At 40.3% G+C, this 72,089-nt stretch overlaps 1 protein-coding gene across 1 annotated transcript; it reads right to left on the bottom strand.

Annotated features, from left to right (window-relative positions):
- Positions 1 to 27,527: 27,527 nt before the first annotated feature.
- On the bottom strand, positions 27,528 to 30,055 carry PABPC1L2A (poly(A) binding protein cytoplasmic 1 like 2A). The gene has a single exon (XM_058291016.2). It carries the CDS (start codon positions 29,777 to 29,779, stop codon positions 29,177 to 29,179), a length of 603 nt encoding a protein of 200 aa, XP_058146999.1. The 5' UTR covers positions 29,780 to 30,055; the 3' UTR covers positions 27,528 to 29,176.
- Positions 30,056 to 72,089: the final 42,034 nt, after the last annotated feature.

Here is a 72,089-nt window from a genome sequence, read left to right on the forward strand (position 1 = left end):
CATTTATACACCTAACAAGGGTGCCTCAAAATATGAGTCATACATTGGAAAACTAAGTGGAGAAATAGATGCCTCAACAATTTCTATGGGGGAATTCAATAAAACATTATCACTATTAGACAGAATATTTTGACAGAGAATCAATAAAGACTCAAAGACCTTGAATAATACATTTGAGGATCTGGACCTAATAGACATATACAGAATATTATACACAATTCAGTGGGAAATACATTATTCTCTAGTGCACATGGATCTTTCTCCAGAAGAGACCACATGCTAGGCCACATAACAACTCTCAGTGAATTCAGGAAGATTGAAATTATACAAAGAAATTTCTCTGACCACAATGGAATGAAGCTGGAAATTAGTAAGGGGCTGAGAAGCAGATAAGGTACAAAGATATGGAAGTTAAACAACACACTCTTAGACAATCAGTGGTTCAAGGAGGAAATATCAAAAGAAATCAGTAACTACCTTGAAATGAATGAAAATGACAACACAAGGTATCAAAGCCTATGAGATGCAGGAAAAGCTGTATTGAGAGGGAAATTCATAGCCATAGAGTCTTATATTAAAAAAGAAAAAAAGAGTTATATCAAAGACCTAATTTCACACCTTAAGAAACAAGAAAATGGAAAACAAACTAACCCTAAAGGAAGTAGATAAACGGAAGTAACAAAGATTTGAGCAGAACTAAATGAAATTGAAAATGAAAAAACACAAGAAAAAACAACCAAAACCAAAAGGTGGTTCTTTGAGAAGATTGATAAAGTTGACAAACCCTTAGTTAGACTAACAAAGAAAAAAAGAAGATGCAAATACATAAAATAAGAAATGAGGAAATGGATATTACCCCTGACCCCACTGAAATAAAGGGTATCATAAGAGAATACTTTGAAAAATTGTATGCCAATGAGATGGATAATTTAGAGGAAATGAACAAATTCTTAGAAACACACAAGCGGCCTTCATTGACAAAAGAAGAAATCGATGAACTCAACAGACCAGTCACAAGTAATGATATAGAATTAGTCATCCAAAACCTCCGAACTAAAAAGAGCCCAAGAATAGATGACTTCACATTTGAATTCTACTAAACATTCTGGAAAGAGCTTACATCTATCCTGCTTAAACTTATCCAAAACAGAAGTGGAAGGATCATTGCCTAACTCATTCTATGATGCCAGAATTACCCTAATACCAAAGCCAAATAAAGATGACATGAGAAAGGAGAACTATAGGTAAATCTGTCTAATGTTCCTAAATGCTAAAATCTTCAACAAAATGCTTGCTAACCATATTAAACTACATATTCAAATGAGTTATAAACCATGGCAAAATGACCTTCATTCCCAGTATGCAAGGATGGTTGAACATAAGAAAATCAATCAATGTAATACACTATAGAAACATATCAAAAAACATCACATGGTAATTTCTATAGAAGCAGAAAATGCATTCAACTGAATACAATATCCTTCCCTGTTGAAAACATTTCAAAAAAAGGTCTAGAAGGAAACTTCCCCAATGTGATAAGGGGTATATATGAAAAACCCACAGCTAACATCATATTCAATAGTGAAATCCTAAAAGATTTCCCTCTAAGTTCTGGAAAAAGACAAGGATGACCACAATAACTGTTCTTATTTAATATTGTATTAGAAATACTTGCTCAAGCACTTATGCAAGGAAAAGAAACATATGGTATCCAAATTGGAAAAGAAGTAAAAATTTCACTATTTGCAGTTGACATTATTCTATACCTCAAAAGCCCTGAGAAATCTATAACAAAGCTTCTAGAGCTTATAACTGAGTTCAGTAAAGCGGCAGCTAATGATTCATGTGCAAAAATCAGTAACATTTCTGTACACCAATAATGAGCAATCTGAGGAAGAAATCAAGAAAAAAAATCCTTTACAATAGCAACTTAAAAAATCAAATACATAGGAATAAATTTAACTAAAGATGTAAGTGATTTGTATGCAGAAAACTACACAAAAGTGTTAAAGGAAATTAAAAAAACTAAGTAAATGGAAGACTATTCCTCATTCATGGATAGGAATACCAAACATCATTAAGATGTGTACCCTAACAAACTGATTTACACATTTAAAGCAACCCCCCCAAATTTACCACAGAATTTTTTACTGAATTGGAAAAGCTACTATGAAATTTATTTGGAAGGGCAAGAGGCCTTTTCCAAATAGTAAAAGACATATTGAAAAAGAAAAATGAAATTGGAGGAATCACACTACCTGATTTTAAAACACACACTACAAAGCTACAGTGGTCAAAACTGCATGGTATTGGCACAAGTATAGACATACCAACCAATGGAACCGAATTGAAAGTTCTGATATAGATCCTCACATATATAGTCAACTGATATTTGATAAGGCCAACAAACCCATCCAACTGGGCACTTGGGGAACTCCATATCCATATCCTAAAGAATGAGAGAACACCATCTCACACCTTATACAAAAATCAACTCAATATGTATCAAAGATCTAAATATAAAAGCCAAGTACCTTAAAGATCTTGGAAGATAATGTAGGTAAGCATCTACAGGATCTAATATTAGGAAATGGTTTCATGAACTTTATACCCAAAGCACTAGCAATGCAAGAAAACATAGACAAATGGGGCTTCCTCAAAATTAAACACTTTTGCACCACAAAGGAGAGTGTCGAGAAAGTGCAAAGGTATCCTACTTAATGGGATAAAATACTTGGTAACCATATATCTGATAAAGGTCTAATATCCTGTACATACAAAAATCTTCCACCTTGAAAATAAAAAGACAAACAACCCATTTAAAAAAATGGGCAAGTGATTTAAATAGGCATTTCTCCAAAGAAGAATAACAGATGGCTATAAAGCACATGAAAAGATGCTCAACATCACTAACTATTAGGGAAATGCAAATCAAAACTACAATGAGATATCATCTTACACCTATTAGACTAGCAGCTTAAAAAAAAAAAAGAGGGCTACAAATGTTGGAGAGGATGTGGATGAATGGGAACCCTTATCCACTTCTCATGGGAGTGTAGAATAGTGCAGCCATTGTGGAGGAGAGTTTGGAAGTTTCTCAGGAAGCTAACTTTAGAACTGCCATATGATCCAGCAATCCCACTGCTGGGTATAAACCCAGAAGAATTGAAAACAGGGACATGAACAGATATATACACTCCAATGTTCATAGTGGCATATTTGGCAATGTTCATAATTGCCAAAAGTTGGAAACAAATGTCCATCCACAGATGAATGGAAAAACAAATTGTGGTATATACATACAATGGAATGTTACTCAGCCATAAGAAGGAATGCAGTATTAACACATGGGATAACATGAATGAATCTTGAAGACCTTAGGTTGAATGAAGCAAGCCAGGCATTGAAGGACAAATATTACATGACCTCGCTTATATGAATTAAGCAAATTGAGCCAACTCACAGAGCTAGAGTCTGGAAGATAGGTTTACAGGTGATAGGAAGAAGTTAGTGAGCCAATGCCCCCATGGACAAAATCTATGATAAAGTGGAATGTGTAGTTGTGCAGTTGCTGGGCATGACAATGGTGCAGTGATAGTATTGGCTTGGGTGGTGCTGGTTTGTGAGGGGGTTAGGGTGAAGAAGGTCAGATGGACTGTCCATGGAACTTAAGGGAGGGTTGGGGAGGGACCAGGTGAACACAGCAGACTTGTGGGTATGTGGCTGAAACTACCAATTGGGAATGTGCTTTTGGCAATATGACAGGGGAGGGTTACTGGTTTAGGATGTTGTGTATGGGGGGCATTAAGGAGAGGGCACACCTGGGGCAGGCTTCTAGGGAGTGTGTGAGTGTTCATCTTTGTAATTATGTGTTGTATCAGTGGTTGGGGACCCACATAATGAGCAGGAAGGTATTGGACTCCCACCCTGGTGTGTCCTGCTATGTTCTCAAATTGAGGGATGGAAGTCTTTTGAAAGCATCGGCAGTACCTATTTGGGGAGGACAGGTCCTTAATGTTGTTGCACGTACTATGAATCTTGTTCTTCAAGGAGTGAAGCTTGGTGGTTGCCTGGGGTCCCAAAGGGAGGGGGATTGGAGGAATAGAATAGATGGAGCATGGGGCATGGAAGTGCTCTACATGATCTTGTAATGATGGATACAGGCCATGTTAAATTTCATTAAAATTTATAAATGTGTATGGTCCTAAATGTAAATCATAATGTGAATCATTGACCATAGTTAGTAGCCATGTTTCAATATTTATACATCTATTGTAACAAATGTACCAACAACTTGTAAAATGTTACTAATTGGGGAAAGGGGAAAGGGAAAAGGGTGATGATGTTGGGTATATAAGAATCCCCTATATTCTGTATGTGACTTTTCTGAAACCTAAAGCTTCTTTAAAAACGAAATGAGGTGGTGGACTTGGCCCAGGGGTTAGGGGGTCCGTCTACCACATGGGACTTCCGCGGTTCAAACCCAGGGCCTCCTTGACCCGTGTGGAACTGGCCCATGCACAGTGCTGATGTGCGCAAGGAGTGCCGTGCCACGCAGGGGTGTCCCCCGCATAGGGGAGCCCCACACGCAAGGAGTGCACCCCATAAGGAGAGCCGCCAAGCACAAAAGAAAGTGCAGCCTGCCCAGAAATGGCACCTCACACAAGGAGAGCTGACACAACAAGATGACGTCACCAAAAGAAACACAGATTCCCGTGCCACTGACAACAACAGAAGCGGACAAAAGAAGACACAGCAAATAGACACAGAGAACAGACAACTGGGGTGGAGGAGAAGGGGAGAGAAATAAATAAATAAACAAATCTTTAAAAAAAAAGAAAAAGGAAATCTTAAAAAAAAATAAATGAAATGAAAGAAAAAAAAAGACACTGGGGAAAAAATGAAAGAAAATACCACTGTACATACAAGATAGATCTTACAGTGATGAAAGACATAATGTAAAAAAAATTAAGTTTATATATGTATTTTTTTTTAAATTTTTTTATTTTTTATTGACTTTGTAATAATATTACATTAAAAATATATATGTGAGGTCCCATTCAACCCCACCCCCCCCACCCCCCCTCTCCCCCCCCCAATAACACTCGTTCCCATCATCATGACACATCCATTGGATTTGGTAAGTACATCTTTGGGCACCTCTGCACCTCATATACATTGGTTCACATCATGGCCCATACTCTCCTCTATTCCATCATGTAGGCCCTGTGAGGATTTACAATGTCCGGTGATTACCTCTGAAGCACCATCCAGGGCAGCTCCATGTCCCGAAGACGCCTCCACCTCTCATCTCTTCCTGCCTTTCCCCATACCCTTTGTCCATTATGTCCACTTTTCCCAATCCAATGCCACCTCTTCTATGTGGACACTGGATTGGTTGTGTCCATTGCACTTAAGTTTATATTTTTAAATTTTTTATTATTCCAAATTTTCTTTTATTTTTTGTATTTTATTTGTTATTTTTTAAACTATCATTATTTTATTTTCTTATTAATTTTATTTGGTTATTTTTTAGCTTCACTTTTGAAGAAGTTTTGGACCACAGAAGGGTTACCACTGTGTCAGGGGAGGATAATTGGTGCTGGGTCAGTGATGGGGGATGCATGGGAGGAGGTTCACCTGGGGCATACCTATAAGGCATATAAATATTCCCAAGTTTTCATGGAGTATTGCCATGGTGGGTGGTGATTCACACTATAACCAAAAGAATATTAAACTCCAATCCTGGGGAGCTCTGTCGCATCCTCTAATGGGACAGCAAAAATCCCTTGAGTACAGGGGCAGTGGCTAGTGAAGGAAGAAGGACTATTGATGGGTCCTTGGTATTGATGGCTGTACTTATAAACCTTTTATTTAAAATTGAAACTTAGCCTAGTATTATAGGGTGCATAAGAGTTATCTCCTGAGAGCCTCCTTGCTGCTCAAATGTGGCCTCTTTCTAAGCCAAACTCAGCATATAAATGCATTACCTTCCCCCCAGCATGGGATATGAATCTTGGGGATGAGCTTCCCTGGCATGAAGGATTACTACCAAGCACCAACCAGCAATGCAACTGGAAAAAGACATTGACCAAAAGGGGGAAAGAGGAAAGAGAAATTAGCTTATATGGCTAAGAGACTTCAAAGTGAGTTGGGAGGTTATTCCAGAGGTTATTCTTATGCACATCTCAGCAAGATCTCATTGACAGACAAAGTCAATATTGTCTCAAAAAGCAGAGACATCCAGACACTATAGGCAAGGCAGACAACTCAGGAATGTGGTGCCCTGCCCCCTACTTGGGAACTTATGCTCTCCAGTGTGACAGAGTTGGAGTCAAATATACATGGCTCTTCTGCCCCTTCTATTTGAGCCCATTGTTAGTGCTTGAGTTTATAGGTGTATGTCCAAGAGACTTAAATCTTTGGGCTGTCCATGTGCCACTGGGCCCTGAATCTCAACTGAGTTGCAACACCTACTCTCCTGTTCATTGGATTCACCCAGGGCAACTAACAAGGAGATGATGGTGGACCACGACCATCCCAAGAAACAGACAGAGTCTTCATCAGCAAGCAAGATAGTCTCATCCATTTGCCTCATGCTATCTAATAGCCCTCTCAGTTAGAGGTGGAGTGAACATCACCATCCCAGAATCCTCAGGATTGGGGAATGAACAAAGGACTAGAGTAGATTTAATGGTATTCTTTTACAGACTTATTGTGATTCTAGCAATGGAAGAACTTTTATCATTAATGTGGAGGTAGTGGCCACTGGAGGTTCTGAGAGGAGGGAGAGGGAAAAGCAGGTGTAATATGAGGACAATTTTGGGACTTGGGAATTGTCCTAATGACATTGCAATGACAGACACAAGTCATTATATATCTGGTCATAACTTACAAAATTGTGTGGGAGAGTGTGTAAACTACAGTGTAAACTATAGTCCACACTTATTGGCAATGCTCCAAAGTATGTTCACCAATTGTAACAAATGTACCATACTAATGAAAGATATTGTTAACATGAGTAAATGTGGGCGGGGTTGGGAGCAGGGCATATAGGAATACCCTATATATTTTTTTAAAGATTTATTTATTTCTCTCCCCTTCCCCTCCCCCACCCCGGTTGTCTGTTCTCTGTGTCTATTTTGCTGCATCTTCTTTGTCCGCTTCTGTTGCCATCAGCGGCACAGGAATATGTGTTTCTTTTCATTGCGTCATCTTGTTGTGTCAGCTCTCCGTGTTGGCGGCCCCATTCTTAGGCAGGCTGCACTTTCTTCCACACTGGGCGGCTCTCCTTATGGGGTGCACTCCTTTGCGCGTGGGGCTCCCTACGCGGGGGACACCCCTGCGTGGCACGGCACTCCTTGTGTGCATCAGCACTGCACATGGGCCAGCTCCGCACGGGTCAAGGAGACCCAGGGTTTGAACCGCAGACCTCCCATGTGGTAAACGGACGCCCTAACTACTGGGCCAAGTTCGCTGCCCCTCCCCTATATTTTTAATGTACCATTTGTGTAATCTATGTATCTTTTTAAAAAGGAAAAAATTATATTAAAATTTTAAAAAGTCCTTTGAGGCACAAGTTTTTTCATTTTGATGGGTCCCATTTATCTATTTTTTTCTTACTTGTTCTTTGAGTATAAAATTAAGAAAACATATTCTGTTTATGCTGTAAAAAATAAGAAACCAGTTTCTATTTGGGATGATGGAAAAGTTTTGGTAATGGATGTTGGTGACTCCTGAACAACATTGTGAATGCAACCACTGAATTATGTATTTGAATGTGGTTTAAAAGGAGTATTTAATTGGAATGATGGATACAGGCCATTATATATTCTGTCATAACCTACAAATTTGAGCAGGACAGAATGTAAACTATAATGTAAACTATAGTCCATGATTAGTAACAATGCTTCAATATATGTTCATCAATTGTAGTGGACATACCACACTAATGAAAGATGTCAATGTGGAAAAGTGTGGGAGGGGTAGGGGATGGAGCATATGGGAATCCCCTATATTTTTATGTAACATTTATTTAATCTAAAACTTCTTTAAAAATAAAAATAATATTTAATTAAAAACATAACTCAGAAGTGAGAGGGGTCATTACCTCTGAACTCACAGAAATAAGAGATCACAAGAGGATACTATGAAAAACTGTATGCTAACAACCTAGACAGTGTAAACAAAATGGACAGATTCCTAAACACATGAATAATCTACACTGATCCTAGAAAAAATGGTTGATCTCAACAAACCAATCAAAAGTAATGAGATTGAAACAGTTATAAGAAACCTCCAAAAGATGAGAAGCCCAGAACAGAATGGACTCACAGTTGAATTCTACCAATCATTCAAAGAAAAACTAATACCAGTCTTGATCAAAAGCTTAAAAAAATTGAACAAAAAGGAAGACTACCAAACTCATTCTATGAAGCCAACATTACACTTTTACCAAAACCAGATGAAGAAGCTATGTAAAAAGAAAATTACTGAACTTCTCTAAAGAATATAGATTCATAAGTCCTCAACAAAATACTAGTTAACTGAATCCAAAGCACATGAAAAGAATTTTACACCACAGTCAGGTGGGTTTTATCACAGGTATGCAAGGGTGGTTCAAAACAAAGAAAATCAATTAGTGTAGTACACATTAATAAATTGAAGGAAAAGAATTGCCTGATCATCTTGATTGATGCAGAAAAGGCATTTTACAAAATATAGCATCCTTTCTTGGTAAAAACACTCTGAAAGGTAGGAGTAGAAGGAAACTTTCTCAACATGGTAAAGATAATATATGAAAAACATACAGCTAACACTGTATTCATGGTGAAAGATTAAAAGATTTCTTGCTGAGATCAGGAACAAGACAAGGATGCCCACTGTACAACTGATATTTAATATTGTGCTAAAAGTTCTACCTATAGTAAATAGGCAAGAAAAAGAAATATGTCACCCAATTAGGAAAGGAACAAGTAGAACTTTGCTATTCACTGATCCTATACCTCTAAAATTGCTAAAAGTCCACCTCAAATCTACTAGAACTAACAGATAAATTCAGCAAAGTGTGGTGTACAAAATTATTACACATAAAAAAATCAGTAGCATTTATATACACTACTAATAAGAAATCTGAGAATGAAGTCATTAAAAAATTCCATTTACAACAACAAATAAAAGAATAAAATATTCAGTAATAAACTTAACCAAGGACTTAAGGGACCTTTATTCTGAAAGCTACAAAATATTTCCAAAAGCCTAAATAAATGGAAGGATATTCAGTGTTTCTCAATTTGAAGATTAAATATTGTAAATATTTCAATTCAACCTAAACTGCTTTACAGATCCAACTCAATCCCAATAAGAATTTCAGCATACATTTTTACATAAATAGAAAAGCCAATTATCAAAATTAATTGGTAGGGTAAAGTAACCAAAATTGCCAAAAATGCCTTGAAAAGAGGAACAAAGTTGGAGGAGACTCACTTCCTGACTTTAAAACGTATTTCTTAGCTAAAGTTATAAAAATAGCATGGTACTGGCATAAAGATAGATTGACCATTGGAAATGAATTGAGAGTTCAGAAATAGACTCACATATACAGTCTAGTGATTTTTGCAAGTCTATCAAGCCCACCCAGCTGGTTCAGAACAAGTGGTGGTGGGAGAACTCTCTATAACTAAGAGAAAGAAGGAGGACCTCTATCTTGCTTGCACAAACATTAACCCAAAATAAATCAAGCACCTAAATATAAAAGCTACTACCATGAAACTCCTGGAAGAAAATAGAGGGAAATATCTTTAAGATCTTGTGGTATGTGGTGGTTTCTTAAATCTTGCATCTAAACCATGAGCAATGAAAGAAAAATTAGATAAATGGGACCTCCTCAATGTTAAACTCTGTTGTGCTTCAAATGACTTTGTTAAGAAAGTGCAAAGGCAGCCTACTTATTGGGAGAAAATTTTCTGAAATCACATATCCGATAAGGGACTGAACACCATTTTATCTACAGAGATCATACAATTCAATGATTCAAAGACAAAAAACCGAGCTTAAGAATGGGTAAAGTCTTGAACAAAAATTTTTCCAAATATGAGATACAAATGGCCAAAAGCACATGAAAAGGGGCTCAACATCACTAGCTTTTAGGGAAATGCAGATCAAAGATACAATGACATATCATTTCACGCCTTACACATTATTTTAAAAATGCAGAAAACTGCAAATCCTGGAGAGGGTTCTGAGAAATACGAACACTCCTACATTTTCACTGTTGGTGGTAATATAAAATGGTGCAGTCTCTGTAGAAGGTAGTTTGACAGTTTCTCAGGAAGTTAAATACAGAAGTACTATATGATCCAGCAAGCCAACTACTGGGAATATATTCAAAAAAACTGAAAGCAAGGAAGTGAACACACAGTTGTAGACTGATGTTCATAGCAGCATTATTCACAATTGCTGAAAGATGGAAACATTCCAGGTTTCCATCAACTGAAGAATGGATAAACAAATGTGGTATATACATATGATGGAATACTCTTCAGCTGTAATAAGTAATGAAATTGACTGGCACCAAGGGATTACCACCAACCACCAATTAGCAATGCAAATGGAAAAAGATCTTGACCAAAAGGGGGAAAGGGTAAACGCAAATCTTTTTATATGGCTAAGAGACTTCAAAGTGCATCAGGAGGTCATTACAGAGGTTACGCTTATGCATGTCTCAGCATGATCTTATTGACTGCCAAAGCAAATATTACCTCATATAGTAAGTCTCTTTAGGGCTCTGGAGACATCCATATACTATAGACAGCTCAAGAGTTTGATGCCCTGCTAGTGGACCCCACTTTGGAATTTATGCTCACCAGTGTGACAGAGCTGGACTCAGTTGTGGTTTCCCTACACGTTGCTTTTCTTCCCCTTCCATTTGAACCTGTAGTTAGTACTAGAGTTGATAGGCGTGTGTCCAAGAGACTTAAGTCTTTGGGCTATCCATGTGCTATTTGCAACACCTACTCTCCTGTTTATTGGACTTACCCAGGACGACTAACAAGGAGATGATGATGGGCAATGACCATCCCAAGGAACAGAGAGTCTCCACAACTGCAAGCAAGAAAGTCCCATCCATTTGCCCTATGGGATCTAAGCTCCCTCTCAAATAGAGCCCAAGTGGGCATCACCATCCCAGAATCCCCAGGACTGGGGAATGAACAATGGACTAAAATAGACTTACTGTTATTCCATTGTACACTTATTATGATTCTAGCAATGGAAGAACTTTTATCATTGATGTGGAGGCAGTGGCCAATGGAGGTTCTGAGCAGAGGGAAAGTGAAAAATAGCTGCAATTTGGGGGCATTTTTAGGACTTGGGAATTATCCTGAATGACATTGCAATGACAGATATAAGCCACACAAAAATCTGTGGGAGAGAGTGGAAACTACAAAGCTACAATATAAACTATAAATCCACATTTAGTGTCAAAGCTCCAAAATGTGTTCATCAATTGTAACAACAAATGTACCACACTAATGAAGGATGTTGGTAATGTGAGAACATGTGAGAGGGACAGAGAGTAGGACATGTGGGAATCAACTATATTTTTATATAACATTTATGTTACATAAAATCTAAGTTTCTTAAAAAAAATAAAAAAGTATATTAAGAAAAAAGAAGTATTGACCTTGAATGCATATGACAATATGAATGAACTTTGAGGACATTATCTTGAGTGAAATAAGCCAGACACAAAGGACAAATATTGTGTGGTCTCACTAATATGAACTAAATATGGTGAGTAAACTCATGGAGTTAAAATATAGAGTATAGGTTTCTAGGAAGTAGAATGTGGGTTGAGAAGTGGAAGCTGATGCTGAATGTATGTAGAATGTTAAAGAATGGGGATTATAAATATGGAGAAATTATTAGGGTTCATGGTAACACATTATAGTGAGTGTAATCAATGTTGCTGATTTATAAATATGATTGTGGCTGCAAGGGGATAATCAAGGGAGTTTAATGTCAATTGAAAGGAAACTAGAGGATAATCTAGGGACTGAATAACATTGACTTCGGTGGTGGATTATGATAGGTAAATAGTACAAAGACAAGAATTTTCTTCTATTACAAGGTGTTAAGGATATAGAGGTACATGGGAAAATATAGCTAATATAAGGTATATACTACAGTTATTAAAATTGTAATATTTTTACAGTAATGGCAAAGAAGGCACAATATCAATGCTAAGGGTCAATATTGGGGGGCATAAGGAGGTGTGGTAATTTTCCTTTTAGAGTATTGAAAACATTCTGAAATGGACTGAGCTGATTACAGTACAATGCTGTGATGAAACTGAGAGCCAGTGAGTGTACACTTTGGATGAATTGTACAAGACAAGGGACTGTATAACACAGCCAACACTGTGGGTAATGATGTATTGTGTTTAACATTGCAAATGTAAGAATGTTCTCTCATAAACTATAACAAATACACAATTTTAAAACATGGTGTTAATAATAGGATGGCTTGTACAAAAAAACACACCAAATATAAGCTATGGATTATAGATAGCAATAATATTTTTATGATGCTCTTTCATCATTTGTGACAAATGTGTCACAATAATATAAATTGTTAGGGTTGAGGTGATGTATGGTAATCATGTATGGTATGTATGATTGTTTTGTTAAATCACAACTTCTTAAAAGAAAATCCATTGTATTTTTATATTTTATTAATGCACTTTTTGGAAAGCAAAATGAAAATACAGTATGGTATTAATTTCCTAGCTGTTAAAACACATACCTTACAATGGCTTGGCTTAAAAAAGAGGAATGTATTGGCTCATATTTTTGAGGACAGGAGAAGTCCAAACTCAAGGCTTAGCAAGGCAATGCTTTTTCCCCAAGACTGTGGCATAATGGGGTTAGCTGCTGGAATCCTTGGCCCTTGGTTTTTCCATCTTATGGCAATGCGCATAGCATGCCTTCTCCTTTTATTTACGGAATCTGTTAACTTCCAGCTTCTGCCTGCTCCCCATGGCTTCTCCATCTGTATCCAATTTCCTTTGCTTATAAGGACTTAAATCATATTGGATTCAAGGTCACCCTCGCTCAGTTTAGGCACACCTTAACTAATGTCATCTTCAGAGATCCTCTTTACAAATGGTTTTATGCCCATAAGACCAATGTTGGGATCCTAACATGCCTTTTATAGCGGACATGATTTAGTTTCCAACAAATACCATTTACAATTGCTTTAAAAATGAAATATGTTGGTGTAAATATAACAAAATTATGCAGAAATTTTGTGTTGAATACTAGAAAATGTTGAAAGAAATCAATAAAATAGAAATAAATGGAGAGATATACTTTGTTCATTGGTTGGAAGTTTCAACATAGTTGTCAATTTTTCCAAATTAGAATACTTGTTTAGTACAATTCTTTTCAAAATCCAAGCAGAATTTTCTAGAGATATAGAAAAGATTATTGTAAAATTTATATGGAAATGCAGTAAAACTATAATATTAGAACCAATTTTGAAAAAGTAGAATAAAGTGGAAGCCAATTCCATACTAATTTGTGCAATACTAAGTGTATTACCTCTAAGAATGAGAAGAAGCCAAAGATTTCTGCTCTATCCACTCTTGTTGAGTATATTAGAAATCTTAGCAAATTATAAAAGGAAAGAAAAAAATGAAAGTCATACAATTGAAAAGGAAGAAATAAAACTCTTCATATTTGCAGACAACATGATTATTTATATAGCAATTCCCAAGGAGTATAAGTAAAATTCCTAGAATGACTAAGGTCCTTAACATGGCCATAGCCTGCAAAGTCAACATTTAAACCCAGTGATATTTCTATGTACAAACAATGAACTATGTCTAAATGAAATTAAAATTATTGTACCACAATCCTATTTATAAACCAGCTGTGTTAATCAACTCTATCCGTTTCCACTTTCATTGTCATGCTAATTGAAAATTCTACATACATTAAACATCAGTATCCCTTCTCAGTCTTCATCTTATCTCCTAGTAACCTATAAGCAAGGTTTTAAATCCATGTATTTATTCTTCATATTTAGTTAATATTAGTAATACCATACAATAATAGTCCTTTTGTGTCTGGCTTATTTCACTTAGCATAATGTCCTCAAGGTTCATCCATGCTATCATATATGTCCCAATTTCATTTTTTTTATAGTAGCATCATAGTCCATTACAGGTATATACCACATTTTGTTTATATATCCCATTGGTTGATGGACCCTTGGGTTGTTTCCATCTTTTGGCAACTGTGAATAATCTATCAACATTGATGTAAAATGTCTGTTTCACATCAGTGGTTTCAGTTATTCTGGTTATATTCCTAGTAGAGGAATTGCCAGATCACACAGCAAATCTATGTTTAGCTTCCTGAGGAAATGCCAAACTGTCTTCCACAGAGGATGCAGCATTCTACATTCCTACAAACATGGAAATTCAAAGATCTACAATAGCCAAAACAATTTTGAAAATGAAAAAAAGAGTTGAAGGATTAACACTACTTGATTTTTAGACTTATTATAAAGTTACAGTAATCAAGACGGTATAGTATTAGTGGAAGAATAGACATGCAGATCAGTGGAACAGAGAGAGAACCCAGACATACATTCAAAGAAATATACCCATTTGTTTTTTGACAAAGGTGTAAAGGCAATTCAATGGAGGAAAGATGGCCTTTTATTTTTTTTCTTTGTGTTTATTATTATTATTTTTTCCAAATTCTACTCAATTTATTCATTTTTTTAAAAGATATTACATTAAAAAAATATGAGGTCCCCATTTGCCCCCACCACCCCCACCCCACCACTCCCCCCACAGTAACACTCTCCCCCATCATCATGTCACATCCACTGCATCTGGTGAGTACGTCTCCGGACATCGCTGTACCCCATGTCCCGTGTTCCACACCAGAGCCCACACTTTCCCACGCTCCATCCAGTGGGCCATGGGAGGACATACAACATCCGGCAATTATCCCTGGGGCACCACCCAGGACAACTCCAAGTCCCGAGAATGCCTCCACATCTCTTCTCCTCCTCCCATTCCCTGCATTCAGCACCCACCATGTCCACTTTTTCCACATCAATGCCACATTTTCTCGATTATTAACCACAATAGTTCATGAATAGAATATCATTAAGTCCACTCTGATCCTTAATGTATTCCTCCTTCCTGTGGACCTTGGCTTGGTTGTGTCCATTCCACATCTATATCAAGAGGAGGCTTAGATTCCACATGGATATTGGATGCAATCCTCCTGCTTTCAGTTGTAGGCACTTTAGGCTCCATGGTGTGGTGGTTGACATTCTTCAACTCCATGTTAGCTGAGTGGAGTAAGTCCAATAAATCAGAGTGCAGGAGCTGAAGTCTGTTGAGGTCAGGGCCTGGCTATCATATTGTCAGTCAAGAGATTCAAATCCCCTAGATATATCTTAAGACCCAGCACCAACTACAATTCCAGTAAAGTAGCATGAAAATCTTGTGAAAAGAGATCCCGTCTGAGTCCAGCTCCATCACCCAGAAGCACCAGCTCCAAAGAAGGGCCAACTGACATGGCAGTGAACCCCATCTGCCATGACCATAGAACCCGTGGGTCTCTTTAGCCCTCAAAAGGACCAATACCTGGGGTTGTATCTAATTTATCTGTCTCTGAGACTCTGCTCAGATGTGCATAAGGGCAATCCTTCTGACAACCTCCAGACTCTTTCTTAGAGACTCATAGCCATATAAACTCATTTGTCCTTTCCATTTCCCCCTTAATTTAGGTCAAACAGCATTTTTAACTCCTGTTATTATATGTAGTCAGGGATATTCTGCTGGTCCGCGTTGAACCTTTAATTCAAGGTCATTTTCTAGTTGTATCATCAGCTGGTACTTGGTAGTGATTCCCTCGGTGCCAGGGAGGCTCATCCCGGGGTGTCATGTCCCACGCTGGGGGGAAGGCATTGCATTTACATGCTGAGTTTGGCTTCGAGACTGGCCGCATTTGAGTAACACGGAGGCTATCAGGAGGGAACTCTTAGGCAGAGTGCTGCTCTAGGCCTTGTTCTTATTTCAGGTGTATAGGTTCACAAGCATAGTCATTAGTATCAGGGGCTCACTGTTAGACCCTCGTTCCTTCCTGGTCCTTTTCGTTGCACCTGGGGGACTGCTGCTGCTCCTCTAGGGACCATGACAGAGCCCCCCCCCCCCGGCCAGGAACCCAGTAGCCCCCCCCCCCAGCTGTTGTTTTTAATTGTTTCCACTATGAGTATATCCAAACATTTCCATGCACCCTGGACACATGCCCTGTATAACTCCCTGTCAACCATATATCGCCTGTCAATAACTTCCCATACCAGTATTCCTCCACTGCCATTGTTGAACCACTCTGTGATCCAAAACATCCTGAAAAGTGAAGCTCAATATAATGTCAGGTTCCCTTACTAGTAAAGTGGAATATAGCAATGAGTTTAAAGGTTAGATATAGAATACATATTGATTTGGAAAAATTCTACATCCTATCTTTTTCTTTTCTTTTTTCCTAATTATTGAGCTTTTCTTCACAAGAGCCTTAGATCACAGTAATTCATATATACAATATACAGTACTCCCACACATCCACCATAAAACCTTTTCCCTTCCACAGTGATAATCTTTTAATTTGTTCATATCGTATTTACTGAAACTGATGTACAGACTCTGAGACAATCGCTTTCAAGCAAGGTGACATCTGTGCTTACATTGTGGTCCATATTTTAGGATATACAGTTTTCTAAAGTTTTTAGTTATCCTATGATTTACATCATGGTTTACATTATTAGTCTGTCGTCCCCTATAAGATGGTCTTTTAAACATGGTTGGAAAAATTGGACATCCATACGCAAATGAATGAACCCCTGCCTCAAAACTTATACAAAAATTAACACGAAATGGATCATAGACCTAAATATAAAATATAAATTTAAATGATATTTAAAAGACAAGCTAAGGGACAATTTTGTAATCTTGGGTTAGGCAAAGTTCTTTGTCCAAAAGGAAAATCCATAAAAAACATAACTTCATGAACTGGATTTATCAAAAATAAAATTATTTTTTTGTCAAAAGATTTTCAAGAAAATAAGATGAAAAACTGCAAACTGGGAGAAAATATTTCCAATTCAGTTACCTATCAAAGGACTTGTATCCAGAATATATAAAGAGCTGTCAGTGTTACAATATTTACTAATAAGAAAACAAATGACTTAAAATGGACTAAGTTTTTGAACAGACACTTCAAAACAGATGTGTTGATGGCACATAAACAAATGAAAAAATGTTCAATATAACAAGCCATTAGAAATATGAAAATGGGGTGAGGGGGATGGATGTATATGGGGACCTCATATATTTTGAATGTAACATTTAAAAAAATAAAGAAGAAAAAAAATAACAATGGGATACTATGATACTTTAATTTGAGAAGGAAAAAACCTGAGTATACCAAGTGCTGTGAGGATGTGGAATAATATGATCCAGTAATCCCATTCCAAGGAATTTATCCTACAGAAACAATAGGTTATGTTCATACAAAAATCTATATAGGAATTTTTATATCAGTCTTGTTCATAATCACCAAAATTGGAAATAACACAGATGCCCTTCAACAGGTTAATATATATGAATTAACTGGTACACCTATGCAATGAAATACTTCTCTGCTATAAAAAAAAAAATGAATGGACTTTTGATAAATGAAACAACTTGGATCAATATATCTCCAAGGCATTATGCTTAAAGGAGCCAGTCTCTAGAGATTACATAGTATGTGATTCCATTGATATGATATCCTTGAAAAAGTAAAGCTAGAGTGACTAAATTAGGTCAGTGACTTTCAGGAGTTAGGGGTTGGGGGGAAGTTTCAAATGTAAAATGGTAGCATAAGAGAATTTGGGGGGTTACTAGAAATGCTTTGAGTTCTGATTGTGGTGATGATACTAACTCAAAAAGAAAAAGAGAATCTGAATCTCCTATAACAAATTAGAGATTGAATCTGTAATTTTAAAAAACTTTCTATAAAGCAAAAACCAGGCCCAGATTGTTTTCACTGGTGAATTCTACCAAACATTTAAAGAAAATGAATACCAATTCTTCATATAACCTTCCAGGAAATAGAAGATGAAGGATCACTTACCAACTCATTCTGTCAATATTGCCCTGATACCAGTGACAAATAAGATATTAAAAGAAGAGAACAATATGTCTTATGAAGGTAGATGCAGAATTCCTTAAAAAATATTAACAAACTGCATTGAGTAACATATAAAAAGGATTATGTAGCATAACCAATGGAACTTACCCCAGGAAAGCAAGATTGGTTTACTATTAAAGTAACTTAATATAATACACCAAATCAATAGAATAAAGGGGAAAAAAACCCACATGCTCTCTTCATTAAACAAAAGATAAATCATTTGCTAAAATGCATTACCACTTCATGATTTGAAAAGTGAACAAATTCAGAATAAAAGGGAATGCCCTCAATCTGATAACGGTCATCTACAAAAAACCCCATAGCTAGCAGCATACTAAGTAGTGAAAAAGTGAATGCTTTTCTCCTATGCAAAGGAGCAAGACAAGTATATACACTTTCACCTCATCTATGCAAACTTTTACTGGAAGTTCTAACCAGAGCAGTTATGCAAGAAAATAAAATAAAAGACATCCTGATTGGAAAATAAAAATAAAACTATCTCTATTTGCATGTTGCATGATATTTAAATCCTAATGAATGCACTGAAAAAAGAATTAGAACTGAAGAAAGAGATGGAAGAGTTCAGCAAGGGTGCTGGATAAAAGATCAATACACTATTGTATTTCTACAAAGTAACAATTAGAGACAGGAAGATGGTGTTGGAGTAGGCAGGCAGGGTTCAATTATATCACAAAAACAACAGAGAAAGGGCCAAAATTGTCCAAAGGACCTACTTTGGGGGTCATCAGGTCACGAAATAACCAAAAAAGTTATAATAAAAATGCAGAACAAAAAAAATTAAATATTTAGGAATGAACTTAACCTAGGACATAAAGGACCTGTATTTAGAAAATGACAGGTGGGTGGATTTGGCCCAGTGGTTAGGGCATCCGTCTACCACATGGGAGGTCCGTGGTTCAAACCCTGGACCTCCTTGACCCGTGTGGAGCTGACCCATGCACAGTGCTGATGCGCACAAGGAGTGCCCTTGCCACGCAGGGGTGTCTCCAGCGTAGGGGAGCCCCACGCGCAAGGAGTGCGCCCCATTAGGAAAGCCGCCCAGTGTGAAAGAAAGTGCAGCCTGCCCAGGAATGGTGCCGCATACACGGAAAGCTGACACAACAAGATGACACAACAAAAAGAAACACAGTTTCTTGTGCCGCAGACAAAGAAGACTCAGCAAATAGACACAGAGAACAGACAACTGGGATGGGTGGAAAAGGGGAGAGAAATAAATAAATAAATCTTTGAAAAAAAAGAAAAAAGAAAATGACAAAATGTTGCTAAAGGAAACTGAAGGCTTAAATAAATGGAAGGATATTCTGAGTTCATGGTTTGGAAGATGATCATTAAGATGTCAATTCTAACCAAACTTATTTACAGATTCAATGCAATCCCAATAAACCTTCCAACAGCCTTTTTTGTAGAAATGAAAAAAATAATTAACAAAATTATTTTGAAGGGTAAAGGAACAAAAATATCTTTGAAAAGAATAACAAAGTTGGGGACTCTCATTTCCTGATTTTAAAGCATATTTCTTAGCTAAAGTGGTTAAAAAAAAAATTCCAGCATGCTACCGGTATAAAGACATACAGACTACCCAATGTAACCAAATCAAGGACTCAGAAGTAGATCCTGACAACTACCGTCAAGTGTTTTTTTTTTTTGTTTTTGTTTTTTTTTGTTTTTGCTTTTTTTTTTTTTTAACAAGGCTGTCAATAATTCCCAGTTGGGCCAGAAGAGTCTCTTCAACAAACGGTACTTGGAGAACTGGATATCCATATCCAAAAGAAAGAAAGAAGATCCCTATCTCACACTTTATACAAAAATTAACCCAAAATGGAACAAGGACTTAAATATAAAAGTGGTAGCCATAAAACTCCTAAAAGAAAATGTAGAAAAAACGATTTGAAGATCTTGTAGTAGTTGGTAGTTTCCTTTTTTTTTAAAGATATATTTATTTATTTATTTCTCTCCCCTTCCCCCCACCCGCCCGGTTGTCTGGTCTCTGTGTCTATTTGCTGCATCTTCTTCTTGGTCTGCTTCTGTTGTTGTCAGTGGCACGGGAATCTGTGTTTCTTTTTGTTGTGCCATCTTGTTGTGTCAACTCTCCGTGTGTGCAGCGCCATTCCTGGGCAGTCTGCACTTTCTTTCGCACTGGGTGTTTCTTCTTACAGGGCGCATGCCTTGCACGTGGGGCTCACCTACATGGTGGACACCCCTGCGTGACATGGCACTCCTTGCACATGAGAAGCGTGCATGGGCCAGCTCCACACGGGTCAAGGAGGCCCGGGGTTTGAACCACGGACCTCCTGTGTGGTAGATGGATGCCCTAACCACTGGGCCAATTCTGCTTCCCGGTAGTTTCTTAAACTTTACATCCAAAGCATGTCAACAAAAGAAAAAATAGATAAATAGATCCCCCTCAAAATTAAACACTTGCACTTCAAAAGACTTTGTCAAAAAGATGAGAGACAGCCAAATCAATGGGAGGAAATATTTGGAAATCACTTATCAGATGAAGGTTTAATATCCATGCTATATAAAGAGATACTACAACTCAACAATAAAAAAGACAAAGTATCCAATTTAAAAAAATGAGCAAAAGACCCCAATACTCATTTGCCCAAAGAAGAAATACAAATGGTGAAAAAACACATTAAAAATATTCAACATCACTGGCAATTAAAGAAATGCAAATTAAAACTACAACTAGCGTCTTACTTTGTTACACTGGGGACCTTCTATAATTAGCTCTATACTTGTTAAATACATGTCCCAGAGACTTAACTCTTTGGTCTGCTCATGTGTCAGATGTGTCCTGAATCTCAGCAGAGTTGCAGCACCTACTCTCTAGTTCATTGGACTCACCCAAGACAACTAACAAGGAGATGATGATGGACAACACACATCCCAAGGAACAGAGAGTATCTGCAACTGTAAGCAAGATAGTTTCATCCATCTACCCCATGGAATATAAGCCCCCTCTCAATTAGAAACAGAGTGGGCATCACCATCCCAAAATATTCAAGATTGGGGAATGAACAATGGACTAAAGTAGACTTATTATTATTGAATTTTAGACTTATTATTTTTCTAGCAGTGGGAGAACTTTTATCATTCATATAAAGGCCATGGCTACCAGAGGTTCTGAGGGAGGGAAAAGGAAGAATAAGAGTAATATGGGAACATTTTGGGAACATTGGAGTTGTCCTGCATGACATTACAATGATGGATACAGGTCATTATGCATTTTGTTATAACCTATAAAATTGTGCAGGGCAGAGTGTAAACTATAATGTAAACTATAGTCCATGATTAGTACCAATGCTTCAACATATATTCATCAATAGTAACAAATTTACCACAGTAATGAAAGATGTTGTTAATGTAGCAAAATGTGTGGGGTGGTGGGGCATATGGAATCTCCTATGTTTTTGATGTAACTTTTATGTAAACTAAAACGTCTTCAAAAATAAAAAAAGTAGTTAAAAACTACAATGAGATACCATTTCATATCTACTACATTGGCCACTATTAAAAAGTCAGAAAAATACGAGTATTGGAGAGGATGTGGAGAAATAGGAATGCTTATTCATATTTGGTGGGAATTTAGAATGGTACAGTCACTGTGGAGGATTGCTTGCCATGTGACCCAGCAATATCATCACTAAATGTATACCCAGAAGAACTGAGAGCAGTGACATGAACAGACATCTGCACACTCATGTTCATAGTGGCCAATTCATAATTGTCAAAGATGGAAACAACCCAGTTGTCCATCAATTGATGAATGGATAAACAAAGTGTGGTTTATGTACAGGATGGAATATTATGCAACAGTAAGAAGAAATGAAGTCATGAAGTATATGACAACATATATGAACCTGGAGGACATTACGTTGAGTTCAAGTCAGACACAAAAGGACAAATCCTCTATGATTGCACTATTATAAACTAAATACATTGTGTAAACTCATGGAGCTAATAATTATAATATAGGTCACCATAAAATAGAATGAGCGTAGAAAATGGAAAGCTGAGGTTTAATCTATGGTAAGAAGGTTGTTTGCAAGTCTTTGGAATGAATAGAAAAGGTGAAAGCACATCAAAGTGTTTGTAACTAGCAGAGCTATTATGTGGGTATGAAAGTGGTTGAAAGATAAAGTCTATGGGAGTGTATATTACTAGAAGGAAAGCTAAAAAATGTAACATAGGCCTGTAGAACACAATGAAGCCTCATGTGAAATATGGATATGAGTAATATTGCATATAAGACTGTTTTTACAAAATATAAATACAAATTAACTAGAGAGACAGAAACAGAACAGCAGCTGTGCATGGCAGGGGAAGTATAGAGAGATTGAGGGGTGATGGGCTTTTTGTTTGTTGTTTTCATTATCATTAATACTGGAATAATAAAAATGAGTTAACAGTGATTGAAGTGATGAATGCACAACTATTCATTATACACTTTGGATATATTTATGCTTTATTAATATGTATCAAGAAATTCATTTATTAAAAATATAACAATGAAAAAACAAATGAAATTAAGAGAACAATTTTTTTATAATAGCATAAAAATATTTAAATGCTTAAGAAGAATTTAGCAAATGAAGTGCTAACTACCACTCTGAAAAATACAAAACATTATTAATGTATAATGAAAAAGACAGATAAGAACATGTCTTGGAAAGGATATGGAAAAATTATACTACTGGTGGGAATATAAAATGGTGCAACCACTGTGGAAATAAACTTGTAAGTCATCAAAAAGTTAAACATAGAGTTACTCTCCTTGTTGCTCAACGGCGACCTCTCTCTAAGCCAAACTCAGCATATAAACTCACTATCTCTTTCCTCTCCCTCTCCCCATGTCAGACATAACTCCCAGGGGAAAGCTTCCCTAACACAAAGGGATTATCACCAAGCACCAGCTAGTGATTCATTTGGAAAAAAAAAATTAGGAACAAAAGGGGGAAATAATAAATGCAAATGAGTTTTTATGGCTGAGAGATTTCAAAGTGAATTGGGAGGTCATTCCAGAGGTTATACTTATGCACATCTCTGGAGGATCTCACTGACTGCCACAGTAAACAGTGCCTGAAGCAGGGGGGCTCCTGAGGGCACTAGAGACATCTAGACATTATAGACTGGGCAGACAATCCCAGGAGTTCTGGATTCTATAAGTGGGCATTGCCTTGGAATATATAACCCATCCTCCTAATGTATCAGAATTAGACTCATTTATAATTTTCCTACACAAGGCTCTTATGTCCCTTTTATTTGAACCTATAATTAGCACTATACCCTTTAAATATGTGTCCCAGAGACTTAAATCTTCTGAGTGTTCATCTGCTGGTTGAGCCTTGAATCTCAGCAGAGTTGCAGCCACTACATACTCTCCAGTTCATCGGACTCACCCAGGACAACTAACAAAAGAATGATGAGGGACAACACCCACCCCAAGAAACAGAGAGTGTCTACAACTGCAATCAAGACAGTTCCATTCATGTGCCCAATGGGATCTAAGCCCCTCTCAATTGGAAGTAGAATGGGCATTTCCATCCCCAAATTATCAAGATTGAGGACTGAACAAACACAATGGGGGAATGCTAATATGGACGAAAGTAAACTTACAGTCATTCTAGTAATTGAAGAACTTGTAACATGTATATAAAGGCAATGTTCACAAGAGTTTCTGAGGGAGGGAGAGGAAAGAATGTAGCTGTAACATGGGGCATTTTGGGAACATTGGAATTGTTCTGCATGACATTGCATTGACAGATACAGGCCTGTCAATTATTCATTATACATTTTGTCAAAACCTATAAAATTGTGCAGTGCAGAATGTAAAACATAATGTAAACTATAGACCATAGTTAGTAGAAATACTTCTAAATGTGTTCATCAATTGTAACAAAAATATACCATACTAATGAAAGATAATGTTAATGGAAGTGTTCGGGGAGGTGAGATATATGGGAATCCCCTATATTTTTGAAGTAATATTTATATAATCTAATGTGTCTTTAATAAAAAAAATAAATGAAAATAAACATAGAGTTACCACATGACCCTGCAATTTCACTCCTATGTATATACCCAAGAGAACTGAAAACGCGTGTCCACACAAGTCTCATTCATAAGTGCCTTAGTCATAATAGCTGAAGAGAAGATGCAACCCACGTGCTCATCAACTGATAAAATTTCCCGTATCAATACAGTAAATAAAATGAAGTAGTGATACATGCTACAACATGGATAAGCCTTGAAATCATTACACCAATTGAAAAAAAGCCCTTCACAAGACACCACATATTGTACCATTCCCTTGATATGAAATGTTCATCAGTGGCAAACCTATGGAGATGAAAAGTGGTTGCATAGGGCTTAGTGGGTTGGGGAGAAATACGGAGTGATTGCTAATGGATACGGTGTTTCATTTTAGGGTGATTAAATGTCCTAAAATTGATTGTTGCAATGGTTACACAGGACTTAGAGTTTTTGAAGTAACTGCAGTGACTTGACATAGAAGCCATATGGATCAGAAGGTCTGAGATAGAGTAGTGGTTAGAAAAAGTCCTGGAAAAGTAAGCAGGGGTTGGATAATGAAAGGTTTTGAATTCCAAGTCATAGGTTGTGTAGTTCATCTTGAAAGAAAAAGAATACCACCAATGAATTTTAAGCAAGAGTGCTACATGAAAAGATGCAAACTTTCAGGAAGTCTTTTTCTAACTAATATAGAAGATGAATTAGGAGTGATCATTACTGGAGAGAAAAAGTACAGTTAAAAAGATATTACAATATTCTGAGTGAGAGATGACGGAAGCCTGAACTAGAAACATGGCAGTGGGAATGGAGAGAAAAGAGGATAGATTCCAGTAATATTTTGAAGGTAAATTCAATAGGATTTTGTACTTAATTGGAGGTGAGGAGGGAGGGAGAATAATACCTATTTTGAGGATTAAAAATATAATAATATGTAATAATTTTTACACATAGATGTTTAAAATGTTATTTTAATTCAGTTTATTACCCTCTATGCTTAATTACTGGTGTAGAATTCCTTGTAGTTATATAAAATTGTCTTCCTCTTAGTCTAAAATTGCTCTTGGCACACCATTTTCAAGATAATCTTCACTATACTTATACTTGGTTGAATTCCTACAAAGATATCTCTTAAATAACTTTTTCCAGGTAGTACTGTTCTGGAAACAGTTTCTCCTAGTTGTGTAACTGTAGTCTCTCTCTCTCTCTCTCTCTCTCTCTCTCTCTCTCTCTGCCCTTGTCCCTCTCTCCCTCTCTCCCTCGCTCCCTCTCTCCCTCACTCCCTCATTGCTTTCAGCTTATATTTCCAGCGGTGAGGAGAAGGATTTTATCCTGATCAGATCCAAACAGAAGTCAGATCCCTCCTTGTACAGAACATCTACTCTTTGTGTCATACCAATAGCTCTCGACCTTAGTGCACAGTGGGGGGTGGGAGGCATTATTTCTAAAACCCTTATATGGTGGGTTATACAAATACAGTGTGAAAAAAATAATAGAATTTCTATGGAGAAATAACAGCAATCCATATCCTATAAGCCTTAAGTCCTGAAAACAAGGGTTTCTTTGTTCTTCAGTTTTTGCCAAATTGCCAAAACAGCATTGACCTAAAAGGAGAGTATGCAAAAATGAGCTTGTTTTTAAAATAAAGAGGCAGAAGCTTTCTTTTTTATCAAAGTTATAGAGTTTTTATCAAAGTTTTAATTCTAAATGATTCCTTTAAGCTGCTCCATTTTCTTCTTTTAAAGTAAACATTTTCTGTATCTTGTCTTTATTTTTAGGTTTTAAAACATAACTTGTACTAGGCAAATTAATATTAAGCGCCATTTCTTGGAAAAAAATTGCAACTGCAAATTTTTTCAGCACATATTTGGTTTTAATGGTGAAACTTAGGGACTATTTCAGTATCCAAAATTGAAAAAACTCTAAAAAGTAAGTTTCTGGTCCCATACAACATGGCAGTCTGTGGGAGAAAATTGAATAGCCATAGATGTTTTAGGTATAATTACAATATATTGAAAAAAATTACAACAAAATATATTCAGTATGATTCTGTATGTTTTAAAATGTTTATAAATGGAGAAGAAAAGCTAGTAAGGCTATAGAAAATAATAGGATTAAAGTGGTTCTTGTATATATTTTAATGTGCTTGGACTTTCAAAAATGCTCTTGTAAAATGAATAAAAAGAAAAAATGTACAAGCCATTTCAATTTTATGAAACTTAAAAATAGTTTGACCAATTTAAGAAGATGGACAAAGAAAAAGCTGGTGGGTATAAACTTTATGGGAGAAGCATTTGGCTACAGTCCAAGAACAATATTTGACACATCCATATCTATCACTGCACAATTCTACAAGTAAGGAATAAAAATAAAATATTCACAGGGATTAAGTTACAAATCTGTTCATCATAGAAGTAATCTTACCAGGAAAAAAATCAAGAAAATTTTAACCATACCCTGGGGGGTGTAGTTGCAGAAATCATAGCTCATCCATTGGGGTGGGTATTAAATAACAACAGAATCATACAATACTATTTAATGATTTAGAAAGATAATCCTAGACAAATGTTAAAGTGAAAATATCCTCCATTGAAACAATACATATTGTACTACATACATATAGAATTGTATATTTCTATTTATTAAAATGTATTTTTCAAGTAGTGGTGTTAGGAATAATATTAAGTTTATGGCTTTCATTAAAAACTTTTGTACATTTTTTTCTATTATGATCAAGGACAATTTCTATAAAAAATAGATACATTTAAAATAATAAAAACAAAAAAGCTCTAGTTTCCCTGGTAAAATATTGGGAAAGTGCAGCAATGATTGAATACCACATGCAAAAAGCATTCATGGAACCTGATTTCTTACAATTCCAGTGCATCTCACAAAGTTAATCTGATGCTATATTCATGAATGGCTATTTAATAATGTACCTTCTCTCCAAATAAGACTTCAAACTGCCTATATCATTTGAAATCTGAATTCTTCTTTTAGCAATGTTTGTTAAAGAAACAATCTTGAATTATCAGCAAGAAATGTGCATTCTGATGTTTTGGCAGTTTTGGTTCACATAACGAGAAACCAGAAACAATCTAGACAGACAACCTAGGTGTTCAAAAAAAGGAATATGTGTGTGTAGAAATGTGTATGTATCACTCTCTTATCCCTCTATCTAGCCATCAGTAAAATGAATATTAACAGTCAAATAAAACATTTTAAAATTATCTTTAATGACACGAATTTAAGTTAGAGTATTGTGTGCGGGTGTGTAAAGAGCAGATATAAAAACAGTATGTACATTATAATACACATATAAACATATGCATAATAAAAATACTGGAGATACAGACAAAAGTGTTTCAGGTAGTTATTGTAAAATACAGATATAGATGAAAATGTTTCAGGATGATATGGCTAGCCACTAGGTTTGGGAGATATTACTTTTCTTCTATTAGCTTATTAGTTTTTGAGATATTTCCTGCAATAAAGCTGAATTATTTTTCTGACCATGGGGAGAAAGGCAGAGAGTTGGTGGTGCAGGGAAGGGGGTAGATAAACACTGTTTACATCCAGCAAAACAACCAAGGAAAATGAAATACCATTTGCAACATATCAAGCTGGCCATGAGAAATACGTGCATGCACGTGTGCACATGCACATGTTCACATCAATTACAGTAACCAGGAGAACAAGCAGGGGGAACGGGTGTATACTTTTTACTAGCTGCACTGGCTGCCATGAATGCAAATTGGTACAAGGCTTATGAGGGAAGGGCAATTGGCAACACACAGTAAAAGTCTTTAAAATGTCCACATGTACCGGTCCTGCAAGTCCACACCTAGGAAAACCATCTGGGATGCTCCAGAAATTTGGCTTGGCAAGGAAGGATTCACTCTCAGTAAACTGCTGGTTTTAACCACAGGGGGGAAAAATCTAGGCACCACCTGAATATCGAACAATGTGGGAATGATTATAGAAATGTTAAGTTCCATGGATACACTGGAGCACTCTGAAGATGACATTTCAGAAGCCTGTTGAATAACATATGAAGAAGTTCAATGGGTTGAATTTTGTTTGGTTTTAGTTTCTGAAAAAGAATGTTAAGGAACACCACACACACCCACCATTCTGTAATAGTGTGTTAAAAGGTGGGTGAGGTGGGGGTGAGGAAGGGAGGGAGACAGAGAAGAGAGCCTGGAAGAACGGCACACCAAAAATGTAAAAATGGTTGTCTCTGGATAGTAGGACATGGGGAGCAATTACTCTCTTGGATTTCCCTCATCTGATTTCCTTCTCCTTTCTGATGTTTCTACCATGAAATTTTATCACCTGTACTGTAAAGAAAAAGAGAAAGATAATGCTTTATAAATCAAACCACAAGAATAGCAGCCTTTAAGCTATCATATGGCACAGATGAGCAAGATTATTTACAATGCCTTTGGGGTGAGGGGAGAAGGAGGAAAAGGGGGTACAGAAGGGCCTTAGAGAGGAGAAAGGAGGGGAGATGGAGTGGAGAAGGACGGGGACTGGGGAAGAGAGAGTCCAGAGCAGAGAAAGAGGGAGAAAGGGGGGAGGGATGGAGAGAGAAAGAGAAAGAAAAAGAGAAAGAAACAAACAGAGATAGAGACAGAGACAGGAGGGGGGGAGAGGGGGAGAGGGAGAGAGGGGGAGAGAGGGAGAGGGAGAGAGGGAGGGAGGGAGGGAGGGACAGAGGGAGAGGGGGAGAGAGAGACCTGCACTCCAGTTACAATGCACTGCTGGTAGGTGGGGTGGGGATGGACCAGGGGATTGTAAACCGGGTGAGAGCCAGAGAGCCAAGGTTTGGCTCGGCTGGTTGGTTAGCTCCAGATGTGTCTTCACCGCACGGTGGCCTCCTCCTCCGTTTCCTCCTCGAAAGCCTTGACGTCTGCACTGGTGGACTGCCTGGCCCAGGCTCCCCTTTCGGCCTCTCGTTCTTTGTGCGACTTGAACCTCCCGACGAAAATTTTGCGGTAGTTCAGGAATATGCCATTCATCGCGTCGATGGCCCGCTCGGCGGACTCCTGCTTCTGGAAGTGCACGAACCCATAGCCCTTGGGACCCTTTTCGTCGCAGGCCACTTTGCAGGAGAGGATGTTGCCAAAAGCCGAGAAGATGTTGTACAGCGCCTTATTGTCGATGGTCTTGCCCAGGTTCTTGATGAAGACGTTGCCCACCCCACTCTTGCGAAGCGAGGGGTCCCGCTGGGACCACATGATGCGCACAGGCCTGCCTTTGATGACATCAAAGTTCAAGGTTTCCAGGGCCCGCTTGGCGTCCACCGGTTGCTGGTAGTTGACATAGGCGTAACCCAAGGAGCGGCGGGTGATCTTGTCCCTGCAAATGCGGATGGAGAGAATGGGCCCTGCCGGGCTGAACTTCTCATACAGCATTGCCTCAGTCACCTCAGGGTGCAGGTCGCCCACGTAGAGTGAAGCCATGGGGAAGTCGGGGTTCCCCTCGGCGCCCCCGCCAGTCTCGGCATCCGCATCAGTACCTGAGGTGGCTGCTGCGGCGGCTGCCGCCTCGACCGTCGCCGCCCCCGCAGCAGCAGCACCCGCACCCTCACCGGCACCCGCATCGGCAGCCGCATCGGCAGCGACAGCCACAGACGCATCCGCCTCCCTCAAGGGGGGCGCCGCAGACTCCGCTGCGGCGGCGGATTGGGCAGCGCTGGCCTCGGTCCCCGCCGCGGCCGCCAAGGCGGCCTCCACCTCCTCCCCAACCAGGGCGGCCGTAGCCTCCCCCAGGGTGGCCTCCGCCGCCGCCTCTTCTACGGAGGCCTTGGCCTCCACCTCGGCCTCCACCTCGGCTTCCGCCTCCGCCACGGAGGCCTCCGCCACCGCCTCCGCCACGGTCGCCGCCGCAGCCTCTGCTGCTGCCGCCGCCGCCGCCGCCGCCACGGTCGCCGCTGTCGCCACGGTCGCTGCTGCCGCCGGGCCGCTGCCGCGACCTCCCTTCTCACGAGCGGGAAGGCGGAGAAGCAAGGGTGGGCAGGAGGGCGGATGGGCGCCGGAACCTGGGCCGGGGGTGCGAGCGGGAGACCGGGGACCAGGCGAACTGGCAAGCCCAAGTCACCTGGGATAGCGCGAGCTGCCAGAAACACGCCGGTCCGAGTGGCTGCACCCTGAAGCCTGCTGCTGCCGCCGCCGCCGCCGCCGCCGCCGCCGCCGCTGCTCGGTCGTGGGCTTGCGTGCGGGGCGCGGGCAGGCTGGCAGGCGGTGTGTGGTGGGGGGCGGGGGTGTTGGCATCTGTGGTCCGGGCAGCTGGGAAGGCTTCTGTCTCTTTGGTTCCCCCTGTGGCTGCTCCGGGGCTTCGGGGCTGCGGGGCTGCGGGGCTGCGGGGCTGCGGGGCTGCGGGGTTGCGGGGCTGCGGGCCGCCGGTGGGAGGGGGCTGGAGCGGGAGGCTGTGGCCGAAACGTGAGTGCTCGGCCCTTGGGGCCGCCTGGATACTTATGAAGAGGAACACAGGGAAAGGGTTTCACTGTGGACAGAAGGAATATGGTTAGATTTGGGGGAAGGGGGTATTCTACCCCCACCCCACAGAACGTTTGAATTATTATATCAGCCTTGCACGAGGGCGGGGTGGTGTTGAGGATACTCTTGCCTGGCCCAAACAGAGACAAGCAAAATTGCTTTCTCACACTGAGGGGTTCTCCCCCGCCCCACCCCTAGTGCCTGCACACTCCCCAACATCTCCAGCATGAAGGAAACAACTCCTATTATGAACTTCCCCAGCTCCCCGTGTAGCCTGCTGACCCTATTCTCAGAGATCCCTCCCCTTTTTCCAGCTCTTTCCTTCTTCTGCAACACTTGCAAAACAGAGAATAAAGAACATGCATTCATTCACAATGCCATGCCACAAATATTTATGAAGACAGTGCTGGTCCCTGGGAATACAGAGGTCCAGAAGGCAGGAGAGCACAGACTGGTGTTGAGCTTGTCCTTGGGAGACAGACCATCTGGGCTGGAACCCCTGCCCCGGATGTATCCAGACTATGGGAGAACTAGGGACCTGGGAGCTCTGCACACCCCATCACTAACCCCTCCAGCCTGGAAGTGGGGGAAGCAAGAGCACCCTGTCCTTAGGGTTGCCCTCAGCGATAAGAAGAGGAAAGCCAAATCAAGGACTGGGAACAGGAACAGGGCCCGGTCCAGAGTGGCCACTTGCTTATTCTTGACTCTCTCCTCAAGGTGCAGAGGCCCCCAACCTGAACCAAGAAGTGCACATCCATGTTCCAAAAGCAAAACCTGAAATCTCTCTCTAGAAGGAGGTGCCTGGTCCCAGTTCACCAGCTAATACATACAGAGGGCTTATCAAATACCAGGCACTGGGGGCTAAGGGACAGGCAATATGGTAAGTGAGCAGTGAGTGTTGATGTGTTGGAGGTGTGGGTGGAGTGAGAAGAGGGGAGCAGAGAGGCCACACAAGGCCAAATGCCAAGGGGATAGACAAGGGAACAATCATCGGAGTAGAGTGTAATAGGGGCTAGAGCCCCACTTTGAGCAGAAAGAAGGACCATGACACTAACTCTTCCTGGAAGGAATCAGGTGAGGCTACACAAAAGAGGGAACCCCCGAGGTGGGCTCTGAAAGATGAGCCCACCATGACAAGGCAGGAGCGAAGGCATTCCAGGCAGAGGGATCAGTCTGTGCCCCAGGCACCGTGCCATGACAACAGCGATATGGTCACTTCTGGCCATGCCTAATAATCTGGTGTGCACAGAGCTCACAGTCCCCAAGAGATTATGGTAGCAGGTGGGGCTAGAGAGTGCAGGGCCCTGAGAGAAGAGCTAAAGTGCTCGGACTCTGTACCCAAAGTCAAGTCACTGAGAACCACTCTGCATGTTCAACAAGGAAAGCGGTATGACCAGAGCTTCAGAAGAGTACAAATTAATGATCAACAAACATAAATGCATGCGTACACACACCCAGAACATTGAGACAGAGCTGATAGAGAAACAAGAAGAAAATCAGATGTGACCAGTCCCAAAAGAGTCAGAACAGCCCTTCCCTTTCCTTCCACAAATAGTTGTCTCACACTGGCCATGAGCCAGGCATTGTACTATGAGCTGTGGGGTCAGATATAAAAAATGACCAAAAATGACCAACCCACAGTGCCTTCCCTCAAGATGTCATCGCTCCACTAAGGCTCAGGCTACACGTACATATAACAGACATGCCAGCAGAAGACTATCAGTGCTATGTGATTGGACTAGGATGGCCAAGGAATCCCACCTGCTTGCGCATATTCTCTCCTCCCCCTCCCCCACGCCCATCCACCCTCTTTGGGTAACCAACGCTGTTTTCTGTGGTGGTAGTGTTGGCAGTTGCACATGGTAGAACAAACCCACACTCAAGGCACTGACCAAGTCACCGCAGGGTGCGGAGCAGTGCATACTTCCCCATTGTTGGCTGGAAAGCATGCTGCCCAAGATGGCTGGTATTCAGACACATAGACAGGCACCTTGCCAGCTTGCAAAGTCCAGCCCTCTGCCCCTAGACAGGGATAGTGCCAGCAAAGACAAAGACCCTAGGAGAAGTCAACTGCGCAGCCCATACTCGACCAAGGTGATCATTGGCACCACTGTTAGGAGCCATCTCCTGGGGTTCTAGGTTGCTTGCCAGCAGGGGCAGGCAGGTGGTTGTCCAAGAGGAGCCAGAGGAAGCAAAGGCCAAGGGGAAGACAGGACTGCCGAGGGATAGGGGATGAGTGGAGCTTCGCAGGTCATTGCTACCAAGAGCAATTAAGGAACCCATTCAAAGACCATGACTCAACAAGATATCTCTCTCTCATGCTTGCTTTGGTTTCCAGCCCACAGAACCAAAAGAAATCAGAGAAACCTAAGGAAAAAAGTAGGTTCAGGGAAGGAAAGCTGCAAGCCAGTGAATCCCCAAACCTGGCAAGCCTGAAGTCGATGCCAAGGCCCCTGAATCTCTAGTAACGGCAACAAATGACAAGGACAGCAGCTGGGGAATGTGCTTCAAGACCCCACTCAGAGGTTTCCATGGATTCTGCCTTCCTCTTTTTTTTTGAGGTAGTTTTCGTCAGTCTCTGCCATCTTCAATGGACTCTTCTGACAGCTACATGTTGTGAGGGGTGCAAAAATGAAGAGCCCTGTGAAGCTTCAGTGGAAGGAGGGAGGATTCCCTTTCTTGTGAGAGAAAGTGCTACTTATTTCGTTTATTAAATAATTCAGTAATTACCTATAGAGGATCTACTACATGCAAGGCACTCTTCTAGCCAGAGGGTCCCTGCTCTCACAGAGCAAATTTTCTGGTGGGAGGGACACACAAAAAACACACCAGAAAATATGAAGGTAATTAAAGTTGCCCTAAATCTTCTCAGGGAAGTAAATATTTGGTAGATACTACCAAGAACCCAAGAGAAGTCGCAAAGTAGGAGATCTGAAGCTCACGGAAACTTTTCTGAGGACTATGGTAACTACCCAGATGTGCAAGGAACCAGGGGAAGCACCTACCCGGCAATTCCCTCAGCCCAGTGGCAGGAAAGAACTTGGAGTGTTGGAGGGACAGAAAGGTGGCCAGTGTTGCTGGAGCCCAGCGAGCGAGTGGACAAAGGGAGCAGGGAATGGTGCAGTGGTGGGCAGGGAGGGGCCATGATGAGGAGTTTGGATTTTATTCACAGTGCTATGGGGAGCCAGAAAGAGGACTAAATCTGGGGAGTGCCATGATCTAATTTATATTCAGTAAGATCTCTTTGACTTCTCTGCATGGAAAATATTACAAGATTCAGAGGAAAGCAGGGAGACCAATTAGAAAGCCCTTGCCATAACCCAATTCAAACTCCAGTCCACAAATTTTTTTTGTCCCGCTTAAAACCAACTCCCAAGCACATGCACAGCAAGACCTGAGTGAGGACATTGGAGCTGGACAAGCAAGGTCTTGGAGAGAAGAGAAGTCATCTTTGCCCAGTCCTTCTCAGTCTCTTTTGCTGGCTTTTCCTTCTCACCCCAACTTCTAAATGTGGAGTGTCTCAGGGCATGATAGCCCTATTCCTTCTTCTCTTGACTATGATCTCTCTCTAGGTGAACCCACCCAGTCTCAGGGCTTTAAATACACTCTGTGCCCTGTTGTCCCCACAATTCTGTTTCTTCAGCCTACATGTATGACAAATATACTTTCAGAAATTTAACTTGTGCAATATGAGCTCTTGACACATTTCCCCAACTATCTTTCTCCTTTCTCCAAATCTACGATGCCTACTCCTGGTACTGCCTATTCACAATACACAGCACCTCCGTGATCAAGATGTGCATGGAAATACTCTAATCATTCAGTGCTTCAGTTTGCTCACTGACTGCCTTCAAAGCCTTGGCAAGTGCTGTCTCTTCTACTTCCAAACTGAGTCCATGTGAGTTCACGCACTGATCTCTAAATTCACGCTGCCAGACTGGGCCAAGCCACCACCATCTCTGGACCTCTCTTTCTCTCAGTGGAACTTTGAAAGGAGACAGGTTCAGACACGTGCATATTCAAAGAATGTTTGGAGGGGGCTCTGCTCTGCCATTTCTTGTGGCACACCTCCCTCTCCCTATCAGGAGGGAGAAATACAAAGGAGTGGGAATGCTGTTCAAAGAGTAGAGAAAAATAGAACTAGTGTGACTATTAATGGAAGAAATTGTAGCACTGATGTGGAGAAAATGGCCACGGTAGTCGCTGAGGGCAAGGAGAGGGAAGAAGAGATGTGATGTGGGGACGTTTTTGGGACTTGAAGGTGTTCTAAATGATATTGCAGGAACAGATGCTGGACATTAGATATCCTGCCATAACCCACTGACTGTATTGGGGGAGAGTGTAAACTACAATGCAAACTATTATCCATATGGTGCAGCAGTGCTCCAAAATGTATTCACCACATGCAATGAATGTGCCACAAGGATGAAAGAGTTGTTGATGTGGGAGTTGTGGGGGGTGGGGTATATGGGGACCTCTTATGGTTTTTAACGGAACATTTTTTTGAGATCTGTGTATCTTCAACAAAATAGAATTTAAATAAATAAATAAACAAATAAATAATAAAAGAGTAGGAAAGAATGGAAGCAGGTAGGGGGTGGGGATACCAATGGGGAGAGGGACCGATCAACATTATATGTAAAAGTAAATCAAGAACACTGAAAAGAGGTTTCTGCATGAAGAAGCCTTTTCCCAAGATTTTCTTGTTGACATAGCTGTAGGGAGGATGCTTAAGGGAATAGGAAATCAAGGCATAACTGTCGTTTGGAGTGGTAAAGTTTTTTCTCTCAATTCACATTTTGCTCCAAATGCATTCAAATAAAAATAACGATGGAGTACGGGGCAACCAGAAAGCAGCCTTAGGCTTTTATTTAGGGGAAAGCGAAAGTGTTTGGGTGTGCCCCGATTACTTAACAAATAATATCGATGATTATTCAAGCGTCTTGAATAAATGCCACAAACTTAGCAATTGATCTTTTGAATCCGTATGGAATGAAACGTTAAGGGAGAAAGATATGTGGGGGTAGGGAAGGAATGGCGGCAAAGCATCCCATAGAAACAAGAGCCCAGGACATAAGGGCATATGTACAAGCATGTTTATCACAAATTATTTCATATTCAGCAAGCAAGAACACAAAGTAAACACTCATCAGTAGGGGTATAGCTGGAAACACTGTGCCGCAGCCATTCTATGGATTGTTATGCAACCTTTAACAAGCATGAGTTATCTCTCTACAGGATGATTTAGGGGGATTTCCAAAATGCCCCATTATTAAGTAATACAAGTAGGTTGCAGAGGAGCTAACTGTATATGGTTCCATTTTCGTGAAACAAACAAAAAGATGAGGTACCCTTTGGGTTGCATACCTATTTGGCAACTCCAGTTGGACTCTCATAGGTATTTCATCCTTAAATGGCAAAAAACTGAGTTCTTTAGCTTCTCTCCCCTTATTCCCCTTAACTTGGCTCCTCCCGCAGTCTTCCCCATCTGAGTGACTAGCACTACCATCCATCCCAGTATTCAAGTGACATAATAAAGGAGGATCATGCTTGTTTCCTTCCTCTCCCACATGTTCCTCTGGCCACCATCCCATCCTTCAGCAAGTCTTATCATCTCTACCTCCCAAATACATGAATCTCTCCAACTCCTCTGGAGTCCACCAGTTTGTGTCTCATGAGTTCCCACCATAACCTCCTATCAGGTCACCCAACTTTCACCAAAGTCCATGCGCTCCATCCAGTAGCCGGACTGATATTTCTGAAAGTTCCCTTCTTATGCCTCCCTTACTTAAAACCCCGTGATGGCTCTATACTTCATTTCAACCAAGGTTCAGTCTTCCCAGTGTGACTTACAGCTATTGAACCGCGAACCTTTCCCTTCTCATCTCGCTATACCCTAGGCAATTAGGGCCTTATTAGAGTACTTTGTCTACTCCAGGCTCCAATCTCGATCCTTCCTGAGAGTTTCCACCTAACTGAAACCGTCTTTCTCCATCCTTTTCTAACATGAACACGTTTCTTAAAATACAGAAAAGTACAGCGAGTCACAGAACACACGCCTAAGTTCACACCACACAGAATGAAAAAAATTATTGTTTTCTCGTATTTTAGGTTCAGATGTTTAGAATTTTATGGCAATTAAACAATGAACTGTAAATACATCAATGTACATACAGCCGGCGTCCGCTCTGGAGCCTTCTCCAACCCCAATCCTCTCCATCCCCCTACAGAGGCACATAAACATACTTCGCTCATGTCTGGGTGTAATTAAAAACAGGCAACAACTAAGTCCTAGGTCTCTCTCTCTCTCATTTCTTTTTTTCCTCTGTGTCTTTGACTGCTCTGTCTTTCTTTGAGGTTAAAGATTTCTTTGACCATTTCTCTTTGTCTCTCAGATTCAGACACACAAAAGGGATCGTAATTAGTTACCTTTGGGTTCAGGAATGGTCATAAGAAAGATAACAGCCTATGCTCCTGCAGTTCTTTTGTATTCCTAAATTCCAGGGCCTGGATTGCTGGAAAGAAAACAAGATGGGCGTTGGAGTCTAATTGACTTGTAAGCAGAATTCCAGAGCAAAACACTTAACCTCCCTGAGCCTCACTATGTGTTTCAGTCCGAATTTCAGGAACCCTAATCGAGATTCTCAGGAATTTTCATTATAACAAGGAATTTCTCCCCAACCTTGCTCAGGAACCAAGAGCAAAGGGCTGTGTTGACCTATGGCTGTGCTGACCTATGGCTTTACATAGCATTTTACATATTTTTCACCCTGGGAAACAATTCACCTTCCAATCTATGATTAAGGATTTTTTTTTTCTTTTTTGGATAACTTGTCGGTTTACAGAACAATCACGCTTAAAGTACAGGCTTACCATACACCACCCCAACACCAACACCTTGCATTGGTGTGGAACATTTGTTAATAGCAAATTTTTATAATTGCACTACTAATTAAAATCCACGGCTTAACTTAGGGTGCACAATTTCTGTAGTGGAGTTCCACAGAGTCTTTTAAAAATTTTATTGTTGGCATATATACAACCTAACATTTCTCCTTTTGATCATATTCAGATATGTATGTATTTCAGTGATGTTAATTGCATTCACAATATTGTGCTACCAGCACCAACATCCATTAGCAAATCATTTGCACCATTCCATATAGGAAACTTGTACTTTTTAAGCCTTAACTTCCCATTCCTTATCCCCACCCCAACCCCTGGTAACCCATTGCAGCAGTTTGATATGGTTATGAATTCCAAAAATAGATATTGGATTATGTTTATAATCTGGTCTCTACTTGGGCATGATTAAGTTATGATTAGGGCTTTGATTGGGCCACATCATTAGGGCATTGAGTCCCCACCCACCAAGGGGTGGGGACTCACAGGTAGAAGGCATGACTAAGGACAGAGTTGAGAGATTTTGATGTTGGAATTTTGATGTTGGAGTTTGATGCTGAACCCTTAAGCTGGAGTCCCAGGAAGTAAGCTCACAGAGGAAAGAGAAACTAGCCCCAGGAAGAGAGGAACCCTGAGCCCAGGAAGAAGCAAGCCCTGGGAAGAAAGGAACCTTGAACCCAGAGAGCAGCAATACCCAGGAAGGGAGGAACCCAGGAAGCCTGAACCCTCACAGCCGTCGGCAGCCATCTGGCTCCAACACGTGAAAATAGACTTTGGTGAGGGAAGTAACTTGTGCTTTATGGTCTGGTATCAGTGAGCTCCTACCCCAAACAAATACCTTTTATAAAAACCAACCAGTTTCTAGTATATTTTGCTTCAGCACCCCTTTGGCTGACTAATACACCTATATTCTAGAGTCTGACTCTAAGGCTTTTCCTATTCTAATTCTTTCAAACCAGTGATCTCATACAATATTTGTCCTTTTCTGTCTGGCTTATATCACACAACATGATGTTGTGCTTTCCAGGAGAGACCATTTTAATAATATGGTGGCATTATGTTGGAAGTTTCTTCCTTATCTAAATAAACATGCTTCATCTTCTATTTCAATAATACATCACTTTTAGACATCAACAAGTGACTCCATTCCATGGGAGATAAGGATGCAACCACCCATATTATCTTCAAACTGCCATCTCTTTTTATTCAGCAACTTTTAGAACTTTTTCTGATTTTTAATTCCTCTATTGGCGACTCTAGTAATTTTAAACAATATACTTAAACCTTGATTTCTCACACTATTTACCTTAGTCCATTCCCTTAGATGCGGATATCACCTCTACCCTTCCTTTCCCTCAACCTCTCCTTTCTACTTTTTATTTTCTAGGAAGATATGATTGATAATCATTTACATTAACTTCTGGAATCCTCATCAATTTATTTTACATGTGTTTTGAAAAGCAATGCATGCTCGTTACCTAGAAATGAATTTGTGGTTATGTCGACCACAAGGTCTCATTTCTTCACTGAACATAGCCTGGATCACCAGAAGGAAATTAATCCTACCATCAAGTAAAAATCCTCTCTTTTTCTATTTTGCATCAACTGACGAAAGTTCTGCCAGATTTGATTGTGATTAATATTTGATTAAGGCATCAAACACATGCTCTCTCTCACACACATGTGCGCTCACATGCATGCGCACACAGACACACCCGCAGAGCCATGCACAACACACACAGACACACATTTAAAATTTTAGACAATCATTTTTGAAACTGCTTTATACTTATTAATCCACTTAATCCTATAAAAACCTAGGAAGTGGGTGTTATAATAAGCCCCCTTTTACACACTGGAAAACTTTGGTACAAACTATTTAAATAATCTGCCCAAGGTGTCACATACAGTAAGTGTCCGAGTCCCTGGTATTCAAAGCAAGGCAGTCTCTTTCCAGCATTGGTCTTGGTAACCACTATGTTGTTCTACACCAGGGATTCTTTTTTTTTTTTTTCTTTTTCTTTTTGTAATTGTTCTATTTTTTATTTTTTTTATTTTTATTTTTTATTTTATTTACTTTGTAATAATATTACATTAAAAATATATATAGATGAGGTCCCATTGAACCCTACCTCCCCCACCCCACCTCTCCCCCCCCTCAGCAACACTCCCTCCCATCATCATGACACAGCCATTGCATTTGGCAAGTATATCTCTGGGCACCCCCGCACCCCATGGTCAACGGTTCACACCATGGCCCACACTCTCCCCCATTCCATCCAGTGGGCCCTGTGAGGATTTACAATGTCCGGTGATTGCCCCTGAAGCACCATCCAGGGCAGCTCCATGTCCCAAAGACGCCTCCACCTCTCATCTCTTCCTGCCTTTCCCCATACCCATCAGCCATCATGTCCACTTTTCTCAATCCAATGCCACCTCTTCTATGTGGACATTGGATTGGTTGTGTCCATTGCACCTCTATGTCAAGAGGAGGCTCAGATTCCACCTGGATGCTGGATGCAATCCTCCCACTTTCAGTTGTAATCACTCTAGGCTCCATGGTGTGGTGGTTGTCCTTCTTCAACTCCATCTTAGCTGAGTGTGGTGAGCCCAATAAGTCAGATTGTAGGTGCTGGAGTCTGTTGAGGCTCAGGAGCTGGCTATCACATTGTCAGTCCAGAGATTCAAATCCCCTAAATATATCTTAAACCCCGACACTAACTGCACCTCCAGCACATTAGCATGAAAGTCTTATGAAGAGAGATCCCATCTGAGTCCAGATTCGTCACACATAAACACCAGTTCCAAAGAGGGGCCATCTGACCTGGTAGTTAACCCCATCGGCCATGACCATAACTCCCATGGGTCTCTTTAGCCCTCGAAGGAACCGATACCTGGGGGTTGTATCTGCTTTATCTGTCTCTCAGACTCTGCTCAGTTGTGCATAAGGGCAATCCTTCTGACAGCCTCCAGACTCTTTTTTAGAGACTCGTAGCCATATAAACTCATTTCTCCTTTCCATTTCCCCCTTACATTAGGTCAAACAGCATTTTAAAGTCATGTTATTTTATGTAGACAGGGATATTCCGCTGATCCGCGTTGAACCTTCCGTATGAGGTCATTTTCCAGTTGCATCATCAGTTGGTAGTTGATAGTGGTCCCTCGGTGCCAGGGAGACTCATCCCCGGGTGTCATGTCCCACGCTGGGGGGAAGGCATTGCATTTACATGCTGAGTTTGGCTTCGAGACTGGCCACATTTGAGTAACATGAAGGCTGACAGGAGGAAATTCCCAGGCACAATGCTGCTCTAGGCCTTGTTCTTATTTTAGGCTTATCAGCTCCCAAGCATAGTCATTAGCGTTATGGGCTCACTGTTGAACCCTCACTCCCTCCCGGTCCCCGCCGCTGCACCTGGGAGACTGTCGCTGCTCCCCTAGGAACCACAACAGAGCACCACTGGCCAGGAACCCAGTACCCCCCTGCTGTGGTTTTTAATTGTTGCCACTATGAGTATATCCAAACATTGCCATGCACCCTGGACATATGTTCTGTACAGCTCCCTGTCAGCCATATATCCCCTGTCAATGGTATCCCATACCAGTATTCCTCCACTGCCTTTGTTGAACCACTCTGTGGTCCAGAACTCCCTGAAATTTGAAGCCCAGTATAATGTCAGGGTCCCTTACTAGGAAATGGCATATAGCTATTACACCAGGGATTCTTAACCTTTTTTGTTCCATGGACCTCTTTGCCAGTCAGGTGAAAACCACAGACCCCTTACTCAGTCCACACTACACTGTGTGTTATTTAATAAACATATCACACCAACACGTCCCCACAAAAATAATGTTGTTTTTTCAATTTCAATTCAAGCTCACGGACCCCTTGTAATGAACCCCTGTTCTACACTAATCTTCTCACATTAGGTTTATCAGAGTCTGTAAATCGTACCAAATTAACCCATGCTGTTGAAACAAGTGAAACCATGCAGAGATGTATACATAATGGTTACCTTACTGTCATAACACCCACCAATCCAAGGCTCCCGAAGTTACAAAGGCCAAAATTACCTGGTTTATAATCTGGGGCAGGGAGACTCAATGTTCGTTTCCTCTATTATTAATACCCAATTGTTCCAGTACCATTTTTTGACAAGACTATCTTTTCTAAGCTGAATTGCCTTTGTAACTATGTCAAATAGTACTTGTCCTTGTATATGAGAGCTCATTTCTGGATTCTTTTTTGTCCCATTTGTTGATCTATATGACAATATGGCATTGTCTTGATGGCTGTAGCTTTTTAGTAAGTCTTGAAATAAGGTACTGTTAACCCAACAGCTTTGTTCTTCTTTTTCAAAGTTGTATTGACTGTTCTAAATCATTTGTAACTCCATATGAATTTAATATATTCTTCTCACTTTCTATCCCTCTGGGGTTTTGAATGGGATTTTGATGATTCTGTAGATCAATGTGGGGAACATAGATAACTACATTGAGTCCATAGACCATGGACTATTTCCCCATGTATTCAGGCTTACTTTTATTTCTCTCAGCTGCCGTTTGCAATGTACAGGCGTTGAAAATCATATCCCTAAATTATTCCGTAATTTCTGATGTTGATGTGAATTTATTTCAATATCTCACTGTTTGCTACTAGTATATATAAATATAATTGATTTTCCTATATTGATATGGTATCTTGCAACCGTCCTAAACTCACTTTTTATATTATTTTATTATTTTTTTCTTGTCATATTCCTTCAAGTAACTTTTTTAAAAAGGATTTATTTATTTATTTATTTATTTATTTATTTATTTATTTCTCTCTCCTTCTCCTCCCACCCCAGTTGTCTGTTCTCTGTGTGCATTTGCTGCGTCTTCTTTGTCAGCTTCTGTTGTTGTCGGCGGCAGGGGAGTTTTGCGTTTCTCTTGTTGCATCGTCTTGTTGTGTCAGCTCTCCGTGTGCGTGGCGCCACTCCTGGGCAGGCTGAAATTTCTTTCGCACTGGGCGGCTCTCCTTACGGGGTGCACTCCTTGCGCGTGGGACTTCCCTGCGCGGACACCCCTGCGTGGCACGGCACTCCTTGTGCGCATCAGCACTGCGTGTGGGCCAGCTCCACACAGGTCAAGGAGGCCCGGGGTTTGAACCACGGACCTCCCATGTGGTAGACGGATGCCCTAACCACTGGACCAGGTCCGCTTCCCCACTTTTCAGTGAACGGTAATTTTTTTTTTTTTTTTTTTTTTGCGCATGTGGTTTTCTGAGGACTTTCTTATATGTAAGTTCATATCGGCTGGAAATAGAGATTGTTTGACTGCTGCTTCCTTTTCAATCTAGATGCCTTTTTTTGGCCTAATTAGCCTAGTGAGAACCTCCATAGAAATGGTGATAGTGGAATCCATGTCTTGTTCTGGATCTCAGTGGTAAAGCATTCAATCTTTCACTAATAATTGTGATATTAGCTGTTGTTCATGGGTAGGTGACCATCATTTGATTGAGAAAAGTTCCCTTTTATTCCTAGTTTGGCAAGAGTGGTTTATTTATTTTTTATCATGAAATGGTGTTCATTTTGTCAGATGCTTTCTCTGTGTCTATCTAGATGATCATTTGTTTTGTCTTATTTTTTTAAAGCTCATTAATATAGTCAATTACATTTTCTGGTTCTTGAAAGTTAGGTGAAACTTGTATTCCCGGAAAGACCCCGTTTGGCGAGGCTGTATTAACTTTTAAATATATTGTTGGATTTGATTTGCTAAAATATTGCTTAGGGATTTTGAATCTAGCTCATGAGTGATACTGTCTATAATTTTCCTTTCTTGTAATTTCTTTCTGTTTATGGTGTCACAGTGATGCTGGCATTAGAGAATGAGTTTGAAAGCATTTTTGCCTTTTTTTTACATCCTCTGAGGTTATGTAGAATCCATATTATTCCTCCCTTGAATGTTTGTTAGTCTTCACCAGTGAAAGTGTATGGACCTAGAAATGTCTTTATGGGATTTGTTTTCCTTATGCATTCAGTTTCTTCAGTAGACAATACAATTCTTCAGGTTATATATTTCTTCTGGAGTCAACTTTGGTAAGTTTTGTATTTCAAGGTATCTTACCATTTCATTTAAGGTGTCAAATTTATTGTCAAAAAGTCTTTCACAATATTTCCTTATTATCATTTTAATATCTATAGATGCTGTAGTGATGTCATCTGCCTTATATTGATATTGGTAATTTATGTCTTCTCTCTTTCTTTTTTGAACAGTTAACCTTGAGTTTAATCAGATTTATTTATCTTCTCAAAGGAAACAACTTTTTTATTTCACTGAATCTCTCGACATATTTTCTGTTTCCTCTTTCACTGGTATACTCTCTGATCTTTACTATTTCCTTTCCTCTACTTACCTTGACATGATTTTTCTCTTCTTTCTAAAAATAAGAGAAATTGACTTAGTGTAATTAATTTGAGACTTTTTGATTTACTTTGTTTATAAGGTACGTTTCCTGTAGCCAAGTTAGAGTTGGGACTCGTTTTTTAATCCAATCTGCAAGTATTCTTCTTTTACTTGGTGTGCTTAGGTCATTCATATTTAAAGCAAATTTTTGTATGCTTGGATTCATATCTACCATATTTATAACTGTTTTCTCTTCATCACACTTTTTCTTTGTTTCTATTTTACTCCTTTTTTTCCTGCCATCTCTTGTTTTAATTGATTCTGTTTTATCTTGTCTTTTAGCATACATTATATTTTCTTTATTGATTCCCCTAAAATCTGTAATGGACATTTACAAGTAATATAAGTCCGTCTTAAATAATTCTATGTTGTGTGACGTGTAGTTCATGTACCTTACAACAGAATCTTCCCAATCCCTCTCTCCCATCCCTTATGACTTTGCTTTCATTCATTTCACCTAACGATATGATTTAAGCATGCAGTGCATTGTTACCGCTATTACTTTAGATCAGCACTCATTTCTTAGATCAGTAAAGAATAAGAAGAATAAACAATTTTATTTTACTTTCATTTAATCCTTCTCCAATGCTCTTCCTTTAATTATGTACAGCCCAGGTTTTGTAAAAAGCTTTCTAAGTTAAAATCAGTTTAAACTCACCTGACAGTTGCTAAAATAATACCAAACATAAAAAAATAGTACAAGATGCCCACCACCCAGATTCCCAGATCCACTAACGTTTAATGTTTTGCCACGTTTGCAGTGTCATTCTATCCACCAATCCACCTATGTCTGTCTGTCTATCTATCTATCTATCTATCTATCTATCTATCTATCTATCTATCTGTCTACCTATCATCTACCTATCTATCTAATCTATCTATTATCATCTATTTTTCTCAACGTTTGAGAGTAGATTGTATATATTCTGCTTCTTGAACCATGGTGTATCCATGTACATTTGCTAAGAAAAACGTATTAATTTAAATTACCACCTTATGGATAGTTACAATATTCAAGAACTTTTACACTGATATAAAACCCAAAGTTTTCTACAGTTATTTTATATGCTCCAATAATGTCTTTTGGGGCATTATCCCACCATTGTTAGATTCATTCCATGTTCTAATATTGCCTTTTGTAGTTCCTGTGTCTTTAATGTCTCTCTCTCTCTTTTACCAATTGTGGAAACATATATACACCATGAACTTTCTCATCTCAGTCACCCCAAACATACAATTCAGTGGGATTAGTCACACTCAAAATGCTGAGCTAACCTCACCATCGTCTGTTACCAGAACTTCCTCATCATCCTAAACAGAAACCCTGAACACATTGTGCATTAACTCCTCCAGCTCCCTCCTCTCCCATCCTGGCAACCTGTACTCTAATTTCTGTCTCTGTGAATTTGTACATTTCACCTATTTCGTTTCAATGAAACAATACAGGTTCAGTAAAAGTGACAGGAGAAGCATGCATAAGGAGGCCACATCTGAGGCCAACCCCATCACACTCAGGAGCACAAATTCCACAGTAGAGTCCACTGATAAGACACTGAACTCAAGAGCCATTTGTCATGACCATAGGACCGGGGTGTCTTTGTAACCCTCAAGAGCACCCCTACCTGGGGTTGTATCTACTTTAGCTGTCTCTGGGATCCTACTGAGATGTGCGTAAGCACAATCCCTCTGCGACCTCCCGACTCATTTTGAAGTCTATTAGCCATAGAAATGCTTCTTCTGTCACTTTTACTGAACCTGTGGTTGGCGCTGGGGTTGGTGTGTGCTCAGGAGACATGAATCTCTGGACCGACTAGTGCCAACCGGGCCGACTATGTGCCAACTGGGCCCTGAGCCATAGCAGAGTTGCAACACCTACTCTCCGGTTCTTTGCAGTTACCCAGGTCAGTTAACAGGGAGGTGAGGATGGTCAACTAACACACAAGGGAATTGAGAGTGTCTACAGCTGCAAGCAGGAGAATTCCATCCATCAGTCATGTGGGGTTTAAGCCCCATCTCGATTTAGAGGTGGAGTGGACATTGCCATCCCAGGGTCTTCAGGATGGGTGAATAAAATATGGATTAGAGTGGACTTCCTGGTATTCTGCTGTGGAATTATTGTGACTCTAGCAATGGAAGAAATGATATTGATGTGGAGACAGTGGCCACAGGAGTTGCTGGGGACAGGGAGGGGCAAAAAGAGGTGTGATATTGGGGCATTTTGGGGACTTAGTGTTGTCCTGAATGATATTGCAAGGACAGATGCAGGACATTGTATATCCTGCCATAACTCTCTGAATGGACTGGGACAGTGAAAACTACAATGTAAACAATAATCCATGCTGTGTAGCAATGGTCCAAAATGTTATCACCAAATGCAATGAATGTACCACACTAATGAAAGAAGTTGCTGATGTGGTAGGAGTGGGGGGTGTGGGGAGTGGGATATATGGAAACCTCTTATTTTTTTTAATGTACCATTTTGTGTGGTGTATGTATCTTTTAAAAAGTTAATAAAATAATAATAAATGCATTTTTGCATGAAAAAAGAGAAACAATACATATTTGCTCCTCATGCTTGACTTATTTTATGTAACATCTCTTCAATGTTCATTCATGTGACAGCATGTATCAGAATCTCACTCCTTTCTAGGGCTGAACATTTTTCCACAGTGTATAGGGTACACGCTTTTCCAATGCATCTGAACTAGTTCACATTCCCACCACCAGTGTACTAAGCTTCCCATTTCTCTACATACTCATCCCACTCGTTACTTTTAATTTTTAAAATAATAGCCATTCTAGTTGGTGTGAGATGGTCTCTCACTGTGGCTCCTTTTTGCATTTCTCAATGGTCAGTGATATTGTGCATCATCTCATGTGCTCACTGGTTATACGTACATCCTCTTTGGAGAAATGTCTATTCAAATCATTTGCCCATTTCTAGAATGAGCCCTTAAGAAACACTTCTCTTTTCTTTCTGTCTATATTTTTTCCAATGTTTTCTTTGTGGTTACCATTGGGCATAAATTCGACATCCTAAATCTATAGCAATCTCATGTGAATATTATGTTCCTATACCCTTCTGTCCTACCTCGCTTTTATGTAGTTCTTTTAGGGAATTAAATTATTGTTCATCCAGGTCAAGTCCAAAACCATTGCCTTTGCATTTTAGATCCTGTAGGAAGTGCAAAACAGTTTACAAGTAAAAAAATGCAATAGTAGCGTCTATTATACGGACTCAGGTTTTTACCATTACGAGGTATATTTAGTTCTTCATGCAGCTTTGCTCTACTGTCCATTGTCTTTCCTTTCAATGCAAAGAACTCTCTTTAGCATTTCTTGTAGGTCCATCTAGCGGTGGCAAACACTCAGTTTTTGTTTTTCTTGGAATGTCATAATCTTTCCCTTATTATTGAAAGTTTTGCTGGAAGTAGGTTTTTTGTTTGTAAATTTTTTGTTTTAAGAAATTTAAATATGACATTCCACTATACTCTTGCCTCCATGGTTTTGACATAGAGAAATAAACAGTAAGTCTCGTAGAAGCTCTCTCATACATGAGACATTTCTACCTCTTGTGTCTTTCAGAATTCTTGATTTTTCTTTGGAATTTGATACCTTTTTTTTTATCATATGTCACAGAATGAATCTATTTAAATTTATCCTGTTTGGAGTTCATTAAACTTCTTGGATGTGTAAATTCATGTCTTTCATTAAGGTTGGGAAGTTTTATGCCATTATTTGCTTTAATATTCTTTCTGCCTCTTTTTCTCTTTGTTCTTCTTTTGGGACTTCCACACTGCGCACACTGGTATGCTTGATGATGCCCCACAAGTTTCTCTGGCTCTGTTCCCTTTTCCTCATTCTTTTTCTCCCTCCTCCTTAGACTGTAAAATTTCAATTCTTATCTTCAAGCTCATGGATTTTCCCCCCTGCTACCTCTAATCTCTCTTTGAACCCTTATACTGAATATTATATTTCTGTTACTGTGATCTTCAGATCTGCAGTGTTTATTTTCATGACTTCTATACTTTATTGACATTCTCTTTGTGTTACAAAAGTCAAGAATTGCCTTAATACAAAGCCAATCAACAATAAAACCCTGAGCAAGAGAGAGAAACTGTTTTTCAGAGAAAACTAATCAAGATAATCAGTTTCTTAGACATCAGGAAAAAATTGCAAAGCATACTAAAAGCAGGAGGATATAGATCAATCAAAGGAAAATTAAAAAGTTGGAGAAAATACAAAATTTGGAATAACTGATTAAAGGTATTCAGACTTCCTAAATTGATTCAAGGAGATAAAAGAAATGTGACTAAAGAGAAAATGTTTCACGTGGCAGTTTGAGGATTTTGCCGAACCCAGAAAATTATGTTCTTCAATTAATCTATTCCTGTCGGTGTGAACCTCTTTGAGGTGGGACTTTTTGATCAGATTCAGTTAAGGGTCACTTGATTAGACTAAATTAGTGAAGTGCAGCCTGGACTGGATCTTATTTCTCTTAGTGGAGTTCTTATGAAGAGGATGGATACTGAGAGACAGAGAAGGAGAGAAATCCCCAGAGGCTAAGGGAGAAGTTCCTGGAGACCAGAGGCTGGAGTCAGTGGTGTACAGAGGCTCAGAGAGAGGAACCCAGACAAGGTGAGAGAGAAAAGCCCACAGGAGATCAGGAAATACCCCATGGAAACTGAGAGAGAAAGCCACAGATAGAGCAGCCAGTATATGGAAGCAACAGAGATGGGCAAGAAGGCAGAGACTGCAAGACTGTGAATGAGAAGTACAGGGTCAACCTTAGTTGTTCCTCAGAGAGACACCTTTTCTTGATGCTTTGATTTTGACATTTTTCTGAGCTTTGGAACAGTAAACATATAAGGTTATAAACTGCCATTGTCAGAGCCACTCATACCTGGTATAGTGCATTGGCAGCCTTTAGCAAACTAAAGCAGATATTAGGAAGACAATGGGGTCTGAAAATCGCATTGGATTAGGCATGCAGGGTTCAGATCTCTCAGAAAAACAGCAGAGAAAGATCCAAAAGGTATCTGAGGGGCTCAGTACACCAGGACAGTGCTTCACAACACCCAGGATGGTGAGGGATAGAGAGATGAAGAGCACCAAACAACAATTGAGTTACTAAACACCCACAGTTGCTAGGAAGGGCTCCACTCCACCCCCACACCTTCAAGACATGAAACTGGGGTAAAACCCCTGGATCATTGCAGCTGATGAAAAGGGGAGCAGCAATCTTCTTCAGTGTCACTTGTTGCTAAAAGGGAAAAGGAAGGGGAGTCAGGGGCCTTTTCTTCAGTGAATTTGGCCAGCAAATCCTGCTTTGAATCTTGCCTCTAAGCAGACAAAAACAAAGGAAAATGAAGATTTCCTTTCCATGGAAAGGTGCACTGATGAACACCATCTGCTGTCCGGGATGGAAATGGCATGAACAAACACTGCTTGGGGGTCTCTCTGCTCCCTACCTCCTGAGAGAAAATCTGATCCCCATTAGTGAGTTCCTGGCATGATGATCATAACTTAAGTTGGGCAATTTTAAAGTTTAAGAAGAATTTGTACCAAGTAGCAAGGAAGAGCTGTGACTAAAACAATAGGCAAGAGAAAGAAATTGACCCATCAGAGTAAATTCACCAACATATTCAAACGCTTAGACATGAGCAAAAAATTACAAGCCATACTAGGAAACAGGTAGAGAGGGCCAAGCCAAAGGAACAAAACAAATATCCTGAAGGGCTACAAGATTTAAGACAAGTAATCAGTGCTAATCACACAACTCTCCTAAATCAATGTAAAGAATTTAAAGAAAATATGACTACAGACATATAGGATATTATGAAGACACTGGGTGAACATAAAGAACAATATGCAAGTCTGCAAAGAAAAGCAACAGATAATGTGGGACTTAAAGACACAATGGGTGAGATTAAAAATTCACTAGAGACACATCAGAGCAGATTTATATTCCTGCTCTGTCTCAAAGACAGAATTCTGTCTCAAAGACAGAAATAGTGATTTTGAAGACAGAACATCTGAACTGGAAAAGACAGGAACAATGGAATAAAATGGAACAGAGACACTGGGAACTAAATGACAATGGGAAACACACAAACATACACATTATCAGTGTTATAGAAGTAGAAGAGAATGGAAAAGGGGAAGAAAGAATATTTGAGGAAATAATGAACAAAAAGTTCCCAAGCCTTATGAAAGACATAAATGTCAATATCCAAGAGGAACAATGGACCCCAAAGAAAATAAATTAGAATAAAACTTCCCCAAGACATCTATTATTTAGAATGGCAAATATCAGGGATAAAGAGAAGATTCTGTAAGCAGCAAGAGATAAGCAGAGCATCACATACAAGGGAATCTCGATAAGATTAAGTGCTGACCTCTCATCACATCAAAAACCATGAAAGAGATATGAAATTGGTATGATGTATTAAAGGTAGTGAAAGGGAAAAACTGCCAGCCATGAATTCTATATCCAGCAAAATTGTCTTCAAAAATGATTGTGAGTTCAAAGTCTTCACAGAAAACCAGAAAATGATAGAACATGGTAACAAAATACCAGAATTTCAAGAGATACTAAAGGGAGTGCTGCACCATGAAAGAAAAAAGAAGGGCGAAAACTTAAAGAGTGTAAAAATGAATACTATTAGGAGGGTCAATTAAAGGTTAAGAAGACAGACAATAGTGTAATATGAAAAAAGAAAGCCAAAGGACAAAATGAATGAAGTAAGTAATGCTTTTGCTGTTATAAAATTGAATGTTAATGGCTTGAACTCCCCAATCTGAAGACATGGACAGACAGAATGGGTAAAAAATATGAGCCATCTATATGTTGTGTACAAGCAATTCACCTCAGCTCTAAGGACACAACCAGATTTAAAGTAAAATTTTGGAAAGTGATATTCCATGAAAACAACCAAAAAGGAGCTGGAAAAGTCATACTAATATCACTCAAAATAGATTGTAAATGTAAAACTCTTATAAGGGATGAAGAAGTTTATTATATATTAATAAAAGAGTCATTTCAGCAAGAAGGAATAACTATACTAAATATTTATGCACCTAACTTCAGTGCCAATAGATACACAAGGTGCACTCTGGCAAAGCTGAAGTGGGATACAGGTGTCTCTATAATAATAGTTGAAGACTTCAGTACACCACTCTCAGTATTGGATAGAACATCTGCACAGATGATAAATAAAGAAACAGAGAGCTTGAATAATATGATAAATGAACTAGACCCACCAGATATGTATAAAGCATTGAACAGGATATACAGTCTTTTTAAGTGCTTGTCAATCCTTCCCCAAGATAGGCCATAAATGGTGGGTCACAGCACAAGTGTATTTTTCAGCCAAAGGGGTGGTGAAGCAAAGTACCAGAACTCTGTTGGCTCTTATAAAGGGTGTTTATTTGGGGTAGAAGCTTACAGTTACCATGCCTTAAAGAGTCCAACTCAAGGTACCATATGAAGTAATTTCTCATACAATGTCTGTTGCCACGTGTTGATGCAAGATGGTGGGCGATGTCTGTAAGGGTTCAGTCATCCTCTTTCCTCTTAATGCTCCAAGGCCCCAGCTTCTTTTGCTCTCAGGTGTATGCTGGCATAAGTCTTGTCGATCTCCCTGGGTCTTGCTTCTTTCTGTGCTCACTTGCTGTGGTCTCTCCACAAGGTCAGCTGTAGACTATCAGGATCATCTCTCTTCCCAGCTGTGTCTATTGAGCACTCTCTCTTCCTGCATGTCTGCTTCTATATTCTCCTTCCCTGCGCATTTTTTTCCCTGTCTTTGAGCATCCATTTATATAGGCCACATCTGTAGGCCAGCTGTATGTGGGGATTCAAACCAAGTTGCACTAATGACATGGTAATAATCTTGATTTAATAAAGTAAAAGTGAAACCTCTTAGTTTAATACAGTCTAATGCACCGAGAGGAACAGATCAGTTTACAAACTCAACCAAATATCTATCTTTGGAATTAATAAACAATACCAAATTGCCACAGGAAGTATCAATAAGTTTAAAAAGATTGAAATTATACAAAACACTTTGATCATAATGCAATGGAGATGGAAATCAATAATGGGAAAATTCATAAAAATATGATGATTAAACAATACACTCACTCTGAAAGAAGCAGTAGGTCAAAGAAGAAATTTCAAGTGAATTCAGAAAATATTTTGAGACAAATGAAAATGAGAAAACAACATATTAAAACCTATGGACCACCACAAAACCAGTGCCAAGAGGGAAATATATAGTCCTCAATGCTTACATTACAATAGAGGAAAGAGCTAAAATTGAAGATCTTACTGTATATATGGAGGAATTAGATAAAGAACAGCAAACTAAAACAAAACCAAGTTGAATTAAGGAAGGAATAAATACCAGATGAGAAAGAAATGAAATTGAGAACAACAACAAAATGATAGAGAATAACCAAACCAAACGTTGATTCTTTGAGAAGATCAACAAAATCGACAAACCCTTAGCTAGACTGACAATGAAGAAAGAGGGAAGACTCAGATAATTAAAATCAGAAATAATGGGGGGGGGCATCACCACTGGCTGTAAAAATAAGAGACCATAAAAGGTCACTATGAAAAGGTCTATGCCAAAAAACTGGACAATGTCAATGAGATGGACAAATTTCCTAGAAACACATGAAACACTTACAATGACCCTAGAAGAAATAGAACAATTCCACAAACCATTAACAAGTGAAGTGATTGAAACAATCATCAAAAACCTCACAAAGTCTCTGTCGTGGTCCCTAGGGGAGCAGCGACAGTCTCCCAGGTACAGTGGTGGGGACCGGGAGGGAGTGAGGGTTCAACAGTGAGCCCCTGATGCTAATGACTATGCTTGTGAGCTGATAAACCCAAAATAAGAACAAGGCCTAGAGCAACTTTGTGCCTGGGAATTTCCTTCTGTCTGCCTTCATGTTACTCAAATGTGGCCAGTCTCGAAGCCAAACTCAGCATGTAAATGCAATGCCTTCCCCCCAGCGTGGGACATGACACCCGGGGATGAGCCTCCCTGGCAACGAGGGACCACTATCAACTACCAACTGATGATGCAACTGGAAAATGACCTTATACGGAAGGTTCAATGCGGATCAGCAGAATATCCATGTCTACATAAAATACCATGACTTTAAAATGCTGTTTGACCTAAAGTAAGGGGGAAATGGAAAGGAGAAATGAGTTTATATGGCTACGAGTTTCTAAAAAAGAGTCTGGAGGCTGGCAGAAGGTTTGCCCTCATGCACAACTGAGCAGAGTCAGAGAGACAGATAAAGCAGATACAACCCCCAGATATTGGTTCCTTTGATGGCTAAAGAGACCCATGGGAGTTATGGTCATGGCCGATGGGGTTAACTACCAGGGCAGATGGCCCCTCTTTGGAAATGGTGTTTATGTGTGATGAATCTGGACTCAGATGGGATCTCCCTTCATAAGACTTTCATGCTAATGTGCTGGAGGTGCAGTTAATGTTGGGGTTTAAGATATATTTAGGGGATTTGAATCTCTGGACTGACAATGTGATAGCCAGATCCTGAGCCTCAACAGACTCCAGCACCTACAATCTGATTTATTGGACTTACCACACTCAGCTAAGATGGAGTTGAAGAAGGACAACCACCACACCATGGAGCCTAGAGTGATTACAACTGAAAATGGGAGGATTGCATCCAGCATCCAGGTGGAATCTGAGCCTCCTCTTGACATAGAGGTGCAATGGACACAACCAATCCAATGTCCACATAGAAGAGGTGGCATTGGATTGGGAAAAGTGGACATAATGGACAAAGGGTATGGGGAAAGGCAGGAAGAGATGAGAGGTGGAGGCGTCTTCAGGACATGGAGCTGCCCTGGATGGTGCTTCAGAGGTAATCACCGGACATTGTAAATCCTCACAGGGCCCACTTGATGGAATAGAGGAGAGTATGGGCCATGATGTGAACCAATGTATATGAGGTGCAGAGGTGCCCAAAGATGTACTTACCAAATCCAATGGATGTGTCATGATGATGGGAACGAGTGTTGGTGGGGGGGGGGGGGAGAGGGGGGGTGGGGGGGTGGGGTTGAATGGGACCTCACATATATATTTTTAATGTAATATTATTACAAAGTCAATAAAAAATAAAAAATTAAAAATTAAAAAAAAAACTGAATAGAGCACCAATGAGCTGTGTAACCACTTCAAGTGGCCTAATATATATGTATTGAAATCCCTGAAGGGAATGACATGGGGAATAATAAATATTTGAAGACTTGAAAAAAAAAAAAAAAAAAAAAAACCTCACAAAGTTACAACCAGCAAGATGGCGGTGGAGTAAGGAGCTCCTGGAGTCAGCTCCTGCTACAGGGCAGTTAGTAAACACCCAGATCTATTTGGATCTATCTGAAGCACCTGTTTGGGACTTCAGGAGGCCAGAAGAGCATCCTGCAACATGCCTAAAGGAATGGAATGTCAAGAATGCACATCTGCAGAGAAGATTCGTAAGTAGGGAGTTCCATGCCTTGGATGTCAGTGCCCATCCTCCACTGGAGGTATAAGCTGCCTTGGGAGCCATTCCATGGCTGGAATTGATAACTCCATTTCCCAAAAATGGGGAAGGAAGAGCACCAACTTCAGCTACTGATGAGTAAATTCAGTGGGCTAAAGTATAATCCTAAGTAGAGACAAAGTGTGAGCCTGTCCAAGTCAGAAAGAGGCCGGTAGCTGCCATCTTAACACTGCACCTGGCACAAGGGGAAGTGAAGCAGACTGAAAATCACAGTGGTGGTAGGGCCTGGCTTCTTTCCATCCAGATCGGATTGCAGCTCTAGCCTAGGCCCCATTGCCACCTCCAGGAGGGAGGAAACTTGGGGGACCTAAAACAGCCTCTCTGGGAGATTAGAGGCTAAGCTGCAGAGGCCAATGATTATCCTAATCTGGTGGTACAAGTTGCCCCAGGAGGTATTCTATGGCTGGAATTGGAAGCTCCATTTCCCAAAAATAAGGGAAGAGGAGACAGTTGACTACCAATTTCAGCTACTGATTGGCAGACTTTGCTGGAACCCTAGGAACAGCTGGGGTGTGAACCTGTCCACATGGGAAAGAGGACAGTGGCCACCATTTTGATTCCACCCCCAGCATGAGGAAAATCCCGGATGATCAAAAATCACGGTGATGATAAGAACCAGTTTCTTTTACCCAGATTGGCCTGCAGCCATATACTAGGCTTTAGCCCCACCTCTGGCAGGGAGGAGGCTGATGGGTCCTGCACCAGCCTTTCCAGGTAACTGCAAGTACTTTTGGCTTGCACAGACTGAATAATCAGAAAGCCTACCAGGGCTTTTGCAGTCATTTTGGGCCTGCACTGCATAGATTGCCTGCACCTGCAGTGCCCTCCTCACCCCAGGCAAGGGAGAAAGGGAAATGAAGCTTCAGCAGTCTCTCTGGGCAACTACAGTCTAGGACTGCATGACTTGTATTATTCCACAGAGCTGTGACTCTGTTCCTACCCCTGGCAAAGAAGAAAGTTGGGAGAAGCTTCATTGGTCCCTGGGCAAAGAGGGCAGCTTGAGCCTCCACAACTTATAACACCAACTGTATCCTTGGTTCCTACTGCACAAGCAGCAAGGGAGAAAGGGCAAGAAAACCCTAAACTAAAGAGAGAAACTGCACCCAGAGTAAATATATCTAGTAAGATAGATGCCAAGACACCAACAAAAAATTACAATCCACACCAAGAAACAGGAAGATATGGCCCATTTAAAGGAACAAGATAAACCTCCAGATGACATAAAGGAGTTGAGACAACTAATCATAGATGTTCAAACAAGTCTTCTTAATAAATTCAATGAGATGGCTAAAGAGATTAAGGACATTAAGAAAACACTGAGTGAACACAAAGAAAAATATGAAAACATACATAGAAAAATAGCAGATCTTATGGGAATGAAAGGCAAAATAAATGAAATTTAAAACCATTGGAATCATATAATAGCAGATTTGAGGAGGCAGAATAAAGGATTGGTGAGCCTGAAGAAGTGGTCTCTGAAAGTGAACATACAAAAGAACAGATGAAGAAAAGAATGGAAAAATATTGAGCAAGGTCTCAGGGAACTAAATGACATCAAAAGATGTGCACCTTTATGTGTCATGGGTGTCCCAGAGGGAGAAGAAAAGGGAAAAGGAGCAGAAGGAATATTTGAAGAAATAATGGTAGGAAATTTCCCAGCCCTATTGAAGGACATAGCCAACCATGTCCAAGAAACACAATGTACTCCCATCCAAAAAATCTGAATAGTCCAACTCTGCTACACATAATAATCAGAATGTCAAATGCCAAAGCAAAGAAAGAATTCTAAAAACAGCAGGAGAAAAGCAATGCATAATATATAAGGGATACCCAATAAGTTTAAGTGCTGCTTTCTCTCCAGAAACCATGGAGGCAAGAAGGCAGTGGTCTGATATATATGATACTACAAGAGAAAAACTTCCAGCAAAGAATATTATATCCAGCAAGACTGTGTTTAAAAAACGAGGGTGATATCAGAATATTCACGGATAGACAGAAACTGAGAGAATTTCTAAGCAAGAGACCAGATTTTCAGGAAATATTAAAGGGTGTTCTAGAGCCTGAAAAGAGAAGACAGGAGAGGCCTGGAAGAGAGTCTAGAAATGAAGGTTGTATCAATAAAAGTAACTAAAAGTGTCAAAAGAGTGGTGGAAATAAAATATGACGGATAAAACTCATCTAACATATGAGTTCAGTAAAGAGGTAGGACAGAAGAATAATATGCAAAACTCAATATTGTTTCTATATCCTACTTATGTCCAATCTCAGGAGGAAATTTTTAAAAATCCATTCATAATAGTGAATAAAGCAATGAAAAATTTAGGAATAAACTTAATCAAGGACATAAAGGAAATGTTTTCAGAAAAATACAAAAAACTGCTAAAGGAAATTGAAGAAGACTTAAATAAATGAAATAAATAAATGAAAGACATTCTGTGGTCATGGATTGGAAGACCAAATATCATTAAGACATAAATTCTACCAAGACTGATTTACATATTCAATGCAATCCCAATAAATATTCCAAGGGCCTTTTTTTGAAAAAATGGAAAAGCCAATAATGAAAATTATTTGAAACTGTATTAGTCAGTCTAAGTGGTGCTGATGCAAAATTGCAGAAATCTGTTGATTTTTATAATTGGTATTTATTTTGGGTAGAAGCATACAGTTATCAGGTCATAAGTCATAACTTTCTTCCCTCACCAAATTCTATTGCCACATGTTGAAGCAAGATGGCTGCCGACATCTGCAAGGGTTCAGGCTTTGTGGGTTCCTCTCTTCCCAGGGCTTGCCACTCTCCACCCTCAGCTGCTCTGCTATCTAAACAAGGCCAGCTGTCATCTACCAGGCAAATGATCATCTTTCTACCTGCAGCCTCTGCCTTGTCTAATTGAGCCTTTTCTCTCCTTTGTGTGCTTCCTTAATAGGCTCCAGCATTAAAATTCCCAATTGTGTCCTTTACCATGGCTTTTCTCTGTAAGTCCCGCACACCAAGGGGATGGGGATGTAATGTCCTACTGATGTGGCCTAACCAAAGCCTTAATCATTATTAAATCAAGTAAAAACCTCTAAATTGAATAATATCTAATATGCACAGAGGAAAATGTTAGTTTACAAACATAATCCAATAGCTATTTTTGGAATTCAAAAACAATGCCAAACTGCCACAGAAGTGAAAGGGGCCCCGGGTAACCAAAAATGTCTTATAAAAGGGAGACTAAATTAGAGGACTTTCACTTCTTGGCTTTAAAGCAAATATTTAGCTATGGTGATTAAACTGGCATGGTACTGGCACAAAGATAGACAGATTGACTGATGGAACTGAATCAAGAACTCAGAAATAGACCCTAAAACTTATGATCAAGTGACATTTGATAAAGCTGTTAAACCCACCCAGCTGGTCAGTACAGTGTATTCAACAAATGGTGCTGGGAGAACTGGGTAGCCATATCTAAAAGAATAAAAGAAGAACCTCATCTCACACCTTATACAAAAATTAACTCAAAATGAATCAAGGACCTAAATATAAAACAACAACATAAAACTCCTAGAAGAACATAGAGGAAAACATTCTCAAGTTCTTGGGGGTAGGCAGTAATTTCTTAAAACTTACCCCCAAAGGTTAAGCAACAAAAGAAAAAAAATATTAAATGGGACCTCCTCAAAATTAAAAACTTTTGCACCTCAAATGACTTTGGCAAAAGGGGGAAAGGCAGCTGACTCAACGGGAGAAAATATTTGGCAATCACATATCTCATAAGGATTTAATATTCATGATATATAAAGAGGTCATACAACTCAACAATAAAAAGACAAACTATCCAATTTAAAAATGGGCAAAAAACTTAAAAAATTACAATTGTCCGAAGAACAAATACAAATGGTGAAGAAACACAAGAAAAAATGTTCAATATCACTAGTTGTGGCAGTTCGAAATTATTTATGAATCCCAAAATGAGAGATTATGTTTGTAAACTAATCTATTTCCCTGGATGTGATAACTTTGAATGCATTAAATTCAGATGATATGTATTCATTAAACTACCTGCTAAGATTAGGTTTTAGGGCTTTGGTGTGTTTTTGTTTGTTTGTTTTTTTGCTTTTGTTCTTTGTTTTTTTTTTTTTTGTTTTTTGTTTTTTTTAGCAATGATTGACATATTTATTCCCCATAACATCTTTGCATCTCTTACATATATACTCGCACCCAGACACTCACCTCCTTGAAAACCCTCCTTAAAATCTACTGGTATTCTACTATAGAATTATTGTGACTCTAGCAATGGAAGAAACTGTATCTCTGAAGTGGAGACAGTGGCCATGGGAGTTGCTGAAGACAGCAAGAGGGAAGAAGAGGTGTGATATGGGGGCATTTTTGGGATTTGGAGTTGTCCTGAATGATATTGCAGGGATAGATGCAGTACATTATATATCCTGCCATAACTCACTGAATGGAATCAGAGAGAGTGTAAAGTACAATGTAAACTATAATCCATGTGGTGTACCAGTACTCCAAAATGTATCCATCAAATGCAATGAATATACCACACTGATGAAAGGGGTAGCTGATGTGAGGGGAGTGGTGGGGGTGGGGATTGGGGTTATATGGGAACCTCATGTTTTTTAATGTAACATTTTGTGTGGTCTATGTATCTTACAAAAATAGATAATAATAATAAAAATGAACATGACACATAATGGGACATTCATTCCCTGTTATAATTTCTTTTTTATTAATATATTTATAATTTTAAAAAGATATTTGGTTTACATAAAAAGTTTCATAGAAAAATATAAGGGTTTCCCATGTGCTCCACTCCCCACACCTCCCATTTTCCCCACATTAACAACTTCTTTCATTAGTGTAGTAAATTCAATGCAACTGATGAACACATTTTGGAGCATAGCCATTAAGCAAGGACAATAGTTTACATTGTAGCTTAAACCTTCTCCTTCTCAATTCTGTAGGTTATGACAGGATATATAATGGCTTGTATCTGTTGTTGCAATGTCATTCAGGACCATTCCAAGTCCCCAAAATGCCCACATAGCACACCTCTTTTTCTCTCTCTCTGCCTTCAAGATTAGGGTTTTGGTTTGACAACATCATTAGGTCATACTCATAGTGAGACCCTACCTCCTTAGTGGGCTGATATAACTGGACCTTTACTCAAGGAGATACATGGAAGAGGAGGGAACTTGGTCATTTCGGTTTTCCCACGTGACAGAAAAGAAAAGGCTCAAACAGCTAAATGTCTGGGAAGAGATATGAGCTATTTGCCTGATAGTTTGCCACCGAAGATAACAGAGCAGCTGAGAAATTGAGAAGGTCTGAGAGACCAGGCAGAGATTGCCTGCCATCTTGCTTCAACATGTAGTAAAAGAATTTGGTGAGAAAATATTCTTGAGTTGTACTCTTTAGGGCCTGTAACTGTAAGTTTTACCCATAATAAATACCCTTTATAAAGGCCAACAGATTTTTTATACTTTGTGTAAGGACCCCTTTTCCTGAATAAATACAGAACTTGGTACTGAGAAGGGGTACATTCTGTTGCAATTACCAAAAATGCTGGAAAAGTATTATAAATTGGTAAGGGGTAGTTTTTGGAGGAATTGTGAGATACTTAATGAAAAAGGGCTAGACTGCTTTGAAGAGACTGCTGGTAGGAATCTGGACACTAAAGAAACTTTTGGTGAGGCTTTAGAAGTAAATGAGGAAACTATTATTGGAAACTGGAGGAAAGGTTATCTGTGATTTAAAGTTGCATAGAACACAGCCACGTTGACCCCTGATGTTATATGGAAGACAGAATTTGTAAGTGATGAGCTTGGACATTTAGCCAAGGAGATTTTTAAACTAAATGTGGAAAATGCAGCCTGGTTTCTCCTTGTAGCACATGGTAAAATACTAGATGAAAGAGATAAATTGAGTACTGAATTGTTGGGTACAAAAAACAAAACAAAACAAGAAACTGATTCTGGAAATTCCAAGCCTCTGGAAATCAAGCCCCAAGATGACAGTGTACCATTTGAGGAAATAACTTAACTTGGAGCTTGTAAGTCATGATCGAAAATGAAATTATCCTGGAAAGACATGTGGAAAATCTTACTGTCCACTGGCTTGGACCCCTGCTTCCTGTATGTTAAACCAACAAGCTTTTTGTGTGAGCTGTATGAACAAAACCACCTGTCTGGACTAAAGGGACATCAATTGGAGGTACAGAAAAACAACATTAAGAGGAAAACTATCAAAGCTGAGGTCCAGAATTAAGCTATCTCCTTGGGCTGAGAGATGAACCTCACCCATGTGTACAGAGAGAGTGAGTTTGCCCCAGTACTTGAAGAGGATGGATGTTCCAGCCCACTGTCCAGAGAGAGTTTTTCAACCCCAGGGTATAGAGAGGGTGGAGCACATTCCCCAAGGGTTACAGAGAGCAAGGTCATCACTTCAGTGCTCTGAGAGTGGTGAGTCTGTTCCTTATCATGTATGGTAGGCCAGGTGACCACCTAGCTGGTCTGAGAAGGTTGGGTCTGTAAGTCAGAGATTATGGACAATGTTGCCACCACCTCACTGTAATGAGGGAGTTGAGACTGTTTCTCAGAGATTGGGAAAATTGTTGCCATAAATCTCTCCAATGTTCTAGGAGGGTAAGTTCTGGAGCTCTTTCACCACCCTGATGCTTTTTGAGGGTGGAACCAAGGAAATGGCTGAGGGCGCACGGCGGACAGCGGGCGGTGTCAAGGGCGGACGCACAGCAGAGGCGCGAAGAATGCTGCGGAGACGGAGAGTGGTGGCAACGCATCTGCTTTATTGAGGAAGACAAGCGTTTATATAGGCTAGGGCGCTGGCGGTAGCAAGGCTAAGCCAAATAAGGCAATGTATGTGAGGGGAGGCCGCTAATTGGCTGGGGGATGGTTGGGAGTGAGGTACGAGGGTAAGGGCCAACGTGTGGGGTGCGGATTGGAGCGAGGCGGGGGTAAGGTGGAGGGACAGCAAGGACTTTATCGGATGCCGCTAGGGCGGCTGGGCCTGAGTGGCCCGAGCTGCAGTACGCCAGAGCCCTCCTGAGAGGGGGGCGATGAGGGGCCCGCGCAGAGTGCCGGGCGGAAGAGACCGAGCCTGTACGGAGCGGGTCGAGGGGTCCGCTAAGGGCGGATGGAAGAGCCCTCTCTGGTGGGCTGTTAGGCCCGGGAGGGGACGGGGGTCCTTAAATGGCCATCGGGCAAGCCTGTGGAAAAGGTGGGCCCACATGAGTCCCCAAGGAGAAGAAGCCATCATCTTAACAATGACTCTCGGACCTTGAAATCTAATGGAGTATGCACTGCAGGTTTTCAGACTCATGTTTCAGACTCATATTTCCCTCCCAAATTGCCCTGATGGTAATGCAGATATTTACCCTATGTCTGTATATTGGAAGCACATAACTTGTTTGCTAAGTTTCACAAGTCTATAGACAGAGAGGACTCTGTACCAAAAAAAAAAAAGAAAAAAAAGATTCAAACCTGCCAGAGGGAAAGTGGGCAGATAGCTTTCTGAAAGCTTAACCTACCAAGGAGAAAGTTTTGCTCAGTGGAGGAGTTCCCACATTGAATATATGAGGTTCCTGGTTTGACTCCTGTATGTTCTTAGAGAAGTGATCTACCAAGATACGAAACATCCAGCTGATACTTTAGGACAGGAAACAATAGATATTCTTTTTGTATTAGCTTTTCCTTTTAAAAATTTAATTTAGTTGACTTGCTAAAACTTGATTCAAAAACTGCAGAGGGTAGGCTACATGTTAATTAATTGATGAACACCAGCAGTCTGAGAAGATCTTTAGGGGCCTAAAAAGGAAGGCTGGTTTTCCATGTTTGGTGTTTTTTTTTGAGATTTTTTTTATTGATTTTGTAAAAATATTACATTAAAAAAAATATGAGGTCCCATTCATCCCCACCACCCCCACCCCATCACTCCCCCCCCCCCCCCCCAGCAACATTCACTCCCATCATCATGACACATCCATCCATTGCATTTGGTAAGTACATCTCTGGGCATCTCTGCACCTCATGGTCAATGGTCCACATCATGGCCCATACTCTCCCCCATTCCATCCAGTGGGCCCTGTGAGGATTTACAATGTCTGGTGATTGCCCCTGAAGCACCATCCAGGGCAACTCCAAGTCCCAAAGGCGCCTCCACATCTCATTTCTTCCTGCCATTCCCCATACCCATCAGCCACCATGTCCACTTTTCCCACTCCAATGCCACCTTTTCTCTGTGGACTTTGGATTGGTTGTGTCCGTTGCACTTCTATGTCAAGAGGAGGCTCAGATTCCACATGGATACTGGATGCAATCCTCCTGCTTTCAGTTGTAGGCACTCTAGGCTCCATGGTGTGGTGATTGTCCTTCTTCAACTCCATCTTAGCTGAGTGAGGTGAGTCCAATAAATCAAATTGTAGGAGCTGGAGTCTGTTGAGGCTCAGGGACTGGCTATCATATTGTCAATCCAGAGATTCAACTCCCCTAAATATATCTTAAACCCCAACACCAACTACAATTCCACTAAAGTAGCATGAAAGTCTTATGAAAAGAGATCCCATCTGAGTCCAGTTTCATCACGCAGAAACACCAGCTCCAAAGAAGGGCCACCTGACATGGCAGTGAACCCCATCTGACATGACCATAGAACCCGTGGGTCTCTTTAGCCCTCCAAGGAACCAATACCTGGGGATTGTATCTACTTTATCTGTCTCTTAGATTCTGCTCAGTTGTGCATAAGGGCAATCCTTCTGACAGCCTCCAGACTCTTTTTTAGAGACTTGTAGCCATATAAACTCATTTCTCCTTTCCTTTTCCCCCTTACATTAGGTCAAACAGCATTTTGAAGTCATGTTATTATATGTAGACAGGGATATTCTGCTGATCTGCATCGAACCTTCAATTCAAGGTCATTTTCCATTTGCATCATCAGTTGGTAGTTGATAGTGATCCTTCGGTGCCAGGGAGGCTCATCCCCGGGTGTCATGTCCCACACTGGGGGGAAGGCATTGCATTTACATGCTGAGTTTGGCTTCAAGACTGGCCAAATTTGAGTAACATGAAGGCTGTCAGGAGAAAATTCCCAGGCACAGTGCTGCTCTAGGCCTTGTTCTTATTTCAGGCATATAGGCTCACAAGCATAGTCATTAGTATCAGGGGCTCACTGTTGGACCCTCATTCCTTCCCGGTCCTTGCCGCTGCACCTGGGGGACTGCCGCTGCTCCCCTAGGGACCATGACAGAGACCCCCCGGCCAGGCACCCAGTACCCCCCCAGCTGTAGTTTTTAATTGTTGCCACTATGAGTATATCCAAACATTACCATGAACCCTGGACATATGCCCTGTATAGCTCCCTGTCAGCCATATATCACCTGTCAATTGTATCCTATACCAGTATTCCTCCGCTGCCATTGTTGAACCACTCTGTGATCCAAAACTTCCTGAAAATTGAAGTCCAATATAATGTCAGGATCCCTTACTAGCAAAATGGCATATAGCGATGGGTTTAAAGGTTAGATATAGAATACATGTTGACTTGGAAAAATTCTACATCCTATCTTTTTCTTTTTTTTCCCCCTAATTATTGAACTTCTCTTCACAAGAGCCCTAGACCACAGCAATTCATATATACAATATACAGCACTCCCACACATCCACCACAAAACCTTTTCCCTTCCACAGCGATACTCTTACAACCTATTCACATCATATTTACTTAAAGTGATGGACAGAGTCTGAGACAATAGCTTTCAAACAAGGTGACATCTGTGCTTACATTGTGGTGCATACTTTAGGACACACAGTTTTCTAAATTTTTAGTTATCCTATGTTTTACATTATGGTTTACATTATCAGTCTGTTGTCCCCTATATGTTTATGGTGTAATATTACATGTTTTATATCCATCCTTGTGTACTTTCACGAAACTCCTCTCTTACCCCACATTTACCTTGGTTTCACACATTTAACATCCCTTTTCCCATCCCCTTGGTGCTCACAGTGACAGCCAACCTCCGTTTCCCGAGGAGCCACATTCAGAGATACTTGCAACAGTGTTCAGGGCCTAACTTGCTCAACTGCCCCAATGCCCTGGGAGCCACCCTTTCTCTCGAGAGATACAGTACCCTCTATTTGATGGCATTAGTCCTCCCCAGGATGTGGGTCCACCCCCACTCTCACTACTTGGGTCTCTACCCAATGGTACCACCCACTCTTTTTCCATGGTTTTTGTGTTTGCTTGTTTGGTTGGTTGGCTTTTTTTCTTTTTTTTCTTTTTTTATTCTCTTTCTTCCCACCCCCTTTTAAAAAATCAGGTGCTGCTGTCTTGACTCTTCTTTGTTATGTTTCCCTTCCTTGTTTCCTTTCTTTTTGTTTACCTATTTTGTCTATTTACACTACTTCTTTTCTTTACTTCATCTTTTTATCTTCTGCTTTCTATTGTTCTTACATTCCACCTCTATTTGTTTGGTCTTTAATTTTCCTTGTCTTTATTTCTCTCTCCTATTTTCTGTTTTCTTTCTTTTTTATTTGCATTTTCTTTTTACTTTCCTTCTCCTCTAATCATTCTGGCCTTTTAATTCATGCTGTATATTTTTCTCTATTCAGTTTCTTGTTTCATTGTTTGTATTCCACTTTTTTATTCTTATTCCTCTGTACTCCTTTCTCCAGTTAATTATACATTTTCCTATGTCTTATATGGTTCCTCTGCTACATTTTGCAATTATTATTATTGTATTAGTCAGCCAAAGGGATGCTGTGGCAAAATACCAGAAATGGTTTGGTTTTTATAAAAGGTATTTATTTGGCATAGAAGGGTACAGATATTAGACCATAAGGCATAAGTTACTTCCCTCTCCAAGGTCTATTTTCATGTCTTGGAGCAATAAGGCTGCCAATGGCTGTGAGGGACCAGACTTCCTGGGTTCATACTTTCCAGAGTCTTGCTTCTCCCGGTTCAAGGTCCCTTATTTCCCAAGGCTTGCTTCTTCCTGAGCTCAGTGTTTCTCTTTTCCTGGGACTGGTTTCTCTTTCTTTTCTGAGCTTGCTTCCCAGGGCTCCAGCTTAAGGGTTCAGCATCAAACTCCAATATCAAAATCCCTTGCATCAAGAGACTGAACGATAGGCTTACAGGAAATCGGAGGGTGGAGGAAGGATATGAGCCGATGTCTGCAGGGGTGCAATTTAAGACGAGAGGGTGGTAAGTATGAACACAAAGAAGAGATAAAATGGGGGCAAGGGGTTACCTTTTGTTGGGGCTTTACGGGTTTGAGGGTGGCTGGGGAGGGACGGTTGGGTAACGGTGCCCAAAAGTGGGGGGAGGGAGGGGTAGCATACGAACACAGGAGAGGGACAGGAGGTGGTGGAGAGTAAAATGCCGAGAAAATCATAACAAAATATAATAAAGAGGGGTACCTGTTTAGAATGCTCGGAGGGGAGGGTCTGAAGCAGGACGGGCTCCTGGGGAATGTCTAAATGCTCATTCTGCCAGAGTGGGTGACACCATGGGGTAGAATCCCAAGTAGTGAGAGTGGGGGTGGACCCACATCCTGGGGAGGACTGATGCCACCAAATAGAGGGAACTCTATCCCTCGAGAGAAAGGGTGGCCCCCAGGGCATTGGGGCAGTTGAGCAGGTTAGGCCCTGAACACTATTCCATCTATCTCTGGAAGTGGCTCCTCAGGAAACGGAGGTTGGCTGTCACTGTGGGCACCAAGGTGGAAGGGAAAATGGACGCTAAATGTGTGGAACCAAAGTAAATAGGGGGCAAGAGAGGAGTTTCTTGAGAGTACACAAGGATGGATATAAAACATGTAATATTACACCATAACATATAGGAGATGATAGACTGATAATGTAAACCATAATGTAAAACATAGGAAAACTAAAAATGTAAAGAACTGTGTATCCTAAAGTATGCACCATAATGTAAGCACAGATATTACCTTGTTAGAAAGCTAATGTCTCAGACTCTGTACATCACTTTAAGTAAATATGATGTGAATAGGGTGTAAGAGTATCGCTGTGGAAGGGAAAAGGTTTTGTGATGGATGTATGAGAGTGCTGTATATTGTATATATGCATTGCTGTGGTCTAGGACTCCTATGAAGAAATGCTGAATAATTAGGGGGGGGGGGGAAAAAAGGATAGGATGTGGAAATTTTTTCAAGTCAACATTCTTTATCTAAGTTCTTTATTTAACTTTATCCAAGTTCTTTATCTATCCTTTAAACCCATCGCTATATGCCATTCCCTAGTAAGGGACCATGACATTATATTGGGCCTCAAATTTCGGGGAGTTATGGATCACAGAGTGTTTCAACAATGGCAAAGGAGGAATACTGGTATGGGATACCAATGACAGGTGATATATGGCTGACAGGGAGCTATACAGAACATATGTCCAGGGTGCATGGTAATGATTGGATATACTCATGGTGGCAACAATTGGAAACCACAGCAGGGGGGGTACTGGGTTCCTGGCCAGTGGTGCTCTGTCGTGGTCCCTAGGGGAGCAGCGACAGTCTCCCAGGTACAGCGGCGGGGACCGGGAGGGAGTGAGGGTTCAACGGTGAGCCCCTGATGCTAATGACTATGCTTGTGAGCTGATAAACCTAAAATAAGAACAAGGCCTAGAGCAACATTGTGCCTGGGAATTTCCTCCTGTCAGCCTTCATGTTACTCAAATGTGGCCAGTCTCGAAGCCAAACTCAGCATGTAAATGCAATGCCTTCCCTCCAGCGTGGGACATGACACCCGGGGATGAGCCTCCCTGGCAACGAGGGACCACTATCAAATACCAACTGATGATGCAACTGGAAAAGGACCTTATATGGAAGGTTCAAATCGGATCAGCAGAATATCCATGTCTACATAAAATACCATGACTTTAAAATGCTGTTTGACCTAAAGTAAGGGGGAAATGGAAAGGAGAAATGAGTTTATATGGCTACGAGTTTCTAAAAAAGAGTCTGGAGGCTGGCAGAAGGATTGCCCTCATGCACAACTGAGCAGAGTCAGAGAGACAGATAAAGCAGATACAACCCCCAGATAATGGTTCCTTTGAAGGCTAAAGAGACCCATGAGAGTTATGGTCATGGCCGATGGGGTTAACTATCAGGGCAGATGGCCCCTCTTTGGAAATGGTGTTTATGTGTGATGAATCTGGACTCAGATGGGATCTCCCTTCATAAGTCTTTCATGCTAATGTGCCGGAGGTGCAGTTAACGTTGGGGTTTAAGATATATTTAGGGGATTTGAATCTCTGGACCGACAATGTGATAGCCAGGTCCTGAGCCTCAACAGACTCCAGCACCTACAATCTGATTTATTGGACTTACCACACTCAGCTAAGATGGAGTTGAAGAAGGACAATCACCACACCATGGATCCTAGAGTGATTACAACTGAAAATGGGAGGACTGCATCCAGCATCCATGTGGAATCTGAGCCTCCTCTTGACATAGAGGTGCAATGGACACAACCAATCCAATGTCCACATAGAAGAGGTGGCATGGAATTGGGAAAAGTGGACATGGTGGACGATGGGTATGGGAAAGGGCAGGAGGAGATGAGAGATGGAGGCGTCTTTGGGACATGGAGCTGCCCTGGATGGTGCCTCAGAGGTAATCACCGGACATTGTAAATCCTCATAGGGCCCACTGGATGGAATGGAGGAGAGTGGGGGCCATGATGTGGACCATTGTCTATAAGGTGCAGAGGTGCCCAAAGATGTACTTACCAAATCCAATGGATGTGTCATGATGATGGAAACGAGTGTTGTTGGGGGGGGAGAGGGGGGGTGGGGGGTTGGGGATGAATGGGACCTCACATATATATTTTTAATGTAACATTATTACAAAGTCAATAAAAAAAATTAATTAAAAAAAAAAATCCCTTGCATCAAAAGTTCTAACTCTGTCCTTGCCATGGCTTTTATCTGTGAGTCCCCACCCACCAAGGGGTGGGGAATAAATGCCCTAATGATGTGGCCCAATCAAAGCCCTAATCATAACTCAGCCATGCCCAGTAATAGCCCAGATTACAAACATAATCCAATATCTATTTTTGGAATTCATAACTGTATCAAACTGCTACAATTACTATTATTGATTTTCTCTTCTTACTTCTTTCTTTTCCTTGGCCATAATTTTTTTTCAAGGGAACATAGACAACAGCAAGGAAATAGAATAAGAGGAACAAAGAGTCAAAGTGAAAACTTACCATACACACACAATCAACAGCAAAATAAAACCCTACATTACAAAGAGAAGCCAATCAACTGAGCAAGCCCATAAAGATAAACTGATGCTTAGACACCAACAAAAAATTGCAACCCATACTAAGAAACAGGAAAATATGGTCCAATCCAATGAACCAACTTAAAAACAGGAAGAGATGCAACATGGAACAGCTAATTAGAGATATCCAAACAAATATCATGAATCAACTTAATGAAGTGAAGGAAGAGATTAAGGATATTAAGAGGACACTTGAGGTAAGCAGTTGTGGTTCTACTGATAGAACATTTGTCTATCATAAAGGAGGTCCAGGGTTCGGTACCCAGGGCCTCCTGACCCATATGGTGAGCTTGTCCATGGGTAGTGCTGCTGTGCACAAGGAGTGCTGTGCCATGCAGGGGTGTCCCCCGAGTAATTGTGCCCGACATGCAAGGACTGCACTCCACAAAAATAGCTGCCCCACGTGAAAAAAGCACAGACCACCCAAGAGTGGCACCACACACACGGAGAGCTGACACAGCAAGATGACACAACAAAAAAAGCTACAGTTTCCCAGTGCTGCATGAAAATAATTCAAGTGGACACAGAGGAAGAGACAGCAAATGGACACAGAGAGCAGCCAATGGCTGCAAAAGGGAGAGAAATAAATAAAATAAATCTTTAAACTAGAGAGAAGACACTTGATGAACACACTGATGAAATTGTAAACATACATAAAAAATAACGGGTATGACAGTGATAAATGGCACAAGACAAGAAATTAAAAATGCACTGGAGAGTCCCAGAGACAGATAAAGTAGATACAACCCTGGGTATACATTCTTCTGAGGGCTACAGAGACCCACAGGTTCTATGGTCATGGCAGATGGAGTTCAGTGCCATGTCAGTTGGCCCTTCTTTGGAGTTTGTGTTTCTGTGTGATGTAGCTGGATTCAGATGTGATCTTTTTTCACAAGCCTCTCCTGTTACTGTTACCAGAACTGTAGTTGGTGCTGGGGTTTAATATATACCCAGGGGATCTGAAATCTCTGGATTGACTATATGATAGCCAGGTCCTGAGCCTCAACAGACTTCAGCTCCTACACTCTGGTTTATTGGACTTACCCCACTCAGCTAACATGGAGTTGAAAATGGTCAACCACCACACCATGGAGCCAAGAGTGCCTACAACTGAAAGCAGGAGGATAGCATCCAGCATCCATGTGGAATCTTAGCCCCCTCTTGATATAGATGTGGAGTGGACACAACCATTCTAAAGTCCACAGGATGGAGGAATTGCATATGGATTAGAGTGGACTTACTGATATTCTATTCATGAACTATTGTGATTAGTAATCGAAGAAAATGTGGCATTGGTGTGGATAAAGTGGCCATGGTGGCTGCTGAGTGTGGGGAATGGGAGGAAGAGATGAGATGGCATTTTCGGGACTTGGAGTTGTCCTGGGTGATGCTGCAGGGACAGTTACTGGACATTGTATGTCCTTCCATGGCCTACTGTGTGGAATGTGGTAGAGTGTGGGCTATGATGTGGACCATTGACCACAAGGTGCAGCGGTGCTCAGAGATGTATTCACCAAATGCAATGAAATTCTCATGATGATGGAGGAGATTGTTGCTATGGGGGGAGGAGTGGGGTGAGTGGGTGGGGGTATATGAGGACCTCATATTTTTTTAATGTAATATTAAAAAAATAAATAAAGACAAGAAAATAAAAAATAATGCACTGGAAGCAGATAACAGCAGATTTGAACAAGGAAAGGAAAGAATCAGTGATATGGATGAGATTACAGTTGAAATCAAACTGATTGTAGCATAGATATATAAAAAGGAACAAAAAATTCAGAAGGGTCTCAGGGATTTGAGTGACAGCAAGAAATGCAAAAACATTTGCATTATGGGCATCCTGGATGGAGAAGAGAAGAGAAAGGGGAAAGAAAGTGTGTTGTAGGAAATAATGGCTGAAAACTTCCCAACCTGGATGAAGGACATGGGTATACATGTCCAGGAAGTACAGCATAAATCCTAACAGGCATACACCAAGATATATACTTGTCAAATTGTCCTATGCTCAATACAAAGGCAGAATACTGAAGGCAGTAAGAGAAAAGAGAACCCTTAGATACAAGGGAAGCTTGATAAGATGAAGTGCTGATTTCTTATATGGAACCATGGTGGCAAGAAAGCAGTGGTATGACATAGTCAATGTGCAAAAGAAAACAACTTCCAGCCAAGAATCTCTATTGAGAAAATGTGACACTCAAAAATGAGGAAGATTTCAAAATATTCACAGAAAAACAGAAATTAAGAGAGTATGTCAATAAGAAACTTGAACTTCAAGAAATAGTAAAGGAAGTTCTGCAGGTTGAGAGGAAAAAACAGGAGAAAGAGAGTTGGAGGAGAGTGTAAGAACAACTAAAAAGGTAAAAAGAGAAATAAAAACAACATATGGCATACATAAACCTAAAGAAAATATGACTAATGTAAGCAATTCCTTGATAGTAACAGCATCAAATGTTAATGGATTAATGGATTAAACACAACAGTCAAGAGACACAGATTGACAGAATGGATAAGGAAATATGACCCATATATATGCTGACTACAAGAAACCTAACTTGGACCAGATGCACAGAGGCTGAAAGTGAATGTTTGCAAAAGATTATACAAGCAAACAATAACCAAAAAGGGCAGGAGTAGCTATACTAATATTAGACAAAACAGACTTTAAATGCAAAACTATTGTTAGAGAAAAAAAAAAGACCCTATATGTTAATAAAAGTGGTAATCTATCAAGAAGAAAGAAGAATCATAAACATTTATGCAGCTAGCCAGGGCACCTCAAAATGCATGAGGCAAACACTGGCGGGGCGGGGGGAGTGGAGATATAGATGCCTCTTAAATTGTAGTGGGGGATTTAATACACCAGTTCCACCATTAGATACAACATCTCAACAGAGAATCAACAAAGAAGCGAAGACTTTGAATAATACATTATAAGACCTTGAATTAATAGGCACATACAGAACATAACACTCAAATGCAGTGGGATATACATTCTTCTCGAATGCACATGAATCATT

Source organism: Dasypus novemcinctus, chromosome X, assembly GCF_030445035.2.
Source record: "Dasypus novemcinctus isolate mDasNov1 chromosome X, mDasNov1.1.hap2, whole genome shotgun sequence".
Lineage (NCBI taxonomy): Eukaryota > Metazoa > Chordata > Mammalia > Cingulata > Dasypodidae > Dasypus > Dasypus novemcinctus.

What these genes read in the sequence shown, in the direction of transcription:
- PABPC1L2A (XM_058291016.2), bottom strand. Translation starts at nt 29,779, where the DNA reads ATGGCTTCACTCTACGTGGGCGACCTGCACCCTGAGGTGACTGAGGCA.